Genomic DNA, 70,768 nt, shown 5'->3' with positions numbered 1-70,768 from the left:
TCGCAATTGGTACCCAATACCACATGATGGTGTCATACGTACTAATATTAGTGTAATTCATTATCGGATCATCCCACATATTCTGATTTAATAAATAATATAACAAACCGCTAACCACTTACAACAAGTCGTCCCCTCATCATGTGATGTGGTGCTATGTACATATGAATTACAAATAGGAAGCTTGAAATTTAAAATGTAAACGTTTAATTGGACTTGAAAGTGTGAATGTATATAATAGATTATCTCAGACACAACATGGATAGCCCTTATAAGTCTTCACTGACTATCTATAGTATTATTTTTGTTATAGGAGGATGGCCAAGTGCACCGGATGGTCCATATTCATGGGGATATTGTCATGTGAGAGAGCTCAACCAAGCTGTGTATTGTGACAACAAGGGACCATGTGCTCCTGGCAGAAAATACTATGGCCGAGGACCTATTCAACTTACTCAGTACGTACTTATATATATATCTTCTATATAATAAGTGTGTACATAACATAAATTTTTTGTTTTAATAATTTTTTATTTTTTTAAGGTTAACTTTAACGGAATATTTTTATATTTAACAGTAGTTTCTAAACACTTAAACTTAAATAAAATAAAATAAATAATTTAAAAAAATTAAAATATAATATTTTTTTAGATATTTTGCAATGATAATTATTTGAAAATAGTTAATAATTAAAAAAATTAAAAATAAGATATTTTTAAGATATTTCACAATGATAATTATTTTTAAATAATAAATAATTAAACAAATTAAAATATAATATTTTTGAGATATTTTACAATGATAATTATTTAAAAATAATAAAATTATATGTTTTATAACTTAAATAAACATTTAATTAAACTTAAACTCACTTATTAGGATAATATCATATTAAACATATAATATAATCTACTATAAATTAGCAACAAATTGTTTTTTTTTAAAAGAAACTTAAATTTAAAATCCACGTATAATATTTAATATTACATTAAACATATAATATATAATCTCTTGTTGTCACTCCCAAAATGATAAATTAGAACAAACATAAACTTAAACAAAATAAATAAATTATTTAATTAAAATATGATATTTATTTCAAAATTTATATAACATTAATATAAATTTAATAAAAATAATTAATAAATTCTATAAATAAAATTAAGCATACGTGCAATATGCACGTTACTTGTATCTAGTATATATATATATATTCCTCTTCTCTTTGTGATGATCATATATGATATTAACATTAATTGAGTTTATATCTTTTTGGATCCTGTATTTTTTCCTATTACCTATTTGGACCCTGTGTTTTGATAAATTACTTTTTGGACCCTATGTTTTGTAAAATAGTTAAAATAAAACCCTAAACTCAATTTTGATGAAGAAAAACTTGAATATAACAACACAGTTTTTAAGCAGAATGATTTTATTTTTGTTCTGAATTGTTAGTTTGGTAAATTATTTGTGATTTTAGTTGAGAAAACATTGAACAAAATCGGGTTTAGGTTTCTATTTTAACCATTTTACAAAACATAAGGTCTAAAAAGTAATTTGTCAAAATACAAAGTCCAAACGGTAATGAGAAAAAACACAGGGTCCAAAAAGTATAAACTCAAATTAATTAATACTTATAACTATATATGTTGGTGTGTTATATGTATCATCATCATCAGCAACTACAATTACAATCTATGTGGCCAAGCACTTGGACTGGACTTGATAAACGACCCAGATAGAGTGGCCACAGACGCAGTGGTGTCATTTAGAACAGCCATATGGTTCTGGATGACTCCACAAGGAAACAAACCTTCGAGCCACGATGTTATCATAGGGCGATGGACGCCCTCCAATGCCGATAGATCAGCTGGTCGAGTCCCTGGCTATGGTGTCATCACTAACATAATCAATGGTGCTCTTGAATGTGGCAAAGGTCAAAACGACAAGGTGGCTAGTAGGATTGGCTTCTACAAGAGATACTGTGATATTTATAGAATCAGCTATGGAGACAACTTGGATTGCTACAACCAAAGATCTTTCTAGTATTATTTATATTGATCTTTTTTGGTCTCTATCGATCACTTATATATATATATATAAAATAATTACTGTATTAGAGAATAAAAGACCAATTACAGGAATAATCTCTTTGTATTAAAAGAAATAAACAATGAATAAGATCATATATATATATATATGGTGATATTCTTTGCTTCTTCTCTTATATCCTTCTTTTTTAAATTTTGACCACACTAGTATATATAACTAAGGACATTTATCTCTCTTATTCTTATTTAACATTTAAATATATATATATATACAGGGGAATTCTCTTATGGGGACTTCATTTTAAGCCCTACTGGTAGGACTTTCAGTGTTTCTCAACCTTTGAACAATTTTTGGCGCGATTTTTTTTATGACCGTGTATATTGTAGCTATTTAACGCATCCTGCAGATTTCAGAAAATTTTGAATAGTTTACAGTACAGAAAACTTGGTTCAAACATGTTGATTTTCACGCGCATAAAAAAAACTAGTCACACGTGCAACATGTTTGAACTAAGTTTTCAGTACTGTAAACTATTCGGAATTTTCTAAAAATCGTGCTGATGCTCTAAATAGCTACAATATACACGGTCATAAAAAAAAAATCGCGCCGAAAGCCCTACCGTTCAAAGATCGAAGATCGAGAACACTGAAAGCCCTACCGGTAGGGCTTAAAGTGAAGCCCCTATTGGAGAATTGTCCTATATATATACTGGATATAAATAACACGCAGTGCAATATGCACGCTTGCTTAGTTTTATTTATAAAATTTATTAATTATTTTTATTAAATTTATATTAATATAAATTTATATTAGTTTTATTAATATAAATTTTAAATAAATATTATATTTTAATTAAATAATTTATTTATTTTTGTTTAAATTTATATTTGTTTTAGTTTTGAATTTGGGAATGAGAACAAAATATTATACATGGATTTTAAACTTAAGTTTTTTGCTAGTATTTAAAAAAAAACAATTTGTTGCTAATTGACAATAAATTATATTATATGTTTAATATGATATTATTCTAATAAGTGAATTTAAGTTTAATTAAATTTTATTTAAGTTATAAAACAATTTTATTATTTTTAAATAATTATTATTGTAAAATATCTCAAAAATATCATATTTTAAGTTGTTTAATTATTTATTATTTTTAAATAATTATCATTGTAAAATATCTCAAAAATATTATATTATATTTTATTTAAGTTTAAGTATTTACAAACTATTATTAAATATAAAAATATTCTGTTAAAATTAACATTAAAAAAATAAAAAATTGTTAACATCAATAATTTCCATCATCTACACGTTTATTATATAGAATTATACAGAAGGGATATGCATACACTCCTTGATATCCATGGACATTAACGTTTGACTAATACATGGTTCGATGTTAATTAGTCAATTAGTACAATAGTTAATTAATTTAAGTTTTATGTCATAATATCACACATACTCACATGTACATAGAATTTAGAAATTAAAATATTAATTTGCAGCAGCCACTCCACTATAATTAATATTATTACACAATGTACACGTACGGTCATGGGCTGCTATTAATTCCATGAATGAATTATGTCTTCCTCCATTAATTAATAATGATATACAATTAGCTGGCCTAATTAATTATTATCTATTTTACACTCTATTTTGTACTATTTAGCTAAAATGCTTGATGGCACATTCATAATTAATTTAGATGATGAAAAAAAAGTGCAAAAAATCATTTTCTTAATAATGTTAATATAATTTTATTAGGGTTTGTTGACGCCGTTTTTCGTCAACAGATAAAAGAAGAGAGCACGTAAACAAATAAAGACAATGGCTAAAACAAACAAACGAATCAGACACGCGGTTTTTACGTGGTTCAGCAGTTAAATCTGCCTAGTCCACGAGTCTCTGTTATTAATCTCAAGATTATCTCTGAACAATCCTTTAGCATGAATTCTCCAGAGTTTTCTCTCAAGAATCAGAAATTCGGTCATTTACAATGGTGCATCACTTCTCTATTTATAGAGAAGGATGCAGAATATTATCCCACATATTTTGGGTAGTTACTCTTTTGTGAATAAAAATAAATGGCCTTAAATGCCAATAATCAGATATAGAAGGAAACGTTCCCCAAAGATCAGGAAACGCATAACTGACTAAATAATATCCCACGATTTTTGGGGATTTACATCAATAAATGAGGATCATATCCCATATCTACAACACTTGTAGATATTCAAGGTAGTCATTGCGTATCTCCAAGGCTTCACGTCATTGTGCGAGCCACTGACACTTCCCGAGCTGACATTTCTTTCGAGATGGCATATCGAGCTCGAGATCCCTGCTCCGAAGTTGTTTCTGAAGATGAGGGGCTCACAGAGCTATCCTTCGAGATCGAGATCATTTCGAGGTCACCATATTCGAGGTCTGTACCATACTTTGCAGGCTCCGATTTACAATCGTAGAGCATACCCTAACCCTCACGAGACCATTTAATGAGAACTCAGCTTTCGAGGTCATATTTGCTATGGCTCGAAATCTGGGTATAACATTTTGCCCCCTCAAAAGTATTTGTTCGAATCCTAAGAGAAGGAAACTTTTGAACTACTCTTTTTGGGAACCATACCGTCACACTCTTAAGAACGGACACGTGCCAGATGGGTATTGCTCACTTTAGGTACTTGAGTACCTTGGGAACATGCCCACGATCGTTCGTCTGACAGCTTTTCGGCGCTATCTTATCATCGACTCCCCTCCATTCGATCTGTTGAGGATTTCAATCAACGCTCCTGATTAATTCAGTTTTCCCACCTATTTATGCAAGACTCCCTCTTCGTCTTCTTCACATTTTCTCATCACAGACCAGAAAAAAGAAACACTCCCTAAACCTCTTACCACAGTTTATGCTCATTGCATGTTTTCTAGGCCGAAGAAACAAAAGAATCCTGGTTTGTACGAGTCAGTGAGTTCTTTCTTGCAACCTCTTCTCCACTCGACGATTTGGCTGCAATCACCATCACTGTGTAAGTACGCCATTTTTGTTGTTCTTTTTATACTGTGCTTGCTGTGTATGTTATTTTACGTTCTTAGCATGATGCGATAGGAGGGTTTGAACCGATAGGTTTTTAGGCTTTCTGGATTTTCACTCTGGAAGTTCGTCTCTGGTTTATACCCAGTTTCGACGTTTGAATGTGGTTCCCATTTTCTGGGTTTTGAAATTCTTAGGCAGCGTTTCTTGTACATTAAGCTTTCGGATAAAAATATGGGCTTTGACAAATACATGAGACCCAAAAACGCTTTTCCTGGCTAACCGCCACTCTCCTTTCCCTTGAATTTCGGGACTTTCAAAAAAAAATCATCCACGCTCCTTTTCCTTTTCTGTGGAACACGCGCTCTGACCCCTTAGTGAGGGTCTAAATTCTTAGTTTCTTGTCCTTAAATCTCCGAGCTCATTCTGTCGAGCTCGTGATTCTTGCATGCATGGCCCTCACCATTTTTTCTTTCTCGTTAGATGTCACAGAATCCGGAAAGACGGTGGGGGTCACTACGAGCAATTCCTTACGAGCCCAAATCTCCGAGCCCGAAATCGATCTTTGCCCGGAACCAGCGTCGGATTAAAGAATACGAGATCGCACGGGAGCAAGAAGACATTCGAGCCCACTATCGTCGCCAGATAGACGAGGTCATCGAAAAGAAGAGAAGGGTTCTTCGAGAAGCCATCTATCCGGAGCCTAACCCAGGACCTAGGCCAGTTCCCCTCGACCCTGCGTTAAAAATCACAGTAGCATACCACCCGGGGGAACTCCAGTTTTCCCTAATGGCGGAGCCTTCGTCTTCGCAGCCTAGGAGGGAGATGTTTGAAGCCGAATTCTACCAGAGCTCGATTACCACCTCCGACCAGATAACTGACATCCTGGCCATTCATGGCCTTAGCTCGCTAGACACACTGAAGTGTCGAGCTCCGACAAGGCATGAACGGAGCTGCTTCGCTCTTGGGGGCCGCGATTCCAGTGTGAAATACGCGGCCTGGAGCCAGGAACACTTAAAGGCAGGAGCTTTGCTGCCCCTGAAGTCCTTTTTCAGAGATTTCACCGATTTCGTTGGGTTGGCTCCATTCCAACTCAACACCAACTCATACAGGGTGCTGTCTGCCCTGAGGTCCTTATTCCACGAGCTGGGGTGGATAGGACCTTCACCCCAAGAGATTTTATATCTCTTTTGTTTGAAGAGTAATCCCTCCCGAGCTCGGGGCGGAGATGGTTTCTACTATCTTTCGAGCTACCCTAAAGAGACAAAAATCTTTGAAGACCTTCCGAACCATCCCCCTGACTTCAAGAGGGCTTTTTTCTGGACAGACGGTCTGCTCCCGTCTCGACATCGTTCGTTTAGGCGAATTCGTAAGTATTCTCGTTATTTTCTATTTTTGAGCTCGAATCTTTAGCCCTTGAACCCATGTTTAGTTGAAGTGTATCTCGTCTTTCAGCTAACTTTCAGCGTCCCACCCCTGATGAGACAATGAAGGAGCACAGAGAGAGCCTGCTCCGACTCCCTTATGGCAGGAGGTCTCTCTCATTTCTGCTACATGAGGACAAGCTACGAGCTTGTGGGTTGTTGGGACAGGGCCAGTCAACCTCTGACTGGTCCAGTAAAAAATATGAACGCTGGGAGGAAGTGCCTCTGCCCACAGGCATCCTTCCTCCGAGGAGGGAAAGGAAAGCATCTCTCCCAATTCGCTCGAGAAGTCCGCGATCGGGGAACGAGGCCAATGATGAAGCCTCGAGTTCGGACTCCGGTGGAGGTAAAACCCTTCCTACTTCGCGAATGTGGTCCCCCACTTTATTAAAACACAGGCCCAATAGACTAGTCTCGTGCCCACAGGATAGATACCACTTCTACATATGGAGTTGGGTAGATGACTGTGTCCATAGGTTTGATAGTGGGCTCGGGAAATACGACACTATGTATACCACGGACGAGATGTGGAATGGGATAGCTGTGCAGTATGGGACCAATGATTATAGGGACCTTTCGAGGTTATCACCAACTTATAGGGAAGGCCCTCCCCCCGCCTCTTCTGAAGACGGGGGAATTTCATGGTCCCCAAGCTCAAGCTCGGGGGAAAGTTCCAGTTAGGTTTTTTCCTTCCACCATTCTATATATAGTGTTGAGGTAACTTGTATTTCTTTTACTGACTCACTGTGATGACTTGTGCAGGCAATATGGACTCCGACCTCGACGCCCTCATCGACAATGCGGGTGCCAAGAGGAGCAAACGCCCCAGGGCAGGGGGACTGAAAACCAGCCAGCCTGGGAAAAGCTCCAAGAGATCTAAGAAAACAACTCCTCCTCCCCCGCCGGCTTCGAGCTCTGCTGCTGCGTCGACTGGCCAGACTAACCCCCCTACGACGATACCACCCTCGCAGGTCGTCGTCTCTGTGGTAGCGCCGGCCTCGCAGACTGGTATCGCTGCCGTGGTCGAATCCCAGCCTCCTGTGGCGGGTCAAATGCCTTCTACCCAGCTCGCCAAAAGACCTTCTGCTTCCCGAGCTCAGAAGCTAACCATTTCCACCCATATGGATTCGTATGTGGTGGATAATGCTGCCGGTCCTTACGGATCTACGCTGATCTCGGATGTAATGTCCCGGATCGGCCAGAGCTATGGCAATTTCGAGGCTCCTCAGTGGCAGTGTCTAACTGGCACTCGGGACCGCACTGTCCTGTACGAGAAGAGTATCGAGCACACTGCCGCGGTAAGTATCCTATATTCTCTTTGCTTTCATTCATACTGTCTTGAGGCTAATGATGGTTTCTTCCTTTTTTCAGGCTCTTGCTTTCACTGCCCAGCTCAATTACGAGCTGAACAACGAGGTCCATTCGAGCAGGACCCTCGCCCAAGAGGAGAGGGACCTCCACCTTAAAGTGAATGATGACCTGAAGGCAGTGAATACTAAGCTCGAGGCAGTGATTAAGGAGCGTGAGGAAATGGCCAAGGAGCTCGGAAAGCTGAAAAACGAACTCGAGGAGCAGAAGAGAGACAACATCCAGCTTCGGGAGACCAATAAGAAGCTCGAGGAAGACAAGGCCGTCACCCTCGACCTCATGGAGGATATCAAAACCCGCCTTACTGCCGAGTTCAAAGAAAAGAAGGAAACGACGGTCGATTCAGCCATGTACCGGATGTGGGCCTATAACGAATAACTGGACACCAGTTTTTTGGGTCCCCTCGAGGCGTCCTTCCTCGAACGATGGAATGCTCGGCTCGAGAAGGAAGAGGCTGAGCAGCTCGAGAAGGATAAAGCTGCTCCGAGTACCGTTTCGGAGGGAGCTCAGGAGGATAGTCATGCTATTCGTCCTGAGGGGTCTGGTGCCACTGATGCTGAGAAGGCCAAGGAGGCTCCTCTTCTTTGAATCTGCCCTCGGGGATATCAGTTTTCGGGGCTGCGTCCCACTATTTCTGTAATTATTTTAACTTATGCCCACGGGGCTGATACAATTCCCTTTACTATTCTTTTATATGCTTACATTTCTTGGCTCGAAATATTTTGCATATTTTTATAATTGATGGACCGGTTATGTTTATTTATGCATACAAACATAGTTTGGATTTAGGCTCGAAATTCGATGCATTCATGCATAGTTTATTCGAATTATCCGTTTTCGACCTCGTTATTTATCAAGGTCGTACATTACTTTAACCATGAACTGAAAAGTACTTATATGGCATGTAATATGAATGATTTGGTTAATCTTTTAGTCACTTTTCCTCATCCTTAGTATCTTAGCTCCGAGGTTATGAGTTCGAAACTATTTTAAGATGTTCCAGCCTCGATCTCGACATATTTCGCGATGGGTTTAGGCTCCCATTTATCATTGATCGATAATTTGGCTGGTTTGTTCCAAACCTGTTATGCTTGCACATCTGGTTAACTCCAAACGTTTTTGGTTTTTGGTAGTTCGGTAATGTCCGAACTATCTAAGCCCGTGTACTTGGTTATTTCCAAATACTTAATGTTTTTGATAACTCGGTTAAGTCCGAACTATCTAAGCTCGCTCGGTTAAGTCCGAACTATCTAAGCTCGCGTATTTGGTTATATCCAAATACTTTTTTGTTTTTGATAACTCGGTTAAGTCCGAACTATCTAAGCTCTCGTACTTGGTTATATCCAAATACTTATGTCCGAACTATCTAAGCCCGTGTACTTGGTTATTTCCAAATACTTAATGTTTTTGATAACTCGGTTAAGTCCGAACTATCTAAGCTCGCGTACTTGGTTATATCCAAATACTTTATATATTTTTTATTTTTTTAAGCTGGAGGTATGTATACCAATGATGCCCCCTTAATATCCTATGAGTGTGACCATAGGTTATTAAATTAAGAGAGATTGCAAAAATAAAAATAAATTACATGTGAAACAAAGTAGACATTTTATTTGATGAAATTCGAAAACAAACTAACGTGGATAGAAAATCATGGCTACAGGCAACACTTTTCCTATACTATTGATAATAAGGTCTAAGGTGTTCGCCATTCCATGCTCGTGGTATGAGGCTCCCATCTAATCTCGCAAGTTTGTATACGCCAGGGCGGATGACTGATTCTATCTGGTATGGTCCTTCCCAGTTTGGCCCAAGTACTCCTGCTGCTGAATCTGGGGTTGCTAAGAATACGCGTCTCAATACCAGATCTCCTACTCCGAACTTTCGACTTCGAACCCTTTTATTGAAATATCTTGTTGTTCGTTGCTGGTAAGCAGCATTTCTCAGCTGAGCCTCCTCCCTTTTTTCTTCGATCAAGTCTAGGGTTTCTTCGAGCTGAGTATGATTGGAACTTTGGTCGTAAATCTGAGTTCGAATCGTTGGAATCTCGACCTCAATGGGCAGCATTGCCTCACAGCCGTATGCTAGAGAAAATGGGGTATGTCCAGTTGATGTCCGAGCTGTAGTTCTATATCCCCAAAGAACTTGGGGTAATTCCTCAGGCCACCGTCCCTTCGCTTCTTCCAACTTTTTCTTCAAGGAATTCTTGAGAGTTTTATTAACGGCTTCGACCTGACCGTTCGCCTGAGGGTGAGCCACTGACGAAAAGCTCTTGATTATACCGTTCTTGTTACAAAAGTTGGTAAATAAGTCGCAATCAAACTGGGTTCCGTTGTCAGACACAATCTTTCTTGGCACTCCATATCGGCATACGATGTTCTTTACCACGAAATCCAGGATCTTCTTCGAAGTTATGGTCGCCAATGGTTCAGCCTCCGTCCATTTTGTGAAGTAATCAACCGCGACCACAGCATACTTTACTCCTCCTTTGCCAGTTGGGAGTGAGCCTATGAGGTCGATGCCCCATACCGCAAAAGGCCATGGGGACGTCAACATGGTTAGTTCGGAAGGTGGAGCTCGGGGTATCGTGGCGAATCTCTGGCACTTGTCGCATTTTTTCACGAACTCGAAAGAATCTGTTTTAATGGTTGGCCAGAAATATCCTTGGCGTATAATTTTCTTGGATAGGCTATGCCCCCCTGTATGATCTCCGCAAAACCCTTCATGAACTTCTCTAATAATCTTCTTTGCCTCGGGGGGAGTCACGCATCTGAGCAATGGCATGGAATACCCTCTTCTGTATAGCCTTCCATCCAAGATGGTGTAACGAGGAAGTTGATACATTAGTTTCCGAGCCTGACTTCGATCTTTTGGAAGAATTCCATTTTCGAGGTATTCAACGATCGGGCTCATCCAGGTCGGTTCTGTCTCAATCATGCACACATCTTCCTTGTCTGACTCAGTAATGCTGGGTGCTGACAAATGTTCTATGGGTACAACATTCAGCTCCTCATTTTCAGTGGAAGTGGCGAGCCGAGCTAAGGCATCTGCATTTGAGTTTTGTTCTCGGGGAACTTGTTCGATTGCATAAAACTCAAAAAACTCCAATGCGTACTTTGCCTTCTCCAGATAAGCTGCCATTTTTGTGCCACGAGCCTGATACTCTCCCAAGATTTGATTAACTACGAGCTGAGAGTCGCTGTAGCAATGTATAGCTCTGGCCTTGAGTTCCTTTGCTATTCGTAGTCCCGCCAGTAAAGCCTCGTACTCAGCTTCATTATTAGATGCTTTAAAGTCGAATCTTAATGCAGAGTGAAATTTGCTCCCCGCAGGGGTGATCAGAATAACTCCTGCCCCCGCTCCATTTTCATTTGACGACCCGTCGACGTAAAGTTTCCACAGCTCGTGGGTCGTGGTTGTTACCTCGTCGTCGGCTGTACCGGTGCACTCTACTATAAAATCTGCCAACGCTTGTGCCTTAATGGTTGTTCTCGGATGGTAGGTGATCTCGAATTGTCCGAGCTCAACAGCCCACTTAAGGAGTCGACCAGATGCCTCTGGTTTGGACAAGACTTGCCTTAATGGTTGATCTGTCAGTACATGGATAGGATGTGCCTGAAAGTAAGGGCGGAGCTTTCGAGATGAGTGGATCAGACTGAGGGCGAGTTTCTCCATCAGTGGATACCTTGACTCTGCCCCCAGTAATCTTTTACTGATGTAGTAGACGGGTTTCTGTATTCTCTCTTCCTCTCGGACGAGCACCGCGCTTATCGCGTGTTCATTTGTTGAGAGATATAAGAACAGTACTTCTCCCGTCTTAGGTTTCGATAGGATAGGTGGTTCGGCTAAGTGCCTTTTTAGCTCTTGAAAGGCTAGCTCGCACTCGTCTGTCCATTCGAACTTTTTACTTCCTTTCAATAAGTTGAAGAACGGGAGACCGCGGTCCGTTGACTTCGAAATGAACCTGCCCAGAGCTGCCATCCTGCCAGTCAAGCTTTGAACATCTTTATGCTTCCGAGGTGAAGGCATATCGATCAGGGCCTTTATTTTATCGGGATTAGCCTCGATTCCACGAGAGTTGACAATGAAACCCAGAAATTTCCCTGAAGACACCCCAAAAGTGCACTTCTGAGGATTCAACTTCATGTTGTACTTTCTGAGCACGCCAAAGCATTCTTCGAGGTCATCAACATGGTTCTTGTTAAGTTGAGACTTTACGAGCATGTCGTCAACATAAACTTCCATGTTGTTCCCTATTTTCTCTGAGAACATCATGTTTACGAGCCGCTGGTACGTGGCTCCGGCATTCTTGAGTCCGAATGGCATGACATTGTAGCAGTAGAGCCATTTATCCGTAATGAAGCTCGTATGCTCTTGGTCGGGGGCATGCATGGGAATCTGGTTATATCCAGAATAGGCATCCATGAACGACATCAGACCATGCCCCGCCGTGGCATCCACGAGCTGATCAATTCTCGGTAGGGGAAAACAGTCTTTCGGGCAGGCCTTGTTGAGGTCTGAGTAGTCAATGCACGTCCTCCATGTCCCATTGGGTTTCGGGACCAACACTGGATTGGCCACCCAATCAGGGTAAAAAGCGTCCCTTATAAAATTATTTGCTTTCAGCCTGTCCACCTCCTCCTTTAGTGCTTTCTTTCTATCTTCATCCAGCTGCCTTCGCTTTTGCTGCTTCGGAGGAAAGCTTTTGTCTATATTCAATGCGTGGCTCGCTACATTAGGGCTTATTCCCACCATGTCAGAGTGGGACCACGCGAAGACATCCTGGTTTTTCTTCAGAAAGCAAATTAATTGCTATTTTGATTCGTCTAGGAGGTGTTTCCCGACCTTCACCTTTTTCGAGGGATCAGATTCATCGAGCTGAACCTCTTCGAGCTCCTCCAAAGGTTGGAGGTCAATCTTCTCTTCAATCCTTGGATCGATCTCCTCATCAATTTCTAAAACTGTCCCATCTTTATACTGTATGACAACAAGTGCTTGCGCGCTTGTCTGTTTCTTTCCCCTTAAGGAAATGCTGTAGCACTCCCTTCCTGCCAATTGATCTCCTTTCAATGTTCCGACCCCGCTTGGAGTTGGGAACTTAAGGGCTAGATGCCTTACAGATGAGACTGCCCCCAGCCCGACCAGGGCGGGTCTCCCGAGCAATACATTGTAGGCAGATGGTAACTCTACTACCACGAACTCCATCATCTTGGTCACCGAGACTGGATAATCTCCCAAGGTCACAGGGAGTTCAATGGACCCCATACAGGCGGTTCCTTCTCCAGAAAAGCCGTACAAAGTGGTTGCACAAGCCCTCAGGTCGCGAAGGGAGAGTCCCATTTTTTCTAGGGTTGCTTTATAAAGAATGTTAACTGAGCTCCCATTGTCTATGAGAACTCGGCGCACTCTTTTGTTGGCAAGCTGTAGGGTGATGACGAGCGGATCATGATGGGGGAACTGGACGTGAGAGGCATCCTCCTCGGTGAAGGTTATAGGCTGAGTCTCAACCCTTTGGCTTTTTGGTGCCCTTGGTTCGGGTTCATATGGAGACCCGTCCCCAGTCTTCAGCTCATTCACATATCGTTTTTGAGCATTTCTGCCCCCTCCTGCGAGATGAGGACCTCCCGAGATGGTTATTACGTCCTCTCCATCTATCGGCGGAGGCCTATCCTCATCCCGAGATCGGGAGTTATTATTCTGTGTTGCCGGAAGCGCGGCTACTCTCTGGCTGGCAGTAGCCTATCCAGTATTCTGGTTTTTGACATACTGCCGGAAATAACCTCTCGAGATCAATCCTTCGATCTCGTCCTTCAGCTGTCGGCACTCATCAGTTGTGTGGCCGGTGTCCCTATGAAATCGACAATACTTGCTGGAGTCCCTCTTGGACTTTTGATTCCTCATTGGATCCGGACGCCTGAAGGGGACCTGGTTTTCATTAGCCAGGTATATGTTTTCCCGAGACTCGTTGAGCTCGGTATGCACTTTATATATGGAGAAATATCTTTCTCCTTTTTTCTTCTTTCCTCCATCAGCCTCGGGATTATTTCCCTCACTTTTTTTCCTCTTGGAAGGATTCTCCGAGGTAGGCTGTGTAACTAGAGGGTCAACCGAGGTTGAGGCGGAGTTAATGTTTATCGTTGTAGTTTCGGTCTGCGAGGTCGCTTTGAGTGTTGACCTCGCTTCCTCTACATTGACGAATTTCTGCGCCCGTCTGTTAAACTCGGTTATCGACCTCACCGGTTTCCCTTGTATGTCATCCCAAAGTGCACTCCCGGGTAAAACACCAGCTCGGATGGCCATCAAGTGCCCGCTATCATCCACGTCACGAGCTCGGGCGACCTCTAGATTAAATCTTGTCAGGTAGCTCTTTAGTGTTTCGCCTGGTTGTTGTCGGACGTTAGTCAAAGTGGATGCTTCGGGTCTGACTCCCACCATAGCCCGGAACTGCTTCTTGAAGTCTCTAGACAATTGATCCCACAAAGTTATAGAATGTCTCTTGTACTTCTCGAACCAACTCTTGGCAGGCCCGGCCAATGATGTTGGAAACAACATACATCTGAGCTCGTAACCCACGTTACTAGCTCTCATGATAGTGTTGAATGTACTCAGATGGCTGCATGGGTCGGTTTTTCCTTCAAACGCTGGGACGTGAGGAATCCGGAACCCTTGGGGGAACTGAGTGTTAGAAATATTGGGAGCAAACGGCTCGAGCTCCTCATCGGAGTCCTCATATCGACCGTTTCCTCGCTCATTCTTCAAAAGCCTAAAGGCTTTTTCGAGCTGATCGATCCTTTCTTGTACTGGGTCCTTAGGCGGTGTTTGGAATTGATAGTCATTAATCGCGATCCCAGGCTCGCGTCTCCGTGAGGGATCTCTACGCCCATTCAAATGATTCCTAAGATCCGGGTTTGTCTGATCTCCCTTTCCCCTGCTCTGATTCAGGTGATTGCGCAGGTCGGGATGGCTCTTGTGATTCCCAGTATTTTTACGACCCCGGTCGTGTTTACTGACAGACCTTGTTTCTCCGGACTCATCGCTAGTGAAACTCATCGATCGGTCATTTCGTGGTGGATCCTTTCTACGTCGCCTCGTCACTGTAGTGCGAGATCGGGACGTCTGACTTCTCTCGGATGGCGCGCCTTTCCGCCCCTGGAACGTCTCCCTGTCTCCTTGTCTCTCCCCTGTACGCCCTTGATCCTGATCTCGACCAGGTTGAGCGTTCCTGCGGGGAGGTGAAGGATATCTTATGGGAGACGGAGGAAACCGTATAGGTGACGGTGGTTGCCGTCCTTGCCTCGGCCTGGAAGGTCCAGAATTTGCCCGAGATGGGCCGGTTGCGTTTGGTGCGCTACCAGGAACCTGAGTCCGAGCCTCGACAGGAGCTTGGTTGTTCTCAGTTCCTGCAGGCACTTCCACAGGTGGATTAGGCGGGACCCGAGCTTGGGTACCCCTCTGAGGCCTAGAAGGAGCAGATGGCTCTGTTGGTGCCGGAGGTTGTGCTGGCCTCCTTGTGGTAGCATTTTTTCGTGGACGCCCACGGGGCCTCCGGGGAGGAACGTGCACGTCCCTTGGAGGAGGGGCTCGGTCTTCGCGCGGAGGTGGGGACTGAGCCACCTGCGCCTCCGCGGCTATCCTAGTCAACTCCTCGTTACGTTTGTTGGCATCTGCCAGCAGTTGTTTCAGCTGCCGATTCTCCAATTCTACAATAGGGACATAACGCTCAGGGTTATAATACATGTCCTCATCCCTTGGTTGTGGAGGTCGTCCCCGGGAATCAGAGATCCACTCCTTTCTTCAGCGTCCGGGTTCTCCATTGGTTGTTTTCCAGGACGCCTTGGGTAATTTTCTTCAGGAGTGTTCTGATTGTTTGTAGCCATGAATCTTTCTGGGATGGATGCTTGAGGCTCTCAATGAAAGCACCAAACTGTTGACGCCGTTTTTCGTCAACAGATAAAAGAAGAGAGCACGTAAACAAATAAAGACAATGGCTAAAACAAACAAACGAATCAGACACGCGGTTTTTACGTGGTTCAGCAGTTAAATCTGCCTAGTCCACGAGTCTCTGTTATTAATCTCAAGATTATCTCTGAACAATCCTTTAGCATGAATTCTCCAGAGTTTTCTCTCAAGAATCAGAAATTCGGTCCTTTACAATGGTGCATCACTTCTCTATTTATAGAGAAGGATGCAGAATACTATCCCACATATTTTGGGTAGTTACTCTTTTGTGAATAAAAATAAATGGCCTTAAATGCCAATAATCAGATATAGAAGGAAACGTTCCCCAAAGATCAGGAAACGCATAACTGACTAAATAATATCCCACGATTTTTGGGGATTTACATCAATAAATGAGGATCATATCCCATATCTACAACACTTGTAGATATTCAAGGTAGTCATTGCGTATCTCCAAGGCTTCACGTCATTGTGCGAGCCACTGACACTTCCCGAGCTGACATTTCTTTCGAGATGGCATATCGAGCTCGAGATCCCTGCTCCGAAGTTGTTTCTGAAGATGAGGGGCTCACAGAGCTATCCTTCGAGATCGAGATCATTTCGAGGTCACCATATTCGAGGTCTGTACCATACTTTGCAGGCTCCGATTTACAATCGTAGAGCATACCCTAACCCTCACGAGACCATTTAATGCGAACTCAGCTTTCGAGGTCATATTTGCTATGGCTCGAAATCTGGGTATAACAGGGTTTATGTCTTTTTAGACCCTGTGTTTTGGGTCATTACCTGTTTGGACCCTGTGTTTTCTAAAATAGTTCAAATAAACCCTTAAATCCGATTTTGATCAACGTTTTTTGAACTAAATCACAGATAATTTATCAAACTAACAAACCAGAACAAAAATACAGTCATTTTGCCTAAGAACTGTATTGTTATATTTAATTTTGTGTTAATCAAAATCAGGTTTATGGGCTTATTTGAACCATTTTACAAAACACAATGTCTAAAAAATAATTTATCAAAACACAGGGTCCAAACAAATAATAAAGTAAAAAACAAGGTCTAAAAATGTATAAACTCATTTTATTATAATAGAATATATAAATAAGAAAAGAAGAGCAAGAAAAGAGATACCAAATATAAAATAACTAAGTAAGATTAGCTTGTCCAACCATATTCATCGCACTCCAAATTAATAAATGGCCCTAAAGCTAGAAATTATATTATAAATAAATGGTCAACTTTGTAAGATAATATAAAGCTAAGATATATTAATTTGTGCAATAATAGTTGTATAAATATGCGGTGGCTAAACTATTTGTCTGGGTTAATTATCTTTCATCTATTAATTATTTATTGATGAGTTTTAATCCATTTTTGTTTTTAGTCTTAATTAGTCTTTTTTTTTGTTCTTTTTGAGTTTTTGTTTGTATTGATTATGCTAATAATGGTGTTTATCTTTTATTGGGATTATTGGTCTTAGTTCTCTGAGTTATTATGCTCTATCAATCAGTGTGTATTCAGCTTTGTTTGTCTATAATTTGGTCAACTCTTTTGTAAAAGCTTATCTTCAGCTTCTAACAAATTCTCTAACCATTTTTCAATATCTTGAAAACTTAAGTATGAACTTTTTTTCACCATGAATAAATACTAATTATTTGTGTAGATAGATCAATAATTTGTTCATGTCAAAATAATTTGTGACTAAAAAAGAATAACTTGTGTTTAAAAAACATTCTAACAATTATGTTCTATATATATCACTAACAATTTCGTGACTAATTAGTCACAAAAAATACAACTTAATGACACAATTTATTCTTTGTTACAGCTAAAAATTTGTGTATTATAACCTAAAACAAGCATTGCTATGTTATAAATTAACTTCTTTTAGAATAATTAAATATATACATATTGGGTTTGGTATGGTTACTCTTACACGTTATGTGTGAATTTGTTCTAAACATCCCATTAGACAAGTCTAAAGTCAGTCAATATTGGACTCATTAGTAAAGTCAGTCTAAAGAATATGGACACAAAATTAATTATTCCAGCTACCATATAAATAGTCAGTCAACCCATTTTTGACAAGTATTATTGCTAGTCTTGTTAGAGCATCTCCAGTGCGGAACCCAACTTTGACCTAGGTCTTAATTTTGTTTTAGTGTTGTTATTTGACATTTTAAGATGTCCAATATTATATGAGATAATATCTTATAATATTTATTAAATTTAAATATGTAGGACCTAATATTAAATTGCATTAATAGTAGTATGCTACTTCTTGAGCACGAGTAGTGTGCCTTAGCAATTCCCTTTTTTTTTTGGCAACTTTGTTCGATGTTGGCAATGTTACTGTTGGGCCCAAAATATTCGGCCCAAAGTGCTTTTCCATTTTAAGTAAGTTGAAGCGGCGGGTCAGAGGCGGTCTACGCCTCTGTCCTCTGCATACTTAATAGATCCAAAAGTATTTTGGAGGGAAATTCAGTTATTCCTCCTATCAATCAGGGAACAAACTTAACCAACTAACCACCTAATATTTTTTATTCTATAAATACCTAGTTCTCATTCGGATGAGGGGATCGAATATCAGAGGGTCTTGCAGGTACTTCCCGACGGTTCGACGATCAGCAAAGTCATCTTCATTGACGGAGAAGCACCGGAAAATCGAAGTTCATTGAGAAGTACCTCCAGATTTAGAAAGACAAAATTGTTGCATCAATAAGTTACTATATATTTTTATTTTTTATTTGTTTTTGTGCTAATTTAATTAAATAATATATTTGACATTTCTTCCATTACTGTCATCATCGTTGCCAAGCATTGGAGTTGCTCTTACAAGAAACTTCTGCTTATTATAACTCTATAAAAGACATGGCATTGTGAACTACTTTTCATACAAAATATAACAATTATTAACAAAATATATATAGATATGAAGAAGTGGTGTATTATTGTGTTGATGTCGTTCCTTGTAGGAGGAGCTTTGGCCGAGCAGTGTGGAAGACAAGCAGGAGGAGCCTTGTGCCCCAACGGACTGTGCTGCAGCCAACACGGGTGGTGCGGCACCACATCCGACTACTGTGCAGCCGGTTGTCAGAGCCAATGCTCCTCAACTACGCCGACCCCCAGTGGCGGTGGCGGTGGCGGTGGCGGTAGTGGCGATGTGAGCAGCGTCATCAGCAGTGCACTGTTCGAGGAAATGCTCAAGCATCGTAACGATGGGGGATGCCCAGGTCGAGGATTCTACACTTACGATGCTTTCCTCACTGCTGCAAGGTCTTTCAATGGCTTTGGCACCACAGGCGATGATGCCACTCGTAAAAGGGAGATTGCTGCTTTCTTTGGCCAAACCTCTCATGAAACCACTGGTAATAAATATCAGCATATTAACACAACACAATAATATCTCCTTAATTATTATTATAAGCACATAAATATATATTGGACAACTTTTTTATTGGGTAATTTCAGTATTCTCGACCTTTCAACAGTTTTCGGTACGATTTTTGTTATGACCGTGTATATTGTAGTTATTTAAAACATCGGCGCGATTTTTAAAAAATTCAAAATAGTTTACAGTACAGAAAACTAGGTTCAAACATGTTGTTGCACGCCATGTTTGAACCTAGTTTTTAGTACGGTAAACTATTCAAAATTTTCTGAAAATTTACAAAAGCTGTTGACGAATCGAGAACAGTGAAGAAGCCACTGGTAAGACTTAAAATGAACTAAGGAAAAATTCTTCATTATATATATATATATTTATAGGATCTCTGCTATAATTGTTCAACAATATGCCTACAAAAACATAGAAATGAATGAGGAATTTAATCAATGTTGGAATATCACTTAAACTATCTTTGGTAATTGCTAATTTTTTTTTTATATAGGAGGATGGGGAGATGCACCAGATGGTCCATACGCATGGGGTTATTGTTTTGTGAGTGAAAAAGATCAGAAGGTGAATTGTGACCCCAACAGAGGACCCTGTTCCCCTGGCAAATCCTATTATGGCCGAGGACCTATCCAATTAACTCAGTACGTATACATCCAATCTATATATATCGAATTTTGAATTAATTTGTTGTATATAAATAAATATTTATATATGATCATCACACAGCAACTACAATTACAATCTAGCTGGTCAAGCACTTAGAATGGACTTGTTAAACGACCCAGACAGAGTGGCCACAGACGCAGTGGTTTCGTTCAAGACAGCCATATGGTTCTGGATGACTCCACAGGCTAACAAGCCATCGAGCCACGACGTTATCATCGGCAGATGGTCACCGTCGCAGGCTGATCTATCGGCAAGGCGAGCCCCAGCTGGTTATGGTGTCATCACTAACATAATCAACGGTGGGGTAGAATGTGGCAAAGGTCCAGTGGACACGGTCAAAAGTAGGATTGGATTCTACCAGAGATATTGTGGTATTTTTGGAGTTGGCTTGGGAACTAACTTGGATTGCTACAATCAAACTCCTTTCGCCTAGTTATAGTTATAGTTATAATTATAATGTTCTTTGTTTGAATACATCATGAGACTATAATTTATATACATATATGTATGTAATAATAATCTCAACTTGCTACTACTTGTTATTCTTATTATTATGAGTCATTCTATTTGATCATTAGTGAATATAATTAGGATGCATTTATCAAACACGTACGTATATATAAGATCATTATTATTGTCTTTAATCTTTGCTCCATGAATGACTGAGAAGTAGTGTCGTTTTGCTTGAACAACCACCAGCACTAATTGTTGTCGTTTTTTTACAGTTAATGTCGTTTTATATTTTTTTGTCGTTTTTCAAAGATAAACGGCAGAGGAAGTTGAACTATTAATGTCGTTTATTATGTCGTCTTCATTCTTCCGCGCTAAAACCTTAAAACCCTCGTTTAGGGCTCGAAACTGAAAAAAAACCAGAAGTTTGAGAGTAAATCGAAGAAGATGGGAAAATTCCCAACATCGTTTCGGTCTGCTGTTTCATCGGCACAACTCAAACTATCATCTCCTCTTGTTCCGGCCGAGTCCCCATCTCCCATGCCCAACAGACCCTCAAAGTCTAGACCTTCCGCCAGAACAACCCGGAAACCCAACCACTCTTCCGAGCCCACCAAATCACCAGCCCCATTCAAGTCTCCAAGTCTCTCAGACGCCAAGAAGATCTTCAACACCATTGTCACCACTGCAAGATCCCCTCTTGACCAGCGTTTTCATAACTCCCTCCTCCAATCCTACGCCTCAATCTCCACCGTCAACGATTCCATCTCTCTTCTCCGCCACATGATCAAAACCCATCCTTCCTTCTCCCCTGACCGGTCCACTTACCACATATTGTTAGCTGAGTCCTGTAAAGGACCAGATTCCAGTCTCTCCCCTGTCCACCAGGCCCTCAATCTTATGGTTAATGATGGCTCCAACCCAGATAAAGTCACCACTGATATATCCGTACGGGCTCTCTGTTCGGTGGGTCGGATTGAGGATGCCATTGAAGTGGTAAAAGAACTGTCTTTGAAGCATGCGGTACCTGATACTTTTACTTATAACTTTCTTGTTAGACAACTATGCAAATTCAGGACACTTAGTACTGTTTATGATTTTATTTATGATATGCGAAGTTCATTTAGTGTGAAGCCTGATCTTGTTACTTATACTATCTTGATTGACAATGTATGTAATAGCAAGAACCTCAGGGAGGCCACTAGGCTATTAGGGGTTTTAGCTGAGGAAGGGTTTAAGCCTGATTGCTTCCTTTATAATACTATTATGAAAGGATATTGCATGGTGAGTAAGGGAAGTGAGGCCATTGGGGTTTATAACAAAATGAAGGAGAATGGGATTGAGCCTGATCTTGTCACTTACAATACTCTGATTTTCGGGTTATCGAAATCCGGTAGAGCTAAGGAAGCTAGGAAGTATTTGAGTATCATGGCTGAGATGGGTCATTTCCCTGATGTAGTAACTTATACTTCTTTGATGAATGGGCTGTGCCGGGAGGGGGATGCTTTGGGGGCATTTGCATTGTTGGAGGAAATGGAAGCCAAGGGTTGTTCTCCTAATTCATGCACTTATAATACTTTGCTATATGGGTTTTGTAAGTCAAGGTTTTTGGAGAAAGGAATTGAGTTGTATAAGTCAATGAAGGAAGGTGGATTGCAGCTTGAGACAGCTGCTTATGCTGCATTTGTGAGGACCCTTTGCAGGCATGGTAAGATTGCGGAGGCTTATGAAGTATTCGATTATGCGGTTGAGAGCAAGAGTTTGACTGATGTTGCTGCTTTCTCCACACTGGAGGTTACACTCAAGGGGTTGAAAAAAGCTACAGAACAAAGTCATGTTTTATAAATGGTATTTTTTAATAAACTCTTGTTTAAAGAATTTACAAATTTCACAACTTGGTCATTATACCATAAGTTTTTTTTAGTTTTAGTTATCATAACTTTGAACTACTTGGAAGATTGCCAGATTTAGTTCAATGATCTAAGCTTAAGCTGGGTGACTCAAGTGACAAAGAAGACAGAAATTTAGTGGTCAAACAAAGATAAAACATTGGTATGCTGTTATTTACTTGCTTCAAACTTAATAATACAGGATCATCTAATTCACAACCTTGCACTTGGTTCCATTCATGCCTGTGTTTCTTTTGCTGCCTCTACGTGTTTTGAGGTATTAAAATGTCCATTAGTACTTGAACAGTGAGTCTTTTGTAGGAACTTCTTTTGTTTTGAGGTGCCAACTACTGTCTTTTTGACTCCTTGGTGAAAGGATGCAGTTATATGTGTAAAGATAAATCTCTGCCAAATGCCAATTCTATCTGCACATGATTATAGCTCAGCTAGCTGGCTTCAAATGCAAGTCTGCAACAGCTACAAGTTGAACTGTTACAGTCAATTTCTAATGGGGCAGTGATGGGCAGCAACCGCAAGCCACTGGCCCTAAGGATTAAGATCCAAATTATAAAAGTCTCGAATGCCATGAAGACTTGCATTGTACTGTAATAAAGCACCTAGCACAGCTGTGAGGACTGGCACTAAAGACAGTAATCACTAGCATATGATTATATTGGATAAACTATACTCCCTCTCTTGACACAAAAGTTGTAATTTCCATCATATTGTTCAGGCAAGTTCCCACCTTTCACTCAGCGTTGTAATATCCTGTAAGATTTTGAACTCTTGATTTATATCTATAAGATTCATTGGTTTTACATCTTTTGTCGTTTTCCTCCAACTAAATCATCATTCATTATCATATTCATATCAAGGTTTGTTTTGTCGTTTTCCTCCAACTAGCCATTTATTTTTGGAGTGTCTTCTTTCAAGAGAGGGTTGGGGTAAAGTCTTCGATGAGTTTGGTATTCTTTGGTGTATGCCCTTTAACTGTTCTTAATTGTTTCTAACTAGGTTAGGGGACGGAAAACGGGTTTCTTGTCTTTGGAAAACTACCGTGTTGGCAACTTTTTGGGCATTATGGCTAGAACAGACTTTTCGAAGATATTTCCAACTAAGAATATTTGGGAAAAGATAAAATTTTAGGTGGCAACTTAGGTGTATAGAAACAAATGTTTTGCTGGAGTCGCTTTCTCGGACCTTATTAGGGATTGGGGCAAATTTTGGATTTAACTTTTTGGAGTGGGGTTTGTTGTGGGGTTTTATTTATTTATTTTTCCTAATTTTAACCACGGTTTTCCTCCGCCATAAGTGAGAGCTCTCAATTTTATTGGGAGGAGGTCAATTATTGACCTCAGTCTCTTTTTTTTTTTTTTTAAAATAAAAGATTTGTTTGGTACAATATCCAAAAACACATCTTAGTGCCTAAATGCATTGATATTGACTAAAAATGATTAAACTTGGAAAAAAAAATGAGAGCATGAGTACCATCTCTGCCGTACAAGAGTAGCTTTGATTGTGTTTATGATGAATGCTATTAAATGTTTTTCCATTAAACAAATTTTCTGTAAGGTTTCTAGGTGCAGCCCCCCTCTAGTGTATGACTGAGATAACATAAGAGGAGACACAGAATCATGGTTTGTGATTTTGGTTATGAAATGAGCATGTGATGATATAAAATGTGAGAATTTCTTAGGATTAGGCTCAGTTGTGGGACTAGATGCCAACAATGTCTCCACCTCATAAGATGTTTTACTATAATATATGGATGAGAGGGTAACAACGTTTTCCAAGAAAGATATTCATACATTAAAAATAGCAAGTGTTTCCTTGTCTCTTAATAAACAATTGATATGTACCATATGGGTTATGGCTACTCTGTCATTCCTAAATGCCATATGGTACACATTGATGATACGGAATTTAATGAGGTGGTGTCTACATGAATGAAATATATAACTAGAATTAGGGAATGAATTTGTAAAGAAAACAACCATCTTGGTTAGTTGAACCTTGATTATTTCTCACATTAATCCTAGATTCTTAGATTTGAGGAGCTATTTTAGATTTTTGCTAAATCTTGTCTCAACTTTGTCACCATAATCTACTCTCTTTTTTTTTTCTTCTCCTTTTTACATTGTTTTCTTTTTCCTTACCTCTTGTCATCTTGCTCGGTGTCTTGCTCTTGTTCTTAAAAGATAATTAAGGTTTATACTTTTTTGGACTATGTGTTTTGTCACATTACCTGTTTGAACCATGTATTTTGTAAAATGGTTCAAATAGACCCTTAAACTCAATTTTGATGAAGAAAAAAATTGAATATTACAACACAGTTTTTAAACAGAATGATTTTATTTTTGTTCTGAATTGTTAGTTTGATGGATTATTTATAATTTCAGTTGAAAAAACTTTGATCAAAATCAGGTTTGGGGTTCTATTTGAACCATTTTAGAAAACATATGGTCCAAAAAGTAATTTGTCAAAACACAGTGTCTAAAAAAGTAATAGGACAAAACACAGGGTACAAAAAATGTATAAACCCGATAATTAATCATCCATTGCCAGCCTATTTTGCCTATATAAACAAATTAAGGGAAATGATTGGACTTTGGTTAAGATAAAATAATAGTACAAATAATGATTGGGGAGGCAAGAAAGCATATGGCTAATACCTCCTCCACAATTATGTTCCTTGAGAATTATTAAAAAAAGGGTCTAGTGTCATAACCGTATAGACCAATCAAAGATTTATAGGCTGCAAATTGTTGGCTAGAATTGTAACAAAGGATCTTCATGAAAGAAAGGCAGGGTGACCCACATTACTAATCATTATGTGAACCGTACATAATTGGACACTAAATAGGCCATTCAAGGCCTAAAATCAAGTTAAACTAATTCTATATATAGAGAGAGTTGAAAGAGTTGTTGTTATTCAAACTTCACTTTCAAGTTTCAAGTTTCAAGCAAGAGCTTTCTAACATGGCAGGCACATCTGCAAAACTTGGCTCACATCAGCCTTCAAGGTCTATTAGCTTGCCATCTAGGCTACACCCCAAGTCCCAAAAGATTGAAGCTCAGTTAAACAAGCTCAAGACTGAATGGGATTTGTCATTTTCATCAAGAGAAACTCCTATTGGAAGTGACACAATCCAATCTGGTTTGACTGCTCTTACAGAGTTGTATGCTTCCACTAAAGAACTCATTCACTCCCCATTGACCCAACAAGCTCTTCTCCAAAACCATTCAAGAAAAACAATGGAAGAGACGCTTGACACGTCGATTGGATTGTTAGATGCTTGTGGCGCAGCGAGGGAGTTGCTTCTTGGAATGAAGGAAAATGTTCAATCCCTTCAATCAGCTCTGCGCCGGAAGGTTGTTGGAGATTCGAGCATAGAAAGCAATGTACAATCTTACATCAGCTTTAGAAAAAATGCTAGAAAGGAAGTGGCCAAGAGCCTTAAAGCATTGAAAACAATGCAAAAAAATAATCTTTTTGTACATGATCAAGATCATTATCATCATCTCCAACCTCTTCAAATGGTGACTAAAGTGTTGAGTGAGCTAAGCACTATTGCTATCTCAATCTTTGGTGCTATCTTTGTGTTCTTATCTATGCCAAAGGTGGCCAATGGATGGTCATTGATCTCCAAGTTGGTGCCTATATCATCAGAAAAAGGACAGAAGATTTTCAATGAAGTGGGCAGTGTTGATATTAGTCTCTTCTCTTTGCAATCACAGTTGAGAAAGAATGAGACCAAGATTGATGTGGAGATTGTGCGAAGGAGATTGGAGAGTGTTGATGTTTGTATTGATGGTCTTGAATCAAGATTAGATTGCTTGTTTAGATGTCTCATACAACATAGAGTGTCTCTTCTGAATCTTCTTACCCCTTGAGAAGACTAAGCATGAGTTTTTTTTTTACATCTTTAACCAAATTTTTGTAGTGACTTTTGTAAAATCAGTGAATATATTATAATGACATTCATTATTCAACCTCAATATTGTGCCACTATTTTGCATTGAATAGGTGCAAAAAAAAAAATTATCTATTGTATACATAGATCTATGCACTTTTTATGTCCAGAAAATATAAAAATAATGAAATTTTTTTTTTTTACTATGAATCACTATTGTAATCACTATATTGGAACATTTTTTAGCATTTTGTTTATATTCTCTCAATTTAATTAGCAAAAGTACTACTAATGGTAAAATTTGGATCTTTCATCAGAGATCAAAACATGTTTATGGCCCATGAAATCCCAAGTCATATTCATATCCAACTGGTAGGGACACGCTATTATTATTTTTTGTATTTGGTTTATATTTAATAAAATAAATGGGTTTTTTCAATGGAAACGTGGTGGAGCCTATTAGGGGTGTTCATTGGATCACATCCAATGGATTTAAGCTCATCCGATCCAATCCAATTATCCATTGGATAATAGATTTTTACAACCAATCCAATCCAATTGAATTGAGTCAACCGATTCGATACGATCCAATGGATAATTGGATTGGATCGGGTCCATACATTGGATGCATCCCCTGGTTATTTATTGGATCGGATCAGATCCATCCAATCATTTAGAGTCTTTTTAAATCTAATTTTCATGTATATTTCAATTATAAAATACACAAATTACTCATCGAAATAAAAACACTATTTAGTTTTAATAATTTAGAAGCATATAACACAAATTTAACTAAATTAGAAGCGTATGTATAATTGGATGATTATTGGATGTTGAACCCCATCCAACAACCGACCGATCCAATTTGGATTTTTAAAAATTACATCCGATTTAATCCAATAGTAATTCGATATCTAACTTTTAGCGGCCGGTTGTAATTGGATTGGATATATTTTGCAACCCTAGAGCCTACTATACAAATGATAATCTCATATAATGTTGGTTTGGAAAGAGAGCCCGGCCCATGGAAAGAAGTGGTGGGCTTTTCTTTAGTGAAGTGAAGCCCAAAGCTACATTACATTACAACATATTCCACTCACATGCTTTGCTGTGTTTTTTCATAGAATATGTTACATTACACCATTGATCCACATGCATGTAATGTATGCAACTCATTATAATAAATTGAACCATATTGATATTCATAGTCATGTGGTGGCAGAGCCAACCTTTCCATTTGTATAAGATTCTTCATTTGCTTCATTAATGGCCTCATGCATGCTTATATATTATCATGATCACATTCATCATTAGCATCATTCAAGCCATGGCCGTCCAAAGCAGGTGGTTTGCTTTGTAATTGTACCCTAAACAAAACAAGCATATTCCAAACTCCACTCACTCACTCACTCACTCACTCACTCCTCTTTGCTTTGTCACTTCATGCAATAATATCCATTTTTATATTTATATATATTAATATATATAATAATTCTTCTACAAGGGCTTCACTTTAAGTTTTATTGGGTGTTTCTTGACCCGTGAACAGTTTTCGGCACGATTTTTTTTATGATAGTGTATATTGTAGCTATTTAGAGCATCCTGCAAATTTTCAGAAAATTCTGAATAGTTTACAGTATCGAAAACTAGATTCAAACATGTTGTTTTCCACGCGCATAAAAAAAATTAGTCAAGCGTGCAACAACATATTTGAACTTAGTTTTTCAGTACTGTAAACTATTTGGAATTTTCTGAAAATTAGCAGGATGCTCTAAATAGTTACAATATATACGGTAATAAAAAAATTCGCGCCGAAAACTGTTTACAGATCAAAAACACTGAGAGCTTCACCGGTAGGACTTAAAGTGAAACTCCTATAGAAAATTTTTCATATAAATATATATATATATATACATGCTCTCAACTCTTCTTAACCTCCCAATTATATCCCCATATGCCATTACTTTATTGCATAGTTTCAGGTCTTTTTCTTTTTAAATATGACAATTGGTAGCATCATTCAAAATAATCTATATATTCTTAATAAAGCCAGAAATGCATGACTAATTGCATTAGTTTGATACATATGCATGTATATTAATATTTATTTATTTGTACATAATTAACATGTTCATTAATTAATTAATTTGTTTCCTTTTGATAATGATAGGATGCCAAACCCGTGCATACCATCTAAATATTGTCACATTTACTTTATTTTAGTCTTTCATAATCTAAGCATAGATTTTAGAGTAATTTGTCAAAAAAAGTTTTTTTTTTTTAATATGACCTTGAAAAGCAGAATGGTTAATTTTTTTTAGGAATTCTAACTAGTATCACAAGTTATTGAGCAGCCAAATGAATCATGAGTCAACAATTTCTTTGTCTTAAAACACTTGTTAGTTTTAATGAATTAATCATTTCCATGGAATTTTAGGAAAGAGCTTTAGAAACATAGGTATAAAAAGAACATATTTCATTTAGTCTCTTTATGCTTACTATAATTAGTTATTTCGGTTTTCTACTAGTAGCTTTAACTATAACATCAGCTCTATTTATCAGTTTGAACAAGATAGGATTTATTTGAAATTAATTGAGCGAACAATTCATAAAAACCTCATGTGGTAGTTCATATATTCTATAGTTACTTAACGTGTCAATTTTCAATTCTTGGTCATTGAGATTCATTGATAATACCGATTAATATTATGATTATAAGACCATATAGTAGCTAAAGCATGCATCAATATATACATAATTTTTGTAAAATAATATTTATGAAAGGGTTTTGTGCGTGTTCGAATGAGTATCGAGTGCATTTTACAAGGTATCGATTGTATTAAAAACGTTACTTTACAAAGAATTATACAAAAAAAAAATGTCATTTTGCAAAGTAACTTAAAAAAAAAAGTCTCGAAGCAATAAGAAAAAATAAATAAAATCTACACAAGTCATGAGGAATTTGATTGATGGGTACAAAAATGGTTAATTTTTATTAGGAATTCTAACTAGTATCATAGGTTATTGAGCAACCAAATGAATCATGACTCAACAATTTATTCGTCTTAAAACACTTGTTAGATTTTATGAATTAGTCACTTCAACGGTCTTCGATGATTATATGACAAGATAGTAGCTAAAGCATGCATCTATATATACATAATTTTTGTAAAATAATATTTATGAAAGGGTTTCGTGCGTGTTCGAATGAGCATCGATTTGTATTAAAAATGTTACTTTACAAAGAATTATACAAAAAAAATGTGATTTTGCAAAGTAACTTAAAAAAAAGGTCTTGAAGCAATAAGAAAAAATAAATAAAATCTCCACAAGTGTTGAGGAATTTGATTGATGGGTACAAAAATGGTGTTGGCTGATCAGTGCTTGGCCCCTTATCACGTGGTGGCAGAGATGAGAAGAATGGGCGACTGGCTTGGTGTGCATATGCCTGTGCTGTGCCTGTGGTGACACACAATTAGTGGCACAATGGTTCAACATCAGCATTGATTGCAGCCAGCCACATGTGAGTCTTTGGCTCATTATTTAACATAACATGTTTCTCTATTCAACAATGTTCTCTGTCCTTGTGACTTTCATTGCATAACACCAGATCAAGTCACACTCATTTCTGGCCCAAGCTTAAACCTTATTGTCACTTCTTCAACTTGCTTCACTCTCTGGTTAAACAGACACATTCTCAGTCTTAAGTACACTGCTTCAAAACCAAAAGGGGACAAGAAGAATCATATGGGTCACAGATAATATACATTGAACATTGAAGAAATAGTCATATTGGGTCTGAGCTTCTTCTCCCAAATACTAGCCACTTTCTTGAATTTTTTAATATTTTTGTTTAGGGTTAGAAATCAATTTCCAATGCAAGAATATCTACTGGCTTATGTCCCCTTGTCTCCTATAGGACTCTTACAAGGATAACATATATAGGCTTTGCATAATTCAATGCCACTTGAGATTAAACTAATCCAAATTAAGAACAAAAACATTATTCATGTGACCCCATTAAACTTGCTTTGTAAGCCTAGATTCATGGTCTATATAGAGTAAATATAATTTAATGCAAAAAATGAGCTAGACATAGATATTAAAACTTCAAATGGCCTTAATTAGTGGTTCTTTGAAGCAAGACAGAGACCCCATGAATTGTTGTTAGACCTCAAAAATGAATATTATTTAGGCTCTTATGGTGGTTGGTTGTGACTTGTGAGAGAATAGTATTAGTATTAGTACTAGTACTAGTAGCACTAAGGGTTGATTAGTAGGGGGCAAGGAGGCATACATGAGTAATGGCCTGTACCCTTTGTTTAATTTTTCAAAGATGAAACTATTACATTTTTATTGAGCCAATAATAAAAGGGATTAAATTAAGAATCAAATGTGGTAGTTTGTTGGCCAAAATTGATACATGGGGCATCCAAGAGGTTGGATCACATGGTGCACTTTACTCTACCATGGCCATTGAGCATAAATCAAGGGTCTTACACCTATATAAACAATGGAACAAAGCTTGTATCTTTCAAACCATATTCACTTGACTTGAGAAAGAGATTTCAAAGCACTCACACAAAAGTAAAAGATGGCAAATCAGCCTTCAAGGTCCATAAGTTTACCTTCCCGGGAACACCCTTGTTCTGTCAGAATAGAAGCCTTGTTAAACCACCTCAAAACATTCCAATCTTCACCAATATCAGTTGTTCCTTATGAATTTGAAACCATTCAAGCTAGCCTGGTTGGCTTAGCAGAGTTGTATAGCTGTGTGGAGGAACTCATCGCCTCTCCGAGCACCCAACAAGCTCTCTTGCCCTCCACCAAACATGGCAAAGTGGTGGAACAAGCCTTGGAGGGTTCAATCACATTGCTTGACACATGCAACATAGCAAGGGACATAATGCTAACCATGAAAGAACAAGTTCAGACACTTCAATCAGCTTTGCGCCGAAAAGGCAGAGATTCAAGCATTGAAACTAGTATCCACACTTATCTTTGCTTCAGAAAGAAGGCAAAGAAAGACATTGCCAAATGCCTAGGAGGGTTGAAGAGAATGGAAACCAAAGCCACTGCCTCACAACAACAACAACAACAACAAGGCTTAGTAGAACTATCTATGGTTGAGAAAACTCTAAGAGAAACAAGCTCCATCACCATCTCCATTTTCAGGCTTCTTCTCAAGTTCATTATGGCTATGCCAACAACACCAAGTGCCATGGCCAGTGGTTGGTCACTGATTTCCAAGATGGTGAGAATGAAATCATTGTCATATGAGAAAGAAGAGACCAATACTGTGAATTTGGTGGAAGGTGTTGATGTTTGCCTTCATTCTCTTATGGGAAACATACAAAGCAATGGATTGGAAATGAGTCAGAGGATGCTGCAGGCTCTGGATTCTAGCAGTGAAGGCATTTTGGCTGGATTGAATAGCATGTTTAGATGTTTGGTCCAAAATAGAGTGTCTTTACTTAACATCATCACTCAATAAAATGTTATATATATATATATATGTAAGTTTTAGTTGTATCTATATTAAGATTAGATGTTGGTAATGGCAAACCGCATTTTAAAGGATTTGCTATGCTTGTTATACTTGTAGTATTGTATCAAAGTTGAAAAATGAATTCAAATCCTTTTTTTGGCTGCAAATCTTTAGTCCACTTTGTTTTGAGTATCTTTCATTTTCAACTTTGTTTTGTTCCAAAGTCTAAATTGAATTTATTCAAACATAAATCACTAAGAACTTTTGTTTATATGTCTACTTTAGGATTTTTTGATCCCAAAAGAACCAACAAGTCAAAAAAAGCAGTCAAAAAGACAAAGTAGCACAAAAGTCTTGGTTGTACCAGAACAAAAGTCAGAAAAGTGATGATAAGACTGATGTGGAGGCTGCAGCCTCAGATTCCCAAGCTTGGAGCTTGGAGCTTGGACTTGTTGTTCTTTTATCAATGTTGAGAAGGGTCTTAATTTCTTGGTTTAATTAATTTCCTAATGGTTGAAGTCTTTTTATATACACACAAAAGTCAGAAAAGAGATTAGTATTTCCTAATCTGTTTGATTTGCTTATTTCATTAAAGAGTCTGATATGAGTGGCCAGCTCTTTATTGAATCAAGACATAAATACTAATAGCTATAGATAAAATTAAGAAAAATAAAAAAATCACAAAAACTCTTCATTGGTATATACTTAATGAAGATTTAGAGAAATAAAGAGATGATGAAGATGACAAAATTTATTTATAAAATTATAAATTTATCTCAAGTTCCTCCTTGAGACTAATTAAATAGTCTCTAATTACATGACCAAAAAAATGTGTTAAAATATATTCTTTTCTATTCAATCATATACATCCTTACAACATCATTATTTTTCTTAGTATTTTTATGCTACTCATTCTTTAATTAACAACCACCCACAACACAAAATTTAATCTCTAGAACAGTGCAATCTCAGGCAGCCATGGAATCATTTCTTCTTCTTCTTCAATGATAGTCAAGACAGTTAAACTTTCTGTTATACATTTTGTAAGGACCAATATTTTCAGTATGACAAATTAGGTCCAGTCGCGTCTCGAATGGTCTTCTGTTCCTATTCAGGGGGAGTCCACTAGTCTTGCTTAGGTTTCATCTCAGGTGCCCCCAGTCTCATCTACAGTGCCTCCTGCTGACACATCCGTTCCACCAAAGCTTCCTGCTACCATTCCTCAGGCTCCTGATTCAACTGCACCTCTCCAGGGGGAGCAATCTAATGCAGCTGTCAATTGATTTTGGTCAAAGATTATGCTCGATGAAGGGGGAGATGACCTTATATTACTTCTCTTATTGTTTTGTCCATGTGTTGCTCCTTGTTATTTTGGTCGTTTAAAACTTTGTTTACTGATTCCACATACTCTTTTATATTTTGTTCGTATTTTGGCTGTTTAAGACTATGTTTACTGTTTGTCCAGACTATTGTTAGTTGCATAGTTAATATTTTGATTTATACTGTTTTTTGTCATTGACCATAATTTGTCAAGGGAGATATTGTAAGGACCAATATTTTCAGTATGACAAATTAGGTCCAGTCGCGTCTGGAATGGTCTTTTGTTATGTCTGGAGTTTATTCGTTTTTAGTTAGTGTCCACGTCAGCATGTGTGTAAAGCAAGGTTGTTAGTAAGTAACAGCTGTTAGTTGGTTCTGGGTTATACCTAATTGCAGCCAAGGATATATATTGGCCTAGTTAATTAGTTATAAGCGACTCTCTTTGATCGATAGATTGGATTGTGTGTTTTGGATTTTCTTTTCTTTTTCTTCTATTGATTTTTGCTGATTTTGGCAAGAAACTCCATTGAAGATGGTTGAAGGTTTCTGTGCAAGCTCTGGAATCAAGCCGTGATTGCTGAAGGAGTTTAGCTGGGTCTTGATGCTATAGATCCGAAGGTTTTCGGATATGAGATACTGTTGAAGGGAGTTCAACATTGAAGCAAGGGGATCTTGCATCTATAACCAAGGGATTTGGTTGTTTAGGGTAAAAAGCTTTACAATATTTTGAGATAGATTGTATAGTTTTACATATTGATTCTTGAACTGGTTAATGTAAAATTACTTCTGAATATAGTGAGAGTTATTACTCTGGTTCAGGGAACCCAAGCACTAGTCGGCTGAAATGAGTTTTCAGTGCAGACGAAGCTTGCAATTTCGTGTGTCAACTCTTATGATTGTGTTGTTAATGTTCAAGCATAAATCAAGATAAAATCTAGATAAATATTGTAAAACTGGAAAGATAGGCTAAAACTTAGGTTTTTCACATTTGTTTGTCTGTTATTTCAGTTGTGTCTTAGCTTAATCATGTAATTAGTTACAAGATTAGTTGTATTAATTCTGTTCTTGTTTTTCCTGTAACTAATTCATATATAAATAAGATTTTACTCAGCTAAGCAAAATTATCAGATGCTTCTGAGTAGTTTTCATTCAAATCTCTCTAAATAGCTTTTTACTTCCTGAGTTTGTTCATTCAATGAGGGAATTCACTATATAATATATATATATACACCACTCATGATTGGTGGTAGATCCATCCACACATAGCTAATGATTATTATTATTATTTTTAACAATATCAAACTCAGAAATAAAAAATTGCATGCAATTTATTTCTAGGGAATTGTAGCTCTTCACTACAGATATATAAAAAAAGAGCAAATCAGAACATGCCATGCCATGAAAATCAAAAAGAAAAACTAACATATATATATATATGTACAGCTTCAAAATAGTCAATGGTTGTCTCTTACATTTTCCTCCTCTTGTTGCAAGTTTTAGTTTTTAAATTGATTATCTTTAGCAACCATTTGATTCTTACAGATCACTGAGCTGTAAAATGAGCTATATTGAATCATTTTAATATCAAAAAGTTTTAGAAAAGCAATTAAAAAAGCCCAAAAGACTGGTTTTTTTCCTCATATAATTGTTGAAAGTTGAATGACTCATCCATCTTTATATATATACTATCTACTGGTCCTGCAGTACATGTATAAATATATATATATATTTATATTATAGTGTCAATTATATGAGTAAATGAAAGAGCTCCACCTGTCCCCAAGAGATTGAACACCCATCAATACAGGAACCAAATCACTTATATACATAAATATATATATCTACATATATATATATATTCATAATATTTACTATACTATTGATAAGCTTCATTCTTCTTCTGACATCACCACCAAGAAAAACACATACGTGTCTTCCCCAAGAAAACCCCACGTAAACAAAATATACCAAAAAAATTTATGTTGTGGTCCTCTAGATAAACTAATTATTAAAGTGATATTGAAATAGAGACACGACTTCTTCATAATACCATACATTATATATATATACATAACCACTCGTGCATATAATACTAATCAAAATACTGATCTCTTTTTAATATATGATATTGGTCTTAATTGGCTTTTTAACTACTATAACTTCTTTTGAGTGTGAATAGATATATATATATATATATATATGAGAATTTTACCAATAGGCTCTCAATATTTTCAACCCGTGAACAGTTTTCAGCTTGATTTTTTTTTATGACCATGTATATTGTAACTATTTAGAGCATATGCAAAGTTTTAGAAAATTCCGAATAGTTTACCGTACCAAAAACTAGGTTCAAACATGTTGCACGCGTGACTAATTTTTTTTACGCGCATAGAAAACATCATGTTTGAACCTAGTTTTTGGTACTGTAAACTATTCGAAATTTTCTGAAAATTTGCAAGATGCTCTAAATAGCTACAATATACACGGTCATAACAAAAATCGCGCCGAAAACTATTCACGGGTCTAGAAATACTGAGAACCCTACCGGTAGGACTTAAAGTGTTGAAGAATTTTCATATATATAGATATTAGATCTGGATCTCAATTTTCAATAATCCTCAATCTCTTTAGAATCTTATTCTTTTGGGTTTTGTTTAAATAAAGTATTGGGTGTATATAATAGGGACATACCAGACAAGCCAGGTATATCAATCAGCAGCAGGCAGCTTAATTTTAATATAATGAAAAATGGAGGGTAATGTGGGAACAAAGGGAGGCAATATATGTTTCTCATGAAATCACTATTATAAATTTTAAATTCTTTATTAGGTTCTTTGCATATAATTATATGTACACACAAAACAACAAGATACCAATACACTAGGCCTAAAATATTATTATGTAATGATTGTAGTTTTTGTTGGCCTAAGATGTGACAAGTTAGCCGAACTTGATGGGAACCTCCCCATAGGCCCATGCCACCATCACATGCTCTCCACCACTTTGATCTTTGTTCCCTCTTTACTTTTTTGTGTGTATATATAAAGAGAGTTGAGCCATAAGGGAATAAAACCAAGAAAAACCCTTCTCAAAATGGCTAACAACAAGCTCCATGTTCGGTCTATAAGCCTCCCTACAAGGCCTCATCCAAGCACAGCCAGAGTAGAAGAACAGCTGAACAAGCTCCAAGCTTGGGAATCTGAGGCCACATCAGGCTCATCATCATCATCATCATCACTATTCAAAGGCTTATCTGGGCTAGAAGAGTTGTACGAGTGTGTTGGAGATCTTCTCCAAATGGGGTCAACCCAACAAGTCCTTTCCAAAAACCAACATGAGAACAAGTACTACTACTGCTTGGAAGATTTGTTGGATGGATCACTAAGGCTCTTGGACATCTGTGGTGTCACAAGAGATGTTTTGCTTCAAACCAAAGAACATGTTGGAGCTCTTCAATCTGGTCTTAGGAGAAGAAAAGGTGACCCCACTATGGAGACCAACATCACAGCCTACAATTGCTTCAGAAAGAAGATGAAAAAACAAGTCAAAAAGTTGAGTTTGGCAACGAAGCAAGTGAATAAGAGGTTTGAGGCACAATCCATCATAGGCCAAGATGATGATGATCATCATCATCACTTTTGCGCTGTGATGAGTTCACTCAGACAAGTTTGTGCCATGAACAGCTCGATCTTCCAAGCTCTATTTGTCTACTTAATGGCTCCTAAGGTCAAGTCAAAGTGGTCTCTGGTGTCAAAGCTGGTGCACAAGAGTGGTAGCAGTGCCGTAGCTTGTGAAGAAAAGTTAGAGTGTGGGAATGAGTTGGAGAGTGTTGATGTTGCTCTATCATCATTGTTTGGTTGCTGTGATGGTGTGAAGCTCCAAACAGCTCAGAAAAAATCAGAGGCTTTGGAGATGAGCTTAGATGGGCTTGAGAATGGTTTGGAGAGTTTGTTTAGGAAGTTGATCAGAACAAGAACCTCTCTTTTGAACATAATCTCTCAATAGAGAGAAAAAAGAGAGAGTTCTAATTCCCCAGTCTGCAAGGCATTTACCAATTTTTTTAAGGATTTGCTTTGGAATTAATTCAAATTTTGATCATGAGAATCAATATCAACCTATGTAAATTATTGTTCTTATTGTACAATATATATACAAATTTTTGGCTATCTTATTTTCTTAATTGTTATGTTTATATAAATATATATAATACATGTGAAAATATAATTATATTACATGGGAGAAATAAGGGCTAGAAAATAGTTTTCAATGACAAATCTCTTGTTGGGTTTTTAGAGATTATATATATAATTCAACTATCGATGTTGGACTTGTATCTTCTTTGCTTAATTTCACTCTAGAGGAGGTTTTTATTCAAGTAATAAATTAATAATTACTTGAATAGAACCTGAAATTATAGTTGATCAAAGCCCAAACTATGAATCCAACCATAAATTTGGTCATATTTTACTTAAATTCATTATAGCTAAAATAAAAGGAAAACTCAAAATTTGGACATGTCTGCCATAATAAAAAGTTATTATGACAAGACTAGTATAGTTTCTCCTTGGCTAATAATTATTAATTGTGCTAAGTCAAATTCTGGTGGTATACTGTTGTTAGTGTAATTCAATATCGGATCTCACTTATTTGAATTTAATAAGTATTATGGGATATCGCTAACCAATCATGAGGTATCATCTCATGTGATATTGAACACCTTAAGTTACCAAATAACAATACTCATAATTTCACATAAATGCTAAAGAATACCACTAGTGCCTAATACTACAAAAATGTGTCATATTATGTCTCACACATTTAAATTTAATAAGTATTATAAGATATCGCTAACCAATCATAAAGTATCACTTATTATTACCCACCTTATGATTTCAAATATCAACACTCCATTATTATTACCCACCTTATGATCCACATGCTTCATTAATCATATATGCATGAACCCTTTTTATTCTTTCTATACTATATACAATATATATTATATAAAATATATGTATGTGAAGCAAGCAAGTGCCACGTGGAGCAAGGTAAGAGGGCAATGGAAAGAATTATAGAGTGGTGGACGACTCATGTCTGTACGATACACCGATTTTTTTTTTTTAACTATTGAGAATACATCCCCAAAATTCAAACTTTATTTATTGAGACATGTGATTATATATATGTATTTATATAAGATCATATCATCAGTTGATATCTCCCATATTTATTCGTATCTTTTCTCTTTTAACCTTTCTCACCTTTTCAAGTAAAGCCACTTTAATTTGATAAAAAAAAGCTTAAAATGTTCTCTGTTTGAAAGCAACCATTGTATGCAGCTTTATTTAAATATAAATATATATATATATAAATATGTATACACTTTCTCATTCATGGGATTTGTCCATTTTTCTTTATTTGATTTCTTATAAGTAATATTTTCATTTCTACATAACCAAGTCACGCTCCCTCACGTGCTCTGAACAATTCAAAATATTTGGTTGTGTTTTGGTAAATTTTTTTTTTTTTAAATAAAAAATAATTTATTTTTATTTTTTATTTAATAATACAAAATGAGATATTGATTTGAAGAAGAGAAAAAAAATAAAAAGTCAAAAATGGTTTAAAAAAATTTTAAAAGTGAAAAAAATTCAAAATTCTATTTTTAAAATTTAATTAAAATTTTTAAAAATAATAAATAAAAATAGAGGTATCAAACACTATTTTATATTTAATTGTCAATTTTTTAATTAATTAGATAAAAACTATTTTTTTTATGTGTTACCCATCTGTTTTTTATTTTAAAAAGTAAACAGTTTTTATGTGGGAGAAAATCCAAAAAGGGATCAAAATATTACTAAAATTATAATAATGTGGAATAATATAAGCCTCATGCAAATTGACAAGGAGAAAATAACAATTCAACTCTCAAAAAGTGTTCTTGAAAATATGAATGAAAATATTCATTCTCATTCCACGAGTTGATTTAACTATATTGCTCCAAAGAAAATGAGGATTATTTTTTATAAAAACAATTTGTTTAATTAGCTCCCATTAATAAGAATCTTCTTTCCTTTTTGTAATAATAAGTACAATTTTGTCAATATAATACTTATTCTATTCACATGTAACCAAATACTACTATAATTATAATTCTACTCACCAATATAACTTAAAATTATTCTATTCTATGTTGTCAAAAGATCCAAGAAGAAGAGTCTTCCACGTATACAAGAAACCATCCATTCATTCATACACCAATCTAAGACCACAAATAATAGTTAACAATTTAGAGGTCAACTTTGTTAGATTGGAAGTAGTAGGATTAATGAAACCAGCCCAAATAATTAAGAAGCAATTAATCTAAGCAAAAAACTCAAATATCATATATTATTGTTAGGTTGATATCCTAATAGGGAACATTTAAATCTAAACATTAGGTTTATATAATTAGAGATTCTTATTTTTTTTCTGAAAAGTATAATTTAGGTCCCTAAATATTATTTTGTATCACTTAGATCCCCAAACTAACTAAATATGTATCACATGGGTTTTTTCTGTCGGAAAACAATTTTCCAAATATGCAACGGAAAGCAATTTATGACCGAGTTAATTTTTTTTTTTTGTAATTAACTGGATGATAAATTGATTTCCGCTCGACCATAAATTATTTTTCAACATAAAGAACTCATGTGATACATATTTAGTAAGTTTAAAGACATAAGAACAACTCCAACCATGCTTTCTATTTTTTAGTTAAAATGGCTAAAAAGTTATTTTATGAGTCAATTTTAACTTAACACCTCCAATCATACTTAATATTATAGCTAGTTATTGAATAATTTAATATTTTTTATGGAGCACATTTGGTTCTATAAATAAATATTTTATTAAAATAAAATAATCAAATATTAATAATGATGATAAAATAATAATAAAATAAAATTTAGCCGGTCACGAAAGCTCTCTATATTTGGAGAGCTAAAAAAGTAAAAGTTAAAATAGCTAAAATATAGTTAACCTCTTGGAGTGATAAAAAATACTAAATAAATTATTTTTAACTATTTTAGCTATAAAAGAGATTTAGATAGTGTGATCGAAGATGTTCTATCTAATAATACAAAATAAAGTTTACAGAAATAAACTATAAATAAAGACTATATTGATACAAACTCCTAATCATGCCACTCACTCGTGTACCCAATAAACAAATAAATTAATAATAAAAAAGCTTTATTTTTTAATTAAAACCAACCCAACCCCATTTCCCATATGCATTCCAAAACTAATTAGAATAAAGGGTAGGTGATCTTTCAAGATCTCTTGGTTTCTACAAACTCATATCCCTATCCAATTTTTCTTAATTGGTAACCAACTTCTATGATGGGTTTTGACATTTGTATAAAGCAAAGGCGGTGGCAGTCGGCCGCTATGTTTGCATGAAAGCAAGAGAAGAGAAACTCTTTAGAAATATGCCAAATGGCAATTGAATTTGAAACTAGTTTTTTGATCACATAAAACTAACCCCAAATAAATAAAAGTTTTATACTTATTGGTTACCGTATTTTGTCTAATTCTCTATTTGGACTTTATATTTTAATAAATTATTTTTTGGACTTTATATTTTATAAAATTGTTCAAATAGAACCCTAAACTCGATTTTAGTCAAAAAAAATTTAAATTAAAATCACAAATAATTCATCAAACAAACAATTCAGAATAAAAATAAAATTATTCTGCTTAAAAACTGTGTTGTTATATTCAATTTTTTCTACATCAAAATTGAATTTAAATATTTATTTGAATAAAAAAAAACAAATAATATAAACTCATAAATAAATAAAATAAAAGACACCCTTGTTTTGTTTGGTTTAGAGAGGTACACATACAAAAAAATCATTATGTTTCCATTAGTTTTGAGTTGGGTGAGATGTGACAACATAACTTCATAACTTACCAAAACTACAAACAAATCCCACATTTTCTGACATGAGGGCCTAAATAAAGTTAGATATTTTTGGTTTCATATCATACATTCATAAATATCTGAAAAAATAAATACCCAATTTATATAATTCAATTAACTGTATTAAAAATAAGTATTTTTCTAAAATAAATATAAATAAGAGATCTTTAACTAGAAACTCTAAGAATCTCTAAGAAAGGGTATATAATGTAATTTACATTAAATAAAAAACCCCACATTTTCTGACACGAGGTCCTAAATAAAGTTAGATACTTTTGGTTCATACATTTCATAAATATCTGAAGAAAAAACAAACTTAATTAATATCCAATTTATATAATTTAATTAATTACATTTATCCATATTACTAATGTTATTAAGTTTCTTCTTTCTACCCATTTTCATACAAACTTTCCAAGTTATATCATTCTCACATTTACACAATTCAATTCTTATAAAAAGACAAGTGAAAAAAAAACTTGAAAACTTATAAATTAGCAAGTCAGTGTGTACATTATAATAATAGAATTGCTAAGGGTCAAGGAGGTGGCATATTGTTATTTGTGAAATTTAATATTACATCTCATACATTTTAAATTTATAATTATTATGGGGTACCACTAACCAATTATATGGTGTCACCTCTTGTGGTATTGGACACTAGCGATAGCAAAAAAACCTGGTAGATTGAGGCGGGTCGGAGCCCTGACCTGACGGGGCGACCCTTGATCCGGATATAAGCGGGACGAAAACGGGGTGGGTTGAGATACGACCCAACCCACTAGCAATTGAATTGGGTCAGATCACTACCCGACCTGATTGTTGTTTTTTTTTTTTATAATAAATAATTTTTTTAAAACTAATTACTACCACTATTTATGGTGATATACGATCCAAATATATATATAAGACAAAATATATTTAAGAGAGATAGAAGATAAAATTCATGTTTTGCTTTGAAATATATTAAATTTTATTTTATTTTAGTATGCAAGACCATTTATAAAAAAAATTAGGCAACTCGTTTATATTTAGCATGAAAGATTTTTTTGCCATTTATTTTTATATTTTAATATTTTTTTAAAATTAGTCCTTCTTTTATTAAAAGAAAAAAAAAATACTGGATCGGGTTTGACTTGCTCTATCACATCCAGGGTGGGTCTGACCCGACCCACATCAAAAACTTTAACGGGGCGAGTCAGGTTGGGACAGGAGCTTAGCAAGTCGGGACAGATCTTTAGTAGGGCAAGGCCGATTCGCCCCATTTACATCTATGTTGAGCACCTTAAAGTGGCAAATAATAATAATAAAATAATGAGTATTTAAAGAAAGGAAAAAAATAGATAATGAAGATGCATTCTTCACCTAGAAATTTTTCTAAAAATGGGTGTATGATGTATAATTTTTACATTAAATACAAACCCCACATTTTTTGGCACGAGGGCATAAAAAAAGTTAGATTCTTTTGGTCCATAAATGCACAAATATCTACTAATTAATTACTACTATTATAAATTGTGGAACTCATTCACTAACCAAATCATATACTAAAAATAATAAAAATGCCTTCTTTCACCCAACAAAAGCCATCTTCTTCAACTCGTTACAACATTCGATCTAACACCTTACCAGTTCGATCACATCCCACAACACAAAGAGTGGAACAAGAGTTGACCAAGCTCAACCTCATCAGATCCAATGAGCTCTCATCATCATCATCATCATCACTATGCAACTCACTCTCTGGTCTCAAAGGCTTGTACGGACAACTAGAAGATTTGCTTAGCTTACAGCTGACTCGCCAGGCTCTAGCTCAGCACCAACACCGGAAGTGGGTTCATGAGTTGGTGGACGACTCGCTCGGCTACTTGGACATCTGCTACAACACGAAAGATGTCGTTTCGATGCTCAAACAAAGCGTCAGAGACCTCCAATCAGCCATACGACGAGCCAAGGTGTTGGAAGAGAACTCAACGACGACGAGTACTGTGGTTGAAACCAGTGCGAAAGGGTACTTAGCCTTGAGAAAAAAGATGAAGAAAGCTAATTACATTGGGCAAATGGAGACCAAAAATGGTGGATTCCCACTCAATCTAGATACCCATTTGAGCGCTGTGGTTAGAGTTGTGAGAGAGACGAGTTTGGTGACCAGTTCCATCATGGGGTCACTTTGTTTGTTCTTGTCCACACCTCTGTGGAAGCCAAAGCCGAGTAGGTGGTCACTGGTGTCGATCATGGCTCAGAAAGGGAACCATAGTAATCAGGAGAATAATAGTCATTTGAATGAGTTGGAAGGAGTGGACATGGCAGTGAGGGGTTTGTTGAGTAGTGAAAATGAGGGTTTTGAAGATGATGATGACGATGATGATGAGAAGAAGATTGAAGAAGCACAGAAAAAGTTGGAGGCTTTAGAAGCTGCCATGGAAGAGCTTGAAAATGGATTAGAAGGGTTGTTTAGGCTGTTTCTCCATAACAGAGTGTGCCTACTAAATGTTCTTTCTCAATAGTGTAGACACATTGATTTTTTTTTTTTCTGTATTTTATTAATTACTTTTTTCTGTATAATCTTTCTCAAATGAATGGTAAATTGTAATTATCACTAGCATTAGATTTTATTATTTCATAGTAAGATATTTTTTTTCTTTCTTTTCAAAGGATATGCTATAGAAATTTGAATGCCATATTTTTGTTTGACTCTCTCTCAAACCAAATAAACAAAGTCTCAAAAGAAAAACTAAGTTGAGCTCTATTAAAAATGATACAGAAACATCCCTGATTGCTACAAGTTCTGGAATTTCCTATTTAAGAAGAAGAAGAGGGAAAGATAGACCATTGACAAATCGGACTGAGACATTCATTTCTTTCGTTATTTAGAAAAACGACGTCAAGTCAAAAAAGAAAGAATAAAATTTAGGGAAAACGGCATCATTCCTGACAAGCGACATTATCGCGGAAAACGACACAATCAGAAAAAACAATATCGTTTCGGAAAACGACATTATTCTGGTAAAGCGACATCTTTATAAAAAACGACATCAATACTTATAAGCGACATTAAAATAGGGGAAACGACATAATTATGAAAAAAAGATACCAATCCTACAAACGACATAATTTAATTAAAACGACATGGATATATATTCTTGTGATATTTGCAGCGAAAATACCTAAGTTTTGAAAATTATGACACTTAAATACCTAACTCTTTTTTTTTTGCGACTAAAATACTTTCCGTTACACTTTCTTGGTACACGTTGGTACCTCGCCGTTATCTAACAAGTCAACGCTTACATGGCAGCTTCTGATTGGTCCAAATAAATAATTTTTATTTAAAAATTAGAAAATGTATTAAAAATTCAATTTTATATAATTAAAATTTTAAAAATCAATTTAAAAAAATAATATATATAAATTAAATGAAATCTTAAAACAAAATTAAATAAATTAAAATCTGATTGGAAAATTTAACTTAAACTAAATACTAATATAAATTAAATTCTTTCTTAAAAACAATAGTAATTTTTATTTCTCTCCCACCCGATTCTTCATCTTCCTCATCTTCTTCATTTTTTTTCATGGGTGTTGGCTTGGAGAAAATAGAGGCAACCTCTTCCCCTTTTCTTCTTGTTTTTTTTCCCTTTCCGCAGGTGGAGTGCAGATCTGTGTAAGTGGAGGAGGCTGGAACATGGTCTTCGTGCTGATCGAGCAATATCGTCGGTGGGGGAGGCTAGGTGACGAACAAAATATGGGTTTGACAGAGGTTTTGGAGTCGCCATGCTCAAGGGTGGTCGGAGTTCCATCAAAGCTAGCCCCGTCGGCATCGCACATCCATCTTCTCCAGCCTAGATGCCGACTGTTGAGCTCCATCCAAGCAGATCCAAATCTGTGCTCTTTGTCCTCCTTCGGTCCAAGCAATCCCAGCCTTGAATCCATCTTCTCCAACCTAGCAACCCAGAAAAAAAAAAAAAAAAAAAAAAAAAAAAAAAAGAGGAAGAACAATGAAGATGAAGAATCGGGAGCGAGATAGAAAAAAATTGTATTTGTTTTAATTAGATTTTTAGTTTTAGGTATTTTGAATAATGATTTTTAATTTTAATTTAATTAAAAATATGATTTTTAAATAAAATTTTAATTCTTTATTAGATTTTTAGAGAGTTTTATTTAATTTTTAAATAGAAATTCAATTATTAATAACGTGGATCAATCAGAAATTTCCGTATAGGCGCTGACATGCTAGATAACGGTGAAGTACCAACGGGTGCCAAGAAAGTGTAATGGGAAGTATTTTAGCCGCAAAAAAAAAGACTTAGGTATTTAAGTGTCATAATTTGCAAAACTTAAGTATTTTTTCCGCAAATATCCTTATATTCTTTTTACTTTTTTTACAGAAGTATTCTTTTTTAATAATCACCTATTTTTAATATCATCAAAATATAAATTCACACATCAATACCATTTTGGCCCCTTTATTTTTCTCGAATACACGATCGGTTCATGTGTGTTTGTTAAATGATAATTTAGATCCTATATTTTACAAAATTGATCAAAATAGTACACAAGACCCGATTTTGATCAAAATATTTTCAATTATAAGATCAATTCTCGGGTTGTTAATGATGCGATGAGCTCAGAGAAGTGAAGAAAGTGGTCGAGGAGCCTTAAAAATTATTTTTGAATTTTTTTTACCGAAATTGAGTATAAGGTACTAGTTTGACCCATTTTGTAAAACACATAATTCAAATTGTCATTTAACAAAATACAAAGACCAGTCACGTATTTAGAAAAATACAAGGGTCAAACTTAATATTTTCCCAACTTTTTTTCTTATTTGGACAAATTGAGATTGAAACATTTGTTTTTACAAAAATAATTGAGAAATCAAACATTAAACTATGAGAAACTCTATATTCTTAACACATTATCATCCAAATTCGAATCTCCATGCTCATTTTTTTCGTAATCCCAATTTTGAAGTACAATAATGTCACCACAATTGTAAATTTAAAAAAATTTGTTTGATTTATCGTAATAATCAATGTAAATGTTCTAAGAACTTATTAGGCCCAATAGATTTATTAGTCGGGTGGGCCTGGCATGATGATTAGACAGGCCCAATCGATCTTAAATCGATGACTCTTTTCCCGAGGGTGTACGCGTGGCTAAATGAGACAGCTGCATCGGATTCTTCTCGTCCATCTCGTAACGGCTATTTTTCTGATCAATCAAAGTCCATCATAAACGACGATAAAGTCAAATAAAGGTTGGTCGGCAATAAATGTGGACCGTCAGATCAAAAAACACATCTTTACAACCCATTCAAGCCGTTACTTTAACTACTCACTACTCTACCATCTTCGCACTCTCTCTCTATTCCTACTAGAATAAGAATATTCATTCCTCAGCGATGACCGTCGCCACCGTAGCCACAACCCACACCAAGAAGCTAATGAAGTTCGGTCTCTCACTTTTCCGGAGAGGCTTCAATGCTTCCAAATGGTACATTTTCTATCTGGGTTTTCCTCTGTTTCCTTTTTTGTCGTCATTTTCATCATAAAAATTTCATCTTTTTATTTTATTTTATTTGTAACAGTAAAACAGCTGCTAAAATGGCGGTGGCTAGGATAAAGCTGCTCAAGAATAAGAGACAGGTGGTGGTCAAGCAGATGAGGCGTGACATTGCGTTGCTCCTCCAGTCCGGTCAAGACGCCACCGCTCGCATTAGGGTTCTTAACTCGCTCTCTCTCTCTCTCTCTCTTGTTCTTTTTAACTTGTTTGTATCCATAACAAACATATTAGGATTAGGAATTTATGGGATTCTGTATTCATGCATTTATCATCGAAAAAACATTACTTTAATCATTTTTCCATTTGATTCGGGATATTTAGCTAATATAACAATATAAATGTTTGAAATCAGCTAAATACACTCTTTGATTTTACATTCAGCGACCCTGTGGATCGTTCGGTGTAAATTTAGGATTGCTTGAATGATTGTCAGAATTGTTTATAGGTCTCTGAGTGTAATTTTACCACAAAATTTAACATGTTATTAAAAGTTATTTTAACAAATGATTCATTTTTCTTGATACCCTTACTCTAAATAGTTATTACATTTGTTTTGTTGTGGAATACAATTTAGATTTCCAATGGAGCTGTGTAGAATACATTTACTCTAAATGGTTATTTTCTTGATAAGAGGAGGAGGAAGTTTGGTCACTATTTGTTGTCATCTTTATAATCATGAGAGTTTTTTGTTTTGTTTTGTTTTATGCTATTTAACAAAGAGAAACAAAACTTACTAGGAGTGTGTTTTATGGTTGTTAGGTTGAACATGTGATGAGAGAGCAGAATGTATTGGCTGCAAACGAGTTCATTGAACTCTTCTGTGAGTTGATTGTGTCAAGACTTTCAATAATTGCAAAGCAAAGGTAAAAAAAAAAAATCTGTTTTTGTTTTGTTGTGCTATTCAACTGTTGAAAACAAGTTCTTTTTTTTGCTAATGTTTCTCCAATTTTCAGAGAATGCCCAGCTGACCTGAAAGAAGGCATTGCTAGTTTAATATTCGCTGCTCCAAGGTGCTCAGAAATTCCAGAACTTGTAGCAATCAGGGATGCTTTTGAGAAGAAGTATGGAAAGGATTTTGTATCTGCTGCTACTGATCTGCGGCCCAGCTGCGGTGTTAATCGAATGGTGAGGCATTCATTGCCTTCATGTCTGAGATTACTTGCATGAGTCTGAGATTCCTCTTGTTTAGAACATATTCTGCTTTATATGAATGAGTTGGGGTTTTTTTTTTCACAGCTCATTGACAAGCTCTCTGTTAGAACTCCCACTGGGGAATCCAAATTGAAGATCTTGAAGGAAATAGCCAAGGAATACCAGATAGAATGGGACACAACAGAAACCGAACAGGAACTTCTCAAGCCTCCGGAAGAGCTTATAGTTTGTTCCTCTCTCATTCTCATTCTCATTGTTACTCACTCTCACACCCAATTATAGATCTTTTACCATATTATATGATGTTCTCTTGCCTTATTTTTTTCAGGAAGGACCACGCAGTTTTGTTAGTGCTACAAGCTTCCCTGTGACGCCTGTGCCAAACCAATCTGTTGAGCTTAACAAGTCAACTACAAGGTAAGTTGGGCCATTGCATTCATCATTTTCACAAAAAAAACTCAAAGGCATTTCAAGATTGTCAATCTCATTATGTTGTTTTTCTAGCTCTTCTTTACCGAGGAGGGCAACAATTGGTGACAGCAACTGTGGTGGTGGCGGCATGCGTTTTGAGGACTCAGCCTCTGCTGCTAAAGAAGCTGCAAAATGCGCTAATGAAGCAATTGCTGCTGCAAATGCTGCTGCTTTTCTTGCCAACAAAGACCCGAATCCTGCATCTTATCAGGCGCCATCTTTTGGTCAGAAGCCTTCAAGCGTCAACATTGGATATCAAACCACCTCCGGTGCATCTTCCACTGATCGATTCATTCCAGATGGCCCGCCTTCCCCGATCAACTCTCAATACATGGATAATCAATACAGAAAAACTTCAGGGACTAGGATACATGCGTCTCAGAGTTTTGATGGGTCTGATTCTCATTATGCAAGCAATGAGGATACAGGCCATAACGACAAATACAACATGGATAATCAATACAAATCTTCAGGAGCTAGGACATATGTGTCTCAGAGATGTAATGGGCCTGATTCTTCTCATTATCCAAGCAATAATAACGACACATGCTTTGACAACAACAACAACATGGACAGTAGAAAAATGTACAGGAGGCATACCTACAATGCTCCATCTGCACATTCAGGCATAAAGTTTGACCAATCAGACAGTGATGAAGAATTCGAAGAGGAGGAGACACCGCATGGTGGTGGTGGCGGCGGCTTTGGTATTCTGCCACCTGGCAGGCTCCCACCTCCAGTGCCATCATCACAAGTGCAGAGGCAGGATTCAGCTCATGCTGTCCATCCAAAACTGCCGGATTATGATGCACTTGCTGCTCGTTTTGAAGCTCTCAAGCATCATCGCAAATCTCTACCTTGACCTTTTTGTCCATCTGTTTCCTTTGGCTCTTATATTATAAATATATACGTATATGATATGATACACTATACATGGACGATGAATGATGTCATTTGGTCATAGTAGTAGATATTTCTAAATAATGCATATAGGAGAAGTTATATTTCTTTTTTTTGTTGTTGGGTATACTCAAAACTACAATTTCCTAGGAAGAAAGTACTTATAATTCTTATTCTTTTGTCAAAGCTGGTTTTTTTTATTGTAATGCAAAGATCTGGAAAAGAAAAGCGGTGTGGTTGAATAGATAATATGAAAACATTATTAATACGTATTCTGTTTTTGTGTATGACTTTTTGGATTTTGCTTTAATGGCTTTTTGGGCTTTTGACCTTTGACTTGGGGGGGATATAACAGAAGAATAAATAGCTTCAAACCCAAGTCTATATGACATTTTCAACTCTAGTCTGATTGTTCACACTACTTAATTACTTTATTTTATTTATTGTAGTCAAAATAAAAACTACCCCATCACCAACTTCCACCCAATTTCACAGCGCCAATAACAAAATTATTATAATATTTTCTCTGAAAATAGTCATCAAGTTCATACTCAAGTGAGATGAATTTTATCTATCTGCATAGCCATACCGTTAATGACATGATAATGATCTTTACCAATCCAAAGAAAGAAAGAAAAAAAAAACCTTACATGGATTGACTTTAGTGGCGGCTATTACTTCATAAATTACATAAAACTCTCATTTTGAAATGAAAGGAAAAAAACAAAAAACAAAAAGTGTTATCATTTGGTTAAGTCTAAAGTACACATTTTGTTATTATTTCTCAAAGTTACAAAAAGGGTTTCTTAATCATGTTAACAACCACAATAATCTGAACAGTACATACCCATTAGCCTTTTATTTTTAATATATTGCTCAAATTCAAAAACAAAAAAAAATGTTTGTATTATCTATTAATATCAGGAGGACCATATATATTGCAGCAGTCTTCTCTGTGAACCAAGAAAGACCACCCTTATTGACTAAAATGTTCACCAACCTTAGATAGACACAAAACGGTGTTGTGCACCATGCCATTTGCTAATTTTTTAATTATTTTCTTTAATAATATTTTCCCAAAATACCACACATGGTCGTTGAAACTCCAATATTATAGAATTAGATGATATTAAGGGACAACCGACTGGCCCTACTACCTCGACGTTTCTTCAAGAAGTATCATATTGACCACTATGGGTCTCCACTTCATACAAACTTTTCTTTATAACAATATACATAGTCCAAAAAGCTTATCATAACAAATTAAGCAAACTTTAATATGAATTTTTTTTTATAGGCTTCACTTTAAGTCCTACTAATAAGGCTCTAAGTATTCTCGACCTTTGAATAGTTTTTGACACGATCTTTTTTTTATGACTGTGTATACTGAAGCTATTTAGAGCATTACTGCGATTTTTAGAAAATTCTGAATAATTTACAGTATCAAAAATTAAGTTTAAACATGTTGTTACACTTATAATTAATTTTTTTTATACGCGTGGAAAGCAACATGTTTAAACCTAGTTAGTTTTCGTACCTGTATATTATTTGGAATTTTCTAAAAATTTACAAAATGCTCTAAACAACTACAATATACACGGTCAATAAAAAAGATCGCACCGAAAATTATTCACGAGCCGTGAAAAGCTAAACCGATAGGGCTTAAAATGAAGTCCAACAAAAAAATTCTCCAATATATAAAAATAAATTCCAAAGACGATGGTGGTAGGAGGGTAGGGAAGCAGCCAATGTTGTCCGTCAAACAAAATGCCTTCTGTTAAAGAAATATTAGTTCTTTAGACCAATAATTGTGACGTTTTGTAACTTATTAATTATTGAATGAACATCTTCCTCTTAAGTCTCCATACACACTGTTACACAACACCTACTCCAACTCTCTCTCTCTCTCTCTCTCTCTCTTAGCAAGTTCCTTGAAACACCTTCTCTCTCTCTATATATATAAACCAGTCTGCATGAGCTTTTCATCAAGGCAATACTACAGAGAAAGAGAGCTTATATCTATATGTATAGCTTTAGCTAGAAACTAATAACTCTAGCAAAGCTTTATAGCTAGCTCTCTTTCTCTTTTTACAGTCTTCGATTGTGCATGAGATTTTCATCAAGGCAAGACTGAAAGAGAGCTTTAGCTATACATAGAAACTAACTCTCTAGACCAAAGGGTTATATTAAAATGAGTCGAGAAACCAATCACGAGATAAACTCAGCTCCCATAACGCCGAGGCCATCAGCACCAGCAGCGGCTCAACCACCGGTGTCGTGTCCACCGTCGCAGTATCACTCGCCATCTTTGTCGAGGTCGCCTCTGCTAGATGGGGCTGCACATGGTGATGGTCACCCACCACCACCGTCTCAAAGCAAGACTCCTAAGACCCCTAGAACCCCACGACTCTCCATCACCCCAAGACAGCTTCTCACACCGTTCATAACTCCTTTGGGAAGCCCGGTTAGGAAGGCTTTGAGGCTCACCAAGCTTGACCCTCAAGACGCTTGGTTACCCATCACTGAGTCTAGAAATGGCAACCAATACTATGCTGCTTTCCATTCTTTGTGTTCTGGTATCGGTATTCAAGCTCTTGTTCTTCCTGTGGCCTTCACTATTCTAGGATGGTAAGCCTTCTTATGTATTATCATGGCTGTTTGGGTTTCTCGCTAAGTTTTTTTTTTTACATATAAAATTCTTAGTTTTTGAATTTTTATACAGAAAAATACTAAAATTGTTAGTAAAAACCTTAGAATCTCGATTTTTTTGCTCTTTCACAACTCAATTCATTAGCACTAATATCAAAACTATCCATGGAAAAAATGACTTAACTGTTACTCTTGTTACATGGGATTTTGTTTAGTTCATCATTTATGCATATATACTTTTAGAAAAAGGTTGACTAATCAACCATAGTAAAGTGAATGAAATCTTACTTTTGTGTATTGTTACACATTACTTGTGAATAGATTTTTGCTTTAGGAAAAATCTATAAATAAGACCTGATTGTTCTCAGTTACAATTACACCTAATACTAAGATTGTTAGAAAAATGTTGACTAATCAACTATTGTAAAGTGAATGAAATCTTACTTTTGTGGTTTGTAAATAAATGAAATCTTATATAGTAAAGTGAATGAAATCTTACTTTTGTGGTTTGTAAATAAATTAATGTTATTTTGTGGTTTATAAAGTGAATGAAATCTTAGTTTTGTGGGTTTGTCTCACAAACCAAGATTTCATTCACTTTCCTATATAATTTTGATTAGTCAACTTTTTTCTAAACTTAATACTAAGATTGTTAGAAAAATGTTAATCAACTATTGTAAAGTGAATGAAATCTTACTTTTGTGGTTTGTAAATGAATGAAATCTTATATAGTAAAGTGAATGAAATCTTACCTTTGTGGTTTGTAAATAAATGAATCTTATTTTGTGGTTTGCAAAGTGAATGAAATCTTACTTTTCCTATAATTTTGATTAGTCAACCTTTTTCTAAACTATACAAATATATATACTTATATTATATTGGTGTATTTGATTCAGGACATGGGGAATAATCTGCTTAACACTAGCATTCATATGGCAACTCTACACATTATGGATACTAGTTCAACTCCACGAGTCAGTAGAGACCGGTATGCGTTACAGCAGATATCTCCAACTATTCAGTCTAACATTTGGAGAAAGACTAACAAAGCTACTAGCCTTGTTCCCAATCTTGTACCTATCTGGGGGCACGTGTACGGCTCTGATCATCATAGGAGGATCAACGGGGAGGAGCTTCTTCCAGATAGTATGTGGACCAGAGTGTGCGAGGGAGCTGACCACCGTGGAGTGGTACTTGGCGTTCACATGCGTGGCGGTGGTGCTGTCTCAGCTGCCTAACATGAACTCAATCGCCGGTGTTTCACTCATTGGAGCCATTACAGCAGTTGGGTATTGTACCATGATTTGGGGTGTGTCTGTGCACGAGGGCAGGCTTCCTAATGTGTCTTATGACCCCATTAGAGCTGGTAGCAGTGTTATGGAGCAGATATTCAGTGTGTTCAATGCTCTTGGGATTGTTGCTTTTGCTTTCAGAGGCCACAATCTTATCCTTGAGATTCAGGTAAATTCTCGTTTATTGAGTAGTTAAAGTTGATGATCAAGATATTTGGAAACTTAATTAGGCCAAAATTAAAGTCTATATCTAGGTAGGATTCATGTCATTATTAATTAATGATTATTCTCTGAATTCAAACTTGATGAGGGAGTTTGGTTTGGTTTTGAGTTAGGTAGGTGCTCACCTAATAATTTCAATACAAGTTTCCAAAAGAGGGTTAAGTAATATTAGTTATAACAAGTAGTATTTAATTACCTAATAAAGTATTAAGTTGTAAGAAAGTTGGTGTTTTTTACTAGATTAAGTTAACATTTTCTACCTAATCACCACTCGGTCTCAAAAGCAAGAAAAAGACATGAGTTTGAATCTTACATGTTCTCACCAACCAAATATTCTTACATACATGGAGTCATTTTCATTACAATATTTGCATATAGGGCTTCTTTTAAGTTCTACTGTGTGTGGGACTATTAACTCTTCTCAACTTTTGAATAGTTTTTTATGTAATTTTTTTTATGACTGTATATATTGTAGTCGTTTAGAAAATTCTGCAAATTTTCAGAAAATTTCGAATAATTTACCGTACCAAAAACTAGGTTCAAATATGTTACTTTCCGTGCATAAAAAAAAATTAGTCACGCGTGCAACAACATGTTTAAACCAAATTTTTGGTACTGTAAACTATTCAGAATTTACTAAAAAACGCGTCGATACTCTAAATAGTTACAATATACATAGTCATAAAAAAAAATTATACTGAAAATTATTTAAAGATCGAGAACACTGAGAGTCTCACCAGTAGCACCTAAACTTAAAGTGAAGCCTGCGAGGGAATTGTCATGTATATATATATATTAATAAGATTGATATAAACTAATAATAATCCATGCAGGCCACCATGCCATCGAGTGAGAAGCACCCTTCGCACGTGCCAATGTGGAAAGGAGTGAGAGTTTCATACACTCTGATAGCTGCATGCCTATACCCTCTAGCCATCGGAGGCTACTGGGCATACGGCCACTTGATCCCAGCCAACGGCGGAATGCTCACAGCCCTCTTCCAGTTCCACTCCCGGGACGTGTCGAGCTTCGTCTTGGGCCTAACAAGCTTCTTCGTCATAGTAAACGCACTCTGCTCCTTCAACATCTACGGCATGCCCACGTTCGACGACATAGAGTCCAAGTACACCAGCAAGAAGAAGAAGGCCATGCCGTGGTGGCTGCGCGCGTTTTCTCGAACCATGTTTGGCTTCTTCTGCTTCTTCATTGCCGTTGCTCTGCCATTCTTGGGAAGCTTGGCTGGCCTCATTGGTGGCCTTGCACTGCCCGTTACATTGGCTTATCCTTGTTTCATGTGGCTCAAGATCAAGAAGCCTAAGAAGTTCAGTCCCATCTGGTGCCTCAACTGGTCTCTTGGGGTCTTGGGGATGTTTCTTAGTGTTGTGATTGTTGCTGCTGGGCTTTATGTTGTTGTTGAAACTGGTGTTGAAGTCAGTTTCTTCAAGCCTCACTAATAATCAGATACAATATCATCATGTGTAGAAGAGATTAAGTTGAGAACAATGACTACCAATATTGTGTGTTGTTGTTCTATTTTTATTAAACCAATATTGAGATTGTATCTCTCCCACCCAAGTGTGTTATTTATACCCCATCTATAAATACCATTGATTATAAAAAATTTAGTTCGAGTGTGATTTTCTGAAACCTCCCTAATCAATATATATTGTATGTAGGAGATTAAGTTGAGATGAATATACCATGTATAAATACTACCACTTTCTTAGTAACTCACAAAAATAATGAGGCTACATCTAAAAATCAATTGGTGATTAGTGAAGTTACACATGTTTTTATTAATGGTTTAATATTCTTACACTTATTCCATGTGGGACACAATAGTCTAATATCCCCTCAAGATGGTGGCGATTTTTTTTTCAGCTTGCTTATTTTTTTGGATCTCAAGTGTCTTTTTGTATTATGCAAATCTCGTGTGACTTGGTTCACTCTTTTGGATCGAATGCCCGCTAAGGAATTGGCTCTTGATACCATGTCAAGAATCATGAGGCTTCATTTAAAAATCAATTGGTGATTAATGAAGTTACACATGTTCTTATGAATGGTTTAATATTCTTACACTTATTACATGTGGGACACAATAGTCTAATAATAATTATTTTAATATTATTTTATATATTAAAAAAAATCATAATATTTTAAGATGTCGAAATTTGATTTCGGTATCATAAACTACTCATGATTTATTAAAAGTTCGTAGTAATTTATGTAACTACATTATACACCCTCGTGTCTATGTAAAAAAAATACTAAGAATAGCTTTAGGTAGTAATTAAAAACCCAATAATTTTAATATATTGTAAACAAGTATTGGGATTTTATTAATTTTGTAAGTGTGTTATTTTAATAAATACCATTATTGAGTCATAATTGGCATTTTCTTCACCTTTTCTACTTTTCAAAGTCACAAGTGTGTCAACTCCTCAAGATAACTAAGCACGGTTTCAGTCTGAAATGTCTTTGATCTTACTCTATTTTATTTATATATTTTTTAAACAAATATTGAGATTGTATTTCTCCCCCACCACCAAGGGTGTGTTATTTTAACCCCATCTATAAATACCATTGATTGATTATAAAATCTTTTAGTGCAAATCCCACTTGAAAAGTGTATACATTCAAAAATACACAAGGGTTTTGAGATTGAATTTCATGTATTTTACCATACACCACATTTTATTTCTAGACCACTTTTCACATTCTAACATAATATTAAGAGCCAAAGAAAACTCTAACTAGTATGTATCCGATCCAAATCCAAAATTAGTCCAAAAAGAGAGCCAAAAGCCCGGGATAGTGAGCAAAAAAAAAAAGTCAATGAGTTACTTATGATCGAACCGTTCAAGATTGTTGAGCAAAAATAGTCACCATCTTAAAATGATATTAGAGAAAAATATTCCATATAAAAAGTGTGTATGTGAATTTAACAATACATAAAAATATGAGTTACTACATTTATTACTAATTGATTTTGAAATTGAATCACCTTCTCACCAATTTCCACGTCCTACACACAAATGTGAATCACTAATCATGATTATTGACTACTTTTTCTTGACTTTATATATCTCTGAAACAAAACAAAATAGTGCAAACTAAAGTGTTTGTTATTTCAACCCCCCGTTGTAGAAATACCATTGCTTGTAAAATTCTAGCTCAATGTGAATCATCATTGGTCATAATTATCGACTATCTTTTTCACCTTATTATTATCTCTTTCAGTGTGTGATGACACTTTAGAGAGAGGCCATACTTTTCAACGTTGGAGACATTTGAAGTAGCTCCTTCAACTGAGAGATCAGTGTGTCAACTCGTCAATACAACTCAGTACAGTTTCAGTCCAAATTGGCTGCAAAATAATTGGACTTATTATGCACGTTCATGTGATGTTGCTTCAACATTATCCCATGTTGGACTCTTTCGAATCTTGCATTTTAATACGCAAGTTGCACATGGCATTATTATTTGAGAGATTTTGCTTTACAAATATAACCCTTACTATAAATTAAAGCAAATTATGGGGTTCACCCCTAAAAGAAGCGCCCCGGTGCACCCCAAGAAATTTCAAGTGAATTTCTTTTTTATGACTATGTACATTATAGTTATTTAAAATATTTGCAAATTTTTAAAAAATTCTACATAATTTACAGTGTCGAAAACAAAGTTCAAACATATTACCTTCCCTGCACATAAAATAAATTAGTCACGGTGCAACAATCTATTTTGAACATAATTTTCAACACGGTAAATTATTCAGAATTTTCTGAAAATTTGCCAAATACCCTAAATAACTACAATGCACACAGTCATAAAAAAAAATTACCAAAAATACTTTCAGAGCCAAAAACACCAGGAGTGGGTGCACTGTAGAATTCATACTTATCAAACTTGGATGAAGATTTAAGTATATATGACTTATCCCCGAAATATGGGAAATTTAAAAAAGCCTTGGAATGTTCATATAACAGCAAAATCCACAATCGTTAGTCCAGCAAAAATCACAGAATAGTGACACAAATCAACTCTATCACAAACAAAAACAGCCTAAATCCCTATTATCATCCTTGGCTTTCTCTAATGCCATTCTATTATGTGGACCAGTGTTTAACATATGCTTTCTCCCCCATTAGTTTCTTCTTTTACCAAAAGTCCAGAACCAAAAAAAAAAACAAAAAATGCAATGAACATTAGCAACAACGACAGGTTACACAATCCAAACAAGTGTAAGGTCTTGATTTTTCCTCAAGTTCCTGAGCTGTGGGCAACGGTTCCAACCTGTACTTACCGGAGCGTTCACAGCAGAAACGGAAGATATTTCTGCATACCCCGTCGCTGAAAGGATGCACTCTTCCAGCAACTCCCCTGTAAATCACACAAAAGTGAAAACTTTAACCATAATCTCTGTTGTTTTGAGGAATGTTCCCAAAACCCAATATTCTTTGGGAACAAGGAATTTACTAACCTTAGATAGGGGATGCGTCTACGTCTTACTAGTTCAAATGTAGTCTGATTTGTCATGATAAGATAGCTGCAACATGAATTGAAATTCAAATTTCCAGTTACATATTCCCTAGAAAGGTAAGTATATTTCTTCTTGGTAGTATTCTGAAATAAATGTTGAGTTAATAAGCAATGAAACATGCCAACTGCTTCTCACTTTACTTTTAACTGAGAAAGACTTGTGGGGATGAGTCATTTACCCATCTGACATTACAAAAACAGGGCGGGGAAGAAGACACAAAAGTCGCGTATATAAGAAAGTTTATGCTAAAAGAAAATTAAATTACTATGTTCGAAACTTTACCTATGGAAAACTAAGAGGAGGACCAGAAAGATCAAGGAAATTGATAAAATGATCAACAGCAATATCACGAGTCCAACCTTCCACCTGATAACAAACATCAAATTACATTGGAACAAGTTACTTGTCCAGACAAGCAAATGAAACTCAATTAGAAGAAGAAAAAATTCCCAAGAACCAACATATTATAAATTTAAAATGCTTTGGTGGTTCATTCATTGATTTTTGTAGGGGATCTGGTTTTATAAAGCACCAAAGCTCATTAACAGAATCATTGCATTGATGTCAAAAAGATACTGTACCAAGCCCTTGCTATATTAGACTTCAAGAAAGCGATGTAAAGAAATCCAGTCCAAACGCACAAAGCTGTTTCTTCAAGAATGTACCACCTGAGATATTTTTTGCAAACAGTCAAAGAAGATTCATAATAGTATCCTTGAGTTTGGAAAACATGACCATAAAATTATAATATTTTGAATGTAGATGAAATATCTCAATTAATACATCGAGTTAAAAAGCCTTAACTAGAGCCGAAACTCTAGACTCGCAAAATATCTAACAATTAGGCAACCTAGTAAACAACTCATTTCACAACAATAGTAATTCCAAAATGTATTGAGCTCATCTTTTTTAATTCAACTTCTTCTCTAACCTCACAATATTTGAGAAGCAGGAAATTATAACAATTGCTATGTAAAGTACCCAAGAGGAACTCAAATTTTAGACCTTGTAAGAGCATACCACATGACCGATTGTTTGAACTATCCTTATTGGATAGTTCTCTTTTTTCTTTTTATCCTAGAACAACAATGAGTTAGAGTTCTGCATTTTCATTTTCTAGAATAACAATGAACTGGCCTTCTTTTTCTTTTTTTGGGGAAGCGAATTGACCTTTTTTTTTTTGTTAAATAATGATGAATAAAGCACAGTTTATACACTACCTTAAAATAATAATAAAAAAATTAAGAAGAAATATTTTACAGATACCTAAAGTCGATCTATAAATATATATATGAAGATATAAATATACTATTGAAATAATTTCAACAACCCAGTGCATTTTACAATAAAATTAACAGATCTTGCCTGGCTGACATCAGCTTTGAGAATGCAATTTTCAAAAACCAAATTAAACTATTAACTCCCATATTGCAATTCATTTATGGGAAAATGTAAAGCATGACTTTAATACTCACCAAAATTTACAATGATTACCCTGGCCAATGCATGTTCCTAGCCAAACGCAATGGTGATCAAATTGGAGGACACATCTATCACAATCATGACAATGCTTTGCTCGTGGAGGCTGCGTATTAAATGTAAGAAAATTTGTAAGTATAAAAATTGCCCACTGAAGAAAAAATAGAGAATAAAGAAAAAATATTCGGTATTAGTCATATAATGTAATGAAATGACGATATTATCATCAACATAGATAATACTAAGTTCTTAAACCAAAAATTAAGTTTTAGACATGTTAGTAATAATGTAATATAACGTAATGAAATGGCAAACATTCTTAGCCAGAAAAGTAGAACAGTTGAATTTCTCAAGATAAAAAGTTAAATAAGACTTAGAGAGAAGAAGGAATGTAGAGAAAAATGTAACAAGGTCCATCCTAAGATATTGAAGATGCAAGCAATAAAATGTAAGTACCTGTTCAATATTACAGTAGGAGCAAGTTAAGGTTCTGCAAGAATCAAAATGAATTATTCAGTGTTGTGATCTCAAATAATTTTACTCAAACCTGATGTGATACTGTAATTAAAAGAATTAGCAACATTACAAGGGAGATTAAAATAATCATTGATCTTCTTTGCAGCTTGAAAGAATAAAAGTGAACTTTAGATTTTAATGATTGCTTACTATAAATAAAGGAAACTGGATAACTTCTGTTAGAATTAACATCTATTAAATTTGAGAGGTTCTGAGTAGTATCTATTGCACTTAATACACAATAGCAATTCAGGGATACAAGATACCAAAATTTGTTACAATTTCAAAATGAAAGCCAAGGAATATGAAAGAGAAATTAGAATCATGGGCACAGCGTTAATTTCATATTTATACCATGGCCCCATTGGATACAGGTCCATAAGAAAACAAACAAATGCAACTTGGAAAAAAACATGTCTGAGATGCCACATGTTCCGATTTTCTCAATTCACTCCAGCCGCTACCCACCAATTTTGGAAACCAAGATCCAATAAAGTAAGAGCAATAAACAAAGAGAGCAATAGAAATGATAACTGTACGGAAACTCAAGTAACAATTACCTACCTAATGGTGGTTCCAGGTGGATACATGCCCATCACTAGCTTGGACCAAGATGTTGTATTGTTTCCCGCCGTCTGATTCGAGTCTACAGACACAACCACACTTCCTTGTTTGCTTGAAGCAGGCTGTCTTTGCTTAAAATTTAGATTCAGAATATGAAAAACCGTTGGCATTCTCAGTCACAAAGCTGAATGTTATAACAACCAGAAAAGGGTTCATCTAACTTACCTTGAGGAAACTGCTGCTCTATTATAAACTGCATTTGACTCATTTAAAGTCCGTATCGCATCAATGACATAGCTAGAAATGAAAAATTAACAGGAAAATCAACAGCTTAAAATGGAAAAACAAGTTTAACAAGTTTCAAGCATCACAAAAGATTTATCAAAAGAACAAGCATTTACCCGGGAGAAGAGCTGGAAGTAATAAAATATTGAGTCAATGTGGCAACAAAGAGCACCAAGTATGCCAAAGTGCACCTGAAAAAAGAAAATGAAAGCTAAAAGCTTGAATTATAGTAAAGGGCATGACTTCACAAGTTCAAAAAATAAACAGAGTAAGTAGTACATTACAGTTCTCTAATGTTAAAGATTACAGCTTTGAAATTGAAATTGAGAGCAAAGCCAATAATTTTAGCTACAATTAACATACCAGGGCTCTCTTATAGTCTTTTGTATGAAATCTCGATCAATAAGAAAAAGAATAGCAGCATATACCAAATGAAGCACCACCAAGGAAACCTTCAAACCCAAAGCAGATCTTCGAGCTGAAACCAAAATCACCAAAAAACAATTTAAATACACACACAAACAAACTCTTTTCCTCAGTTTTCCGACTAACCAAACGAATTGTGCAAGTTTAGAAAGAAAGGAATAGAAAAAAGAGAAGCGTACCGGGATCGGAAAGGCAGGGGAGAAATCGCGAGCAGCGGTCCATTGAAAGATCATACAAGTCTCGAGACGGTCTGCATAGGTTTAGGATCGTCATTTAGCAGAAGAAGAAGACAATTGAATCCCTTTCAACTTCCATATTTTCCCTCAAAATCAAAACTTTCTAGGGAAAGTTTTTTAAATTTTCTGCTCCAAATAATAATAATAATAATAATTAATAAATAAATAAATAATCTCTGATCAACTGAGCTCAGCCAAATCCAGACTCTCCTCTTTTCTTTTCTTTTATTTTTATTTTTATTTCTAAAAAAAAATAAAAAGGAAAAATGGAGGAACTGTTGGTGACGAAAGATTAACACTTAACAGCCATCGATCTCAAACACCCACCGGTCAACAATCACTCAGTCTGAACCTACTCACTCATACTCTCGGCCCAGGCCCAGGCCCACAAAGGCCCAATCTTTTCTCTTACAAGCAGGGGTGAACATTTGATCCAAAAAATCCGCAAATCCGCCATACCCGCAACCTGAAAACCCAATTTTTTGCAAAAATCTGCCAAATTTGGGTTTTGGATCGGACTCCGATTTTGAAATTAAGGACACACAGGTGTAACTCGAACCCAAACATAATTAAAAAAAATTGAAAAAATTAATATTTTTTTCAAAAAAATTACCAAGGCCCAATTTGTAAAAAATCAACATTACGAAATTAACAACAAAGTTAAAAAATATATGTAAAAAGTAAAAAAAAATTAAAAAGTGTCAAAAAAATGGTATTTTTGAAATTTTTTTACCAAGGTCCATTTTCGGCCCAAAGCCTATTTTTTGACCAATCTCACCTGAAAGCTGACCAAATCTGAAACCCGAAATTATCCCAAAATCCGAAAATTTTGGACCAAATTCGGTACCACTTTCCTCCATCCGAAACCCGCAAAACCCAAACCTGATGCATCCGAAAATCTGACCCGTGTGCACCCTATAAGGCCTGGTCCAACTTATTATTATTATTATTATAGAGGAAATTACACATTAATTTTTTAAAACAAATTTAAAAAATATGACTTCAATTTTTTTTTCCAAATTTACAGATAATTTTTTTTAAAAAAAATTGTTGGTATATTATTACTGTTCCTTGAAATTTTCTTTGAGAAAATTGAAAAATTAACTATTTTGAGAAGTAAGGTAAAAATATATAATGGGTATATTTGAAAAGTTCATTTGTTTACTACCCATCTAAATAAGTCAAACTTCACCGAAACTCAAGAGTCTAGACTAGAGTGAATTTGTAAATTATAAAGGCAAGCACTTTTTATGTGGTTGAACTAATATTATTTGATCAAACATCACATAATACTAATATAGCAAAAAATGTTTGAAGGAGGAGAATGTTTATAGCAATAGGAATGGTAATGTGTTAATTTTACTATTATTATTACTTACTTTCACCACTCATTTCTTGGAATGGTCCCCCCTATTCCAAAGGAATATAATTAATTGTAACCATATTCCTATAAAAGGGATTTCAACACAAAAGAATCTGGTTTAAAATTGCTCTTCCTGATGATATTGGTCAAAAACACACAAGCAATAATTATGTATATATAGTATAGTAGTAGCTAGTTATTAGATTGATTAATCATATAGAGAAAAATGGGGAGATGGAGATGGAGACATATAAAATTATTATTATTATTAGTAAGTAGTGTTTGGATAAACATGGTTGGAAGATTGAGTGGTGCAAGAACAACAACACCAGCTGCTGCTGCAGCAGCAACAACCGGGCCATTGGGGCCAGCAGTGGGCGCGGGGCCAGCAGTGCCGGCCATATACGTGTTCGGTGACTCAACAGCAGACGTTGGCACAAACAACTACTTGCGCCGCTGTGGAGCCAAAGCCAACTTTGCCCATTTTGGTATTGATTATCCTGGCTCCAAACCAACTGGTAGATTCAGCAATGGTTACAATTCTGTAGATTTCCTTGGTACATATATACATACGACTTTATATCCAATCTTTTTAAACCAATATTATAATGAGTAATATGTGCATTCAAAATATACACGCAAACATTACACAGTTTAACATAGTCAATCACATTTATTGAAAATGAATCACTATGTATAATGTTTGAGTGCATATTTTAAGTGCACATATCATTACTCTATCATAAGTAGTTATAATAATTAGTATCAGATTGGATTATATATATATTAACCAAAGGGTTTGTGTTTGTTGTGTGATTTTTTTAGCCCAGTTCCTTGGTTTCAAAGAAAGCCCACCTCCTTATTTGTATTTTATTAATAATGATAAGAGAAACTTTGCCAGAAATGTTCTCAATGGCACCAACTTTGCCTCTGGAGGGTCTGGCCTTCTTGACATCACTGGAAATAAACCTTATGTAAGCTTTTTTCTTTCCTTATTTTTGTTTAAATGATGGTTCGTTATTGTTTGATCAAAGAGTAATGTCATTTTGCAAAATGACCTTTTAATGAGATGTGGAGATGTTTGGGAAAATATCAAGGGTAGTCATGGTTGAATTACTAACTCGATCTGATTTGGTATTTTTCGAAATGAGCGGACACAACTTTTTCAGATCAAAAACCTATAATAGGAAAGATTAATTGGCTTGTGTCGTTGCTCGTCCTTGAAAGACATTTTTGTTCAAAGTAACTATTAAAAATGACTATTGCTTGAATGATATATGGTTCATTATTGTTTGATTATAAAGAGCAGTGTCATTTTGCAAAATTACCTTGAGATAGAGATGTCGAGAATACTGGGAAAATACCAAGGACCGTGATTGAATTACTAACACGACATGATTTAGTATTTTTGATCTGAAAAAGTTAACCACTAGAGATAGAAAAAGCGTTAATTGGCTTGTGATGTTGCTCGTCTCGAATGTGTTAGACAAGATGTAAATTATGTCTAGAAAAAGTAAGGTTTGTTCAAAGTAATTACTATAAAAAAAAAAGGACTATTTTGTTGAACACCTCCAATTCTAAAAGATTACAAAATACTATATTATATTATTATTAAGGGAATATACTTATTTGGTACCTTATGTTTTTGTAAAGTATCATTTTGGTACCCTCTGTTTTCAATAATGCTCATATGGTACCCTGTATTTTAAAATCGTACATATTTGGTACCATAAACTCAGATTTGATAGATAAAATTTTGTCAATTTAATCAAACTAACAGCTGTCAATTATCTAAGTTACAAATTTAAATTTAATTACATAATTACGTATAACTGATGACAATTTGATCATATTGACAAAATTTTATCTATCAAAACTGAGTTTAGGGTACTAAATATGTACGATTTTAAAATACAAGATACCATATGAGCATTATTAAAAACAGAAAGTACCAAAATGATACTTTGCAAAAACACATGTTACCAAATGAGTATATTCCCAATTAATTAATTGTTTATGTATAGTATCTTAATGAATGAACAAGTGTACGTGTGTTATAATGTGACAGAGAAAAGTAGTGCCATTTTCGGAACAAGTCAGACAATTTGGAACAGTTCGTAAAGCTTATAAAAAAGTACTAGGTGGTGTTGCTGCAGAGAAAAGACTCTCAAACTCACTCTTTCTCATCAGTGTTGGAAGCAATGACCTCTTCGAACATTTCATCTTCAACTACAATCGATCTGACCCCAAAGCACAGCAAACCTTTATCAACAGTCTTCTCACTTCTTATGAAAATCATCTAAGGGTACGTACCTACGTAAACATAATAACTATGTATGCATGCATATATATATATATATATAGTGGAATTCTCCAATATATGAGTTTCACTTTAAGCCCTACCGGTGGGGCTTTTAGTGTTCTCGACCTATGAATAGTTTTCGGCGCGATTTTTTTTTATGACCGTGTATATTGTAGTTATTTAGAGCATCCTGCAAATTTTCAATAGTTTACAGTACTGAAAAATATGTTCAAACATATTCACAGGTCGAGAAATACTGAGAGTCCTACTAGTAAAGCTTAAAGAAAAGTCTCTATAGAAGAATTGTCATATATATATATAGGATAATTCTATAGTGCATATCTTTTGTATTTCTCGGCTCGTGAACAGTTTTTGGCGGGATTTTTTTTATTATGACCGTATATATTGTAGTTATTTAGAGCACTTGCAAATTTTCAAGAAATTCTGAATAATTTACAGTGTCAAAAAATTAGGTTCAAACAGACTGCTTTTCACGAGCATAAAAAAAATATTAGCACTCGTGCAATAATATGTCTGAACATAGTTTTCGTCACTATAAATTGTTCAAAATTTTTAAAAATTTTACAAAATACTCTAAATAACTATAATAAACACGATCATAGAAAATCGCACCAAAAAACTGTTCACAAGCCAAATACACAAAAAAATATGCACCGATCCATAAAATTATCCTCTATATATATATATATATATATAGTTAGTTTTCTTTTCCTTCTTGTCTTGATTGATTATATATTATTAATAGACACTGTTGAAGCTTGGAGCAAGGAGATTTGGTGTAGTTGGTCTAGGGCCAATAGGGTGTTGCCCACTTCTACGTGTTAAGAATGGAAATGGTGAGTGTTTCGAAGTTGTGAATCAATATGCACGTATATTCACTCATGGGATTGAAGACCTCTTGCGTAAACTCAGTTCAGACAAATCTCAGCACACAATGAAATATACTATTGCAAAGGCATTCGATTTGACTTTGACTCTCATCAACGACCCTACTCCATACAGTAAGTTAATATATATATATCATCACCTAATTAAAATTGAAGTTATAACTTTTGTGTGCGACGAAAATAGAAAAGACCCTGTCAGTAAGGGTTAAAGTTACACCCTTACTATAGAATTAAACAAGAACTGATCGATATGAACATACAAGCACAATTAAATCCATATCATCCACTTTAAGTATCAAGCTATCACACAAAGTAATAATTACTTTTAATCTCAATAAAAATACAAAAATTGAAAATGGGAATTAATGTCCCAATATATATATATATATATAGGTACACTCTTAATCGTTACTACCCATAAATAGTTACTTTAATATTAATCATTGGATTAAAATCAATGGTCCATATTTATAGTTGTTAATTAATATTTCTAAAAATAAATTTTAATTTTTTCAAATTTGTTGAAGGGTTACGTGATGAAAAATGTATATTTATTATGAAAATATAATATTGATAATTTTTTTATTTTTCAAATACATGTGAATTTTTTAATATAGTTAGTGTTTCTCATTGGTTGAAAACACCATTAATTATGAAAAAATAATAATAACTATTGTCACATCATCATAATAGTTAGTACTCATCTATGTGTATTAACCATCGAGAAATATTCCATTTATGTATATATAATATCATTAATTATCTGATTATAAGTATGTATATGATTAATTAATGTTGTTGTGTAGGTTTTAAAGATGCAAAAAGTGCTTGCTGTGGTGGTGGAGGGAAACTCAATGCAGAAAAGCCATGCAAGCCAAATTCTATGGTATGTGAAGATCGAAAAAGCATGCTGTTCTGGGACCAGTTTCATCCCACTGAGGCAGCTTATAAGCTTGCTGCTATGGCTCTCTTTGGTGGTGGTGAACACAATGTTGAGCCCATCAATATTGGTCAATTAGCTGGTCTTCGCATCTAACTAAATTATATATGAGTAATGATACGTGCACCCAAAATATACACTCAAACATTACACACAGTGATGTGGCAGTTTAGCCTAGCCAATCACACTTATTAAAATTGGGACCCACTGTTTTAAAAAGTAGTGACATGACTGTGTGTAATGTTTTGGTGCATATTTTGAGTAAAAATATCATTACTCATTGTAGATATACATATACATATATAGAGAAATAACCAAAAGTTGTTATAGCAAATTAAATCTTGTGTAAATTATATACATTTGATATGATATATAATTTAGAAGTAGTGTATAATTAAATATATATATATATATATGGTGTAAAAGTAAGTTATTTTGAAGATTATATGGATAAGCTCTAAAAATAAGAAAAAAAAAAGTGTTTAGAAGCTCTTCTTAAAAAATTAAGCTTCTTGAAAGTCTTTTGAAAGAAAAAAGATATATATTTTATTTATTTTCTAATAATAGATTTTTATTCTAACTTTTTCAAAGTAGACTAAGTTATAAAGGAATTCAAACAGCTTTGAAACAAGACCAATGTCTTTCAAATCTTTCTCTAAAACAACCTAGTGTTTGTATGGGCAATTCTCAACACATGAGAAGAGAATTCCTAGAGAGAATACTAAAAGATAGTGGGCGGGTAAGTATTGAATATTAGTAGTGAATTTTTACCTTATCAAATTCATTTGTCCTAATGCATTCTATTATACTAGTATATATAGGCAATTAGCTAGGACATAAAATAGGTTTTAGTTACCTATTTTATTTAATTATTTTATAATTAGAATAAATTAAATACTTGTCAAAATTAATCAATTATAATTTTGACCTTTATTTAAATAATTTTATTAATATTAATACAAATTTATTAATATTAACAAAATTGTCTCAATTAACTATAATACTCTCTCTTAAGACTTTGCAATAAAACCCTCAAATTTTCTTCTATTTCTTTTCTCACAAAATATAAATAAATAATTTATCATTATTTATTTTTCATTGACTTATAGTCAATATGATATTTTAATAATTAATAATTAAATTAATTATTCAAGACTACTAGGTTCATTTTGATAAGAGATGACATAGGGACCATGGATCCATGAACTCAAGCTCCAATAAGTTACCGTGAGTTTATTTATAACAAATAAACTTGCTACCTTATTAATTCATCGTGACTCTACTATAGACTCAGAATTGCACTCTTGAATTCATAGAACGTTTTACACCAAATGTAAATACATTATCCATTGTTATAACCATCATTTAATTATCTATAGATGATCTACTGATGAGACGGTGTAAAAATTACCGTTTTACCCCTCATTAGTATTTTATCCTTAATTCCCACAAAGTTCCTTGTAAATAATATTTCTGTAAATTTAATTACAGAAATGAGTACTCTATCATTTAACACTTGAACCAAGCTATAAGGAAATCATCATTTCACTTCTTAAATAGAAGTTATAGATTTAATATCTATGATAAATACTCTCACTTAATTATACTACCAAATCTTCAATATGTAAGTATGAGTGTAATGCCCCAAATTTCCTAATAAGGTTTAGGATCTTGATTAGGAGGCCGGGAGGGCCATAATTGATTTATTATGATATTTAATGAGTATATGCATGCTTATATGAATTATATTATTATATGATGGTGAATGCATGCATATGGGCTTATATTTTAAATGCCAGGGGCATTTTGGTAATTTGGCCACTGTTGGCGTAATTGTATGTTTTGGGTGCATGGTTGAGATTAAATATAATTTTACCACATTGTATGTGTATTGGTTCGAGCTTTTCGACATGAGACGATCATGAGATGTAAGTGTTCGGTCTAGTCATAATGGGTTTAAGTTCGGGGCTCGGGGTGAGTCTCGGGGTGAATTTAAAGATTAGAGCATTACCGGGAATTAAAGGGTAATGGGGTATGATTTATTGGTATTTGGGAATATTGAGAATAATGGGAATTTGAGAGCGTTAATTATAATTAACGAGATAGGCGGGAAAGGACAATTTTACCCTTGAAATGGTTTAGAGGCTTTTGTTGGCTTAAGGGTATTTTGGTCATTTTGGGTTTTGGATATATATAACATAGGAAGGCTGTGGAAAACAGAACCAAAACAGAGCCAATCTTTATCCTTCTCCCTTCCTTCCCGTACAAGTCTTTCCTTCATCTTCTCTTTGAATTTTGAGAGTCACCTTGAGGAGTTATGCATGGAGGTCAAAGGGAACAAGCTAGGAATTGAGGTTTGGGCTTAGGAACTTGTCACAGCCATTAAAGGAGGTTCAAGCTTGGGTTTAAGGTGAGCTTTATTCACTAACTTTCTGGTTATACCCTGTTTTCGTGTTAGATTTCAGCTTGTGTTTTATGGTGGCTTGTTTGGATTTGAGGAAGTTTTTATTGGGGTTTGCTTTGGGTTTTATTAAGGTTGTGGTATGGAACAAGTTTATGGATTGTATTGGAGGTTTGAGTGGTGTTTAACTGGGTTTGATGGATTGGTTCTAAGAGAAATCGTAGGGGAAGAAAAACAGGGGTTTTTGCTGAACTGGGGGTTGCGCCGCGGCATGGCCAGGGAGAGCCGCGGCCCTTGGTGTGAACTGGGTTTTGGGCGCCTCTGTCTGGGGGGGCGGGCCGCGGCCCTTAAGGTCATTTTTGCCATAATGGGGTTCTTAGCTTGGGGATTTAAGCTGTAGGCCTCAGGGTTGAACCTACTACCCGGTTGAGTAGTATTTGAGGTCCCGGAGGTTAGGTTTTGGTTGGGGACATTTTATTATTCATTTTATTAATGGTATCCCATATGTTTGGTTATGACTAGGTGACCGCTAAAGGATTAAAAGCTGATCGTTCTCAAAGGTCGTTTCTTTTATTAATTCTCGCTCGAACCCGAGGTAAGAAAACTGCACCCCGTATGTGACATGCATGGTTATGATTGATGCATGTTGGATGTTTAAATGTAAACATTGATAGCATAATGAATGCTTGGCGATCTTGCCCATTTGCATATGATTATTAATGAGGCATGCTGGGTGATTAAGTGTGATGCATGTGATGCACGAGAAACATGTGATTAGGGCATGCCATGAATGATGAATATGAGATTGGCCAGAGCTTGAGTCTCTGAGTTTGTGCATGATCATGATTATGCTAGCAACTGTTTAGTAAGCATGCTAAATGCCCTATTCTTGGATAATTGGCATATAATACATATTGATAGCATTGCTTACTTGTGCATGGCACTGACTAATTAGTCAGATTTGGCAAAGGTGCTAGTATCAACTGTGAAGTCGTGACTCACTAGTCAGGTTCGGCAGTGGTACTGGGCACTGGTCACGTTGCACTGAATCGTCAGACAGAATTGGCAAAGGTGTTAGTATCAGCTATGAAGCTGTGACTGAATAGTCAAGTTCGGCAGTGATACTGGACACTGGTCACCCAAAATTGGCAAAGGTGTTAGTACCAGCTGTGAAGCTGTGACTGATTAGTCAAGTTCGGCAGTGATACTGGACACTGGTCACATAGCGCTGACTGATTAGTCATAATGGTCTTAGCGTGGTTCACGCAAGCCAACGAAGATTAGATCTAATCGATTACTAGCATTGAATGACTCAAGGAGCATTAATGCCTGACCGACCCTAAGGGTCGATGAATGAAAACAGAGTCTGGAGGCTAGTGGCTTACCTAACTGTAATATCCAACATTTTCATTATACATTTTTTTTATTATAAATCAGAGTTTTAATACATAAAATATACAAGTTTACAAATTTAAGAAATAGTAATGGAAAAATAGTATTTAAAATATCATTTTATGTTTTTAATGAGATTAAAGAGAGAGAAACTTGAATAGTCAAGTATTGGACCCGAATGTCATATAATTTTAATTGGGGATTTTTATAAAATTAAGAAAGTTTTGCTAAAGGGCTT

The 70,768-nt window shown here is 35.5% G+C and overlaps 10 protein-coding genes and 1 pseudogene across 15 annotated transcripts; 10 read left to right on the top strand and 1 right to left on the bottom strand.

The window, feature by feature from the left end:
* Positions 1-2,225, top strand: part of LOC133812914 (uncharacterized) — a 10,152-nt pseudogene extending 7,927 nt beyond the window's left edge.
* A 16,347-nt stretch (positions 2,226-18,572) lies between these two features.
* Positions 18,573-20,435, top strand: LOC133812913 (endochitinase-like). Its single transcript, XM_062246752.1, has 3 exons — positions 18,573-19,205; positions 19,728-19,875; positions 19,961-20,435. The coding sequence occupies exons 1-3, from the start codon at positions 18,770-18,772 to the stop codon at positions 20,331-20,333; spliced, it is 957 nt and encodes a 318-aa protein (XP_062102736.1). The 5' UTR covers positions 18,573-18,769; the 3' UTR covers positions 20,334-20,435.
* Positions 20,436-20,578: 143 nt separating this feature from the next.
* LOC133812912 (pentatricopeptide repeat-containing protein At2g17670) lies at positions 20,579-23,061 on the top strand. Of its 6 annotated transcripts, none has more exons than XR_009884048.1 (3): positions 20,579-22,198; positions 22,316-22,402; positions 22,561-23,061. XR_009884048.1 is itself a non-coding variant. In XM_062246751.1 (2 exons), exon 1 carries the CDS (start codon positions 20,798-20,800, stop codon positions 22,193-22,195), a length of 1,398 nt encoding a protein of 465 aa, XP_062102735.1. In that variant the 5' UTR covers positions 20,579-20,797; the 3' UTR covers positions 22,196-22,198; positions 22,561-23,061. The 6 variants fall into 6 exon arrangements, 3 of the variants coding, with proteins under 3 accessions (XP_062102735.1, XP_062102734.1, XP_062102733.1); XR_009884047.1 differs by having other exon boundaries at positions 22,308-22,402; XR_009884046.1 differs by having other exon boundaries at positions 20,579-22,402.
* Positions 23,062-25,218: 2,157 nt separating this feature from the next.
* On the top strand, positions 25,219-26,162 carry LOC133782268 (uncharacterized). The gene has a single exon (XM_062221516.1). It carries the CDS (start codon positions 25,219-25,221, stop codon positions 26,131-26,133), a length of 915 nt encoding a protein of 304 aa, XP_062077500.1. The 3' UTR covers positions 26,134-26,162.
* Positions 26,163-30,747: 4,585 nt separating this feature from the next.
* Positions 30,748-31,647, top strand: LOC133782086 (uncharacterized). Its single transcript, XM_062221273.1, has one exon. It carries the CDS (start codon positions 30,748-30,750, stop codon positions 31,645-31,647), a length of 900 nt encoding a protein of 299 aa, XP_062077257.1.
* Positions 31,648-36,041: 4,394 nt separating this feature from the next.
* LOC133782262 (uncharacterized) lies at positions 36,042-37,129 on the top strand. The gene has a single exon (XM_062221505.1). It carries the CDS (start codon positions 36,055-36,057, stop codon positions 36,964-36,966), a length of 912 nt encoding a protein of 303 aa, XP_062077489.1. The 5' UTR covers positions 36,042-36,054; the 3' UTR covers positions 36,967-37,129.
* Positions 37,130-42,489: 5,360 nt separating this feature from the next.
* LOC133782078 (uncharacterized) lies at positions 42,490-43,434 on the top strand. Its single transcript, XM_062221259.1, has one exon. The coding sequence runs from the start codon at positions 42,490-42,492 to the stop codon at positions 43,432-43,434; it is 945 nt and encodes a 314-aa protein (XP_062077243.1).
* Positions 43,435-46,268: 2,834 nt separating this feature from the next.
* On the top strand, positions 46,269-49,305 carry LOC133812911 (uncharacterized). Its single transcript, XM_062246748.1, has 7 exons — positions 46,269-46,423; positions 46,518-46,650; positions 47,252-47,355; positions 47,446-47,617; positions 47,729-47,869; positions 47,973-48,061; positions 48,149-49,305. The coding sequence occupies exons 1-7, from the start codon at positions 46,332-46,334 to the stop codon at positions 48,975-48,977; spliced, it is 1,560 nt and encodes a 519-aa protein (XP_062102732.1). The 5' UTR covers positions 46,269-46,331; the 3' UTR covers positions 48,978-49,305.
* Positions 49,306-51,035: 1,730 nt separating this feature from the next.
* LOC133812910 (lysine histidine transporter-like 8) lies at positions 51,036-54,803 on the top strand. The gene is made up of 3 exons (XM_062246746.1): positions 51,036-51,643; positions 52,561-53,125; positions 54,012-54,803. The coding sequence occupies exons 1-3, from the start codon at positions 51,207-51,209 to the stop codon at positions 54,630-54,632; spliced, it is 1,623 nt and encodes a 540-aa protein (XP_062102730.1). The 5' UTR covers positions 51,036-51,206; the 3' UTR covers positions 54,633-54,803.
* Positions 54,804-57,132: 2,329 nt separating this feature from the next.
* LOC133812909 (protein S-acyltransferase 10) lies at positions 57,133-61,468 on the bottom strand. The gene is made up of 11 exons (XM_062246745.1): positions 61,168-61,468; positions 60,926-61,040; positions 60,679-60,753; positions 60,503-60,574; positions 60,278-60,403; positions 59,654-59,687; positions 59,194-59,303; positions 58,300-58,386; positions 58,001-58,084; positions 57,659-57,724; positions 57,133-57,558 (listed from the first exon to the last, which is right to left on the bottom strand). Exons 1-11 carry the CDS (start codon positions 61,259-61,261, stop codon positions 57,384-57,386), a joined length of 1,038 nt encoding a protein of 345 aa, XP_062102729.1. The 5' UTR covers positions 61,262-61,468; the 3' UTR covers positions 57,133-57,383.
* Positions 61,469-62,879: 1,411 nt separating this feature from the next.
* On the top strand, positions 62,880-66,916 carry LOC133782075 (GDSL esterase/lipase At5g55050-like). Its single transcript, XM_062221246.1, has 5 exons — positions 62,880-63,144; positions 63,413-63,561; positions 64,656-64,892; positions 65,656-65,911; positions 66,595-66,916. Exons 1-5 carry the CDS (start codon positions 62,880-62,882, stop codon positions 66,831-66,833), a joined length of 1,146 nt encoding a protein of 381 aa, XP_062077230.1. The 3' UTR covers positions 66,834-66,916.
* Positions 66,917-70,768: the final 3,852 nt, after the last annotated feature.

This window comes from Humulus lupulus, chromosome 1 (assembly GCF_963169125.1).
Source record: "Humulus lupulus chromosome 1, drHumLupu1.1, whole genome shotgun sequence".
NCBI lineage: Eukaryota > Viridiplantae > Streptophyta > Magnoliopsida > Rosales > Cannabaceae > Humulus > Humulus lupulus.
Note: the sequence above shows the minus strand (reverse complement) of the source record. Positions and strands in the feature narration are given on the sequence as shown.

Bases quoted from the DNA above. Each gene is read 5' to 3' on its own strand.
- LOC133812913 (XM_062246752.1), top strand. From the start codon at position 18,770: ATGAAGAAGTGGTGTATTATTGTGTTGATGTCGTTCCTTGTAGGAGGA. The intron at 19,206-19,727 runs GTAATAAATATC...TTTTTTATATAG, and splicing joins AACCTCTCATGAAACCACTG to GAGGATGGGGAGATGCACCA. The intron at 19,876-19,960 runs GTACGTATACAT...ATCATCACACAG, and splicing joins GGACCTATCCAATTAACTCA to CAACTACAATTACAATCTAG.
- LOC133812912 (XM_062246751.1), top strand. From the start codon at position 20,798: ATGGGAAAATTCCCAACATCGTTTCGGTCTGCTGTTTCATCGGCACAA.
- LOC133782268 (XM_062221516.1), top strand. From the start codon at position 25,219: ATGGCAGGCACATCTGCAAAACTTGGCTCACATCAGCCTTCAAGGTCT.
- LOC133782086 (XM_062221273.1), top strand. From the start codon at position 30,748: ATGGCAAATCAGCCTTCAAGGTCCATAAGTTTACCTTCCCGGGAACAC.
- LOC133782262 (XM_062221505.1), top strand. From the start codon at position 36,055: ATGGCTAACAACAAGCTCCATGTTCGGTCTATAAGCCTCCCTACAAGG.
- LOC133782078 (XM_062221259.1), top strand. From the start codon at position 42,490: ATGCCTTCTTTCACCCAACAAAAGCCATCTTCTTCAACTCGTTACAAC.
- LOC133812911 (XM_062246748.1), top strand. From the start codon at position 46,332: ATGACCGTCGCCACCGTAGCCACAACCCACACCAAGAAGCTAATGAAG. The intron at 47,870-47,972 runs GTTTGTTCCTCT...TATTTTTTTCAG, and splicing joins AGCCTCCGGAAGAGCTTATA to GAAGGACCACGCAGTTTTGT. The intron at 48,062-48,148 runs GTAAGTTGGGCC...TTGTTTTTCTAG, and splicing joins CTTAACAAGTCAACTACAAG to CTCTTCTTTACCGAGGAGGG.
- LOC133812910 (XM_062246746.1), top strand. From the start codon at position 51,207: ATGAGTCGAGAAACCAATCACGAGATAAACTCAGCTCCCATAACGCCG. The intron at 51,644-52,560 runs GTAAGCCTTCTT...TATTTGATTCAG, and splicing joins GCCTTCACTATTCTAGGATG to GACATGGGGAATAATCTGCT. The intron at 53,126-54,011 runs GTAAATTCTCGT...TAATCCATGCAG, and splicing joins ATCTTATCCTTGAGATTCAG to GCCACCATGCCATCGAGTGA.
- LOC133812909 (XM_062246745.1), bottom strand. From the start codon at position 61,261: ATGACGATCCTAAACCTATGCAGACCGTCTCGAGACTTGTATGATCTT. The intron at 61,041-61,167 runs GTACGCTTCTCT...TTTTGGTTTCAG, and splicing joins CCCCTGCCTTTCCGATCCCG to CTCGAAGATCTGCTTTGGGT. The intron at 57,559-57,658 runs GTTAGTAAATTC...TGTGATTTACAG, and splicing joins AGACGCATCCCCTATCTAAG to GGGAGTTGCTGGAAGAGTGC.
- LOC133782075 (XM_062221246.1), top strand. From the start codon at position 62,880: ATGGTTGGAAGATTGAGTGGTGCAAGAACAACAACACCAGCTGCTGCT. The intron at 63,562-64,655 runs GTAAGCTTTTTT...ATAATGTGACAG, and splicing joins TCACTGGAAATAAACCTTAT to AGAAAAGTAGTGCCATTTTC. The intron at 65,912-66,594 runs GTAAGTTAATAT...TTAATTAATGTT, and splicing joins CAACGACCCTACTCCATACA to GTTGTGTAGGTTTTAAAGAT.